This window comes from Oryctolagus cuniculus, chromosome 2, assembly GCF_964237555.1.
Source record: "Oryctolagus cuniculus chromosome 2, mOryCun1.1, whole genome shotgun sequence".
NCBI lineage: Eukaryota > Metazoa > Chordata > Mammalia > Lagomorpha > Leporidae > Oryctolagus > Oryctolagus cuniculus.
Genome location: NC_091433.1, coordinates 50,795,245 through 50,865,187, shown reverse-complemented (window position 1 = coordinate 50,865,187; position 69,943 = coordinate 50,795,245). Strand labels below are relative to the sequence as shown.

The 69,943-nt window shown below is 50.3% G+C and overlaps 1 protein-coding gene and 1 long non-coding RNA gene across 10 annotated transcripts; one reads left to right on the top strand and one right to left on the bottom strand.

Moving 5' to 3' along the window:
- Positions 1-17,897: 17,897 nt before the first annotated feature.
- SLC25A37 (solute carrier family 25 member 37) lies at positions 17,898-65,069 on the top strand. Of its 9 annotated transcripts, XM_070068280.1 has the most exons (6): positions 44,239-45,913; positions 46,827-46,953; positions 47,141-47,232; positions 56,753-56,981; positions 58,902-58,958; positions 61,876-65,069. In XM_070068280.1, exons 4-6 carry the CDS (start codon positions 56,759-56,761, stop codon positions 62,394-62,396), a joined length of 801 nt encoding a protein of 266 aa, XP_069924381.1. In that variant the 5' UTR covers positions 44,239-45,913; positions 46,827-46,953; positions 47,141-47,232; positions 56,753-56,758; the 3' UTR covers positions 62,397-65,069. The 9 variants fall into 9 exon arrangements, with proteins under 9 accessions (XP_069924380.1, XP_051688197.1, XP_051688211.1 ...); XM_051832251.2 differs by lacking the exons at positions 44,239-45,913; positions 46,827-46,953 and adding an exon at positions 24,074-24,441; XM_051832245.2 differs by lacking the exons at positions 44,239-45,913; positions 46,827-46,953; positions 47,141-47,232 and adding exons at positions 24,074-24,441; positions 25,272-25,432.
- On the bottom strand, positions 45,334-52,171 carry LOC138848459 (uncharacterized). Its single transcript, XR_011386258.1, has 3 exons — positions 51,232-52,171; positions 50,280-50,530; positions 45,334-49,544 (listed from the first exon to the last, which is right to left on the bottom strand). It is a non-coding gene; the product is annotated as an uncharacterized lncRNA (long non-coding RNA).
- Positions 65,070-69,943: the final 4,874 nt, after the last annotated feature.

Sequence of the window (69,943 nt, the reverse complement as noted above, 5' to 3'; positions counted from 1 at the left end):
GCAAAACCTAACCAGGGAAGCTTTCACGGCTGCCTTCCTCTGCATCAGGAGGAGGCTGGAGTCAGGCGTCAGATGCCAGTATCGAACCCAAGCAGTCTGCTATTGGGGAACTTGGGCATCCTAGCCAGCAGCTATGCTAAATGTCCACCCCTCAAACACATTTGTTATCAGGCAATTATCAGTGAAAGCAATGAAGAGAAACTGAAATGTCTGGTAAGTGGAGGGTTGTCAGGGTTGCCAGGAAGCAGGAAATGTCATATTCTGCTTTCATACTTAACATAGCAAAGGCAATTTGACCCCTAATTTCCTCTTGTTGAATTCAGAATGGAGGGTCACAGGAAAACACACAGGTGTTCATTGCAGCATTGTGTGTGGCAGTGAAAAATTGTTAAATAAAATGAAACTGTCCCCCCCCCAAAAAAAAGCGGTCAAGTGTAGTATATCCATGCAGTAAAATACTATTCAGCACAGAAAATGCACTAAGTATAATTATTTTCTCATAAACTTATATACATGTATGAATTTCTTTAAAGATTTATTTATTTATTTGAAAGTTGGAGTTACACAGAGAGAGGAGAGGCAGAAAGAGGAGAGGCAGAGAGAGAGAGAGGTCTTCCATCTGCTGATTCACTCCCCAAATGGCTTCAATGGCTGGAGCTGGGCCAATCTGAGGCCAGAAGCTCCAGGTCTCCCACATGGGTGCTGGGGCCCAAGGACTTGGGCCATCTTCTACTGCTTTCCCAGGCCATAGCAGAGAGCTGGATTGGAAGTGGAGCAGCCTGGACTTGCACTGGCACCCATATGGGTTGCAGGCACTCCAGGTGGCAGCTTTACTTGCTACACCACAGCACCGGCCCCTGTATGAATTCTATATAAAAAATTTAGGAAGGAAATACTCCAAGTCTCCAAAAGCAATTAGTCTCCTGGATAGGGGGAAGGATTTGGGATTATATTAAGGGAGGTGGCCAATGGATCATTTAGTTTTATATATGATTTTCTAATTTGCTTCAAAATGCATGCATTTATGTATTTCTTGAAAATAATTTAAAATATGAAAAACAGAAAGGGTATATATTCACAGTCCTATGTCTTGGGAATGACATTTTCATTGATTTTTACTTTGTTCTTTTACCTTATCTGCATTTTTAAAATTCACACAATGTTTTTCTATCATGTATATTGTAAAAAAATTATTTATTTTAAAGGATTACTGGAAATTTCAAATTTCAAAATTATCAAAAAGTTAGTTTAGGATTCCTTTAAATATGCTACCCATCCCTCCCCTACCATTCCGATATACAGTACTGTGTTGGCCAAACAGCAGGTTGTATTGCAAAAAGAGATAACTCCCTGAAGTTTGGCAGTAGAGAAAAAGGTTCCCAGGATTCATTTAGCCATGGCTGCTCAGGGGGTTCTGGGTAAATGCCCCTTCCATTCTAATTCCCCGATGTTCCATTACCCAGCACACTCTAAAGAGTCCACTTATGGACTTAGTGATGATAAATATTTAACTCCCGTTAAAAATAGCTACTTTCTGGGAATGAGTCTTCTCAGATAGCTGTGAGTTTAACCTTTTAATCTCTTAAGCATTTTACATCGGAATGATTTGGAGTAAGTCTTTTTCTAGAATATTATGCCTACTTTTCTGTCTTTCTTCAACAGAATAGAATGTCTGCGTCTAGCTTTCTCAATATTGCCATTTCTATAGGTTGCTATGTGTCTAACCATCAGCATCTATCTACTGCACCCAGGTTCCTTGTAATCCACTTTGGGCTTAGAAGTTAACTTTTTTGGTAGTTTGTAAAATAATCAATGTGAGGGTTAACACCGAGAGGATTCCCTTAGAAAAAAGAACACACATCCTTAGTGGCATCTGTTTTGGCTGTTTAACTACCATTTGGGTGTTTCGATTTTACTGCTTTTGGGTTTTTCAGTGATGCTTAGAAGTTCTAGGTTCAAGTGTGGGAGTTGGTGAAAGGTAGGGAGGAAGAGCAGCTTCATTTCTTCCTAAACCACGATCTCTGTAGGGTGAAAGCTCTTGCAGTGGCACAGAGCTCTTGATACAGAAACCAGTTGTTGACAAATGACAAGTGTGAATGACCCTAAATTGAGACAGAAACTGTAGTCATACAGTATCTGCTATAAGAGTTTTGTGGTTTTGTACAAGAATTTCCCAAGATACAGCAAGTGAGTGTTGGTAGCCTCTGTAAGTCACAACCTAAACAGCTGAACAAGTGACAGCCCAGGAAGGTTGGGGCTGTAATCTTAGGCCTACTGTTTGCAAAATCAGAGAGCAAGGGAAGAGAGTGTTAAACTAAGCAGTGGAACCCAAATCTCACAAATAAGGGCTTTTCTTATTTGTCTGTCACTGTTCTTTGCTCTTCATATTTCAGCAACCAGGCAGTAACTCAAAGGACTGGTGATTCACAACTGAATTCCAAGCCTCTGAGTCCAGGAAGTTATGGCACTTTAGATGTTATCACTTTGCTGGGATAGTGGTGACCAGATCTTAATAAAAACACTTCGGATGAAAACTCCAAATTCCTTTTAGAAGAACTCTCAGTCCAAAGAGCACAAGGCCTGTGCAGGTTCCTCCCGTGCTATGTCCATGCAACCAAACCTCAGAGCAGCATGCTACAGAACACCTGGTCGGCCACCCATGAGTGTCCTCCAGGGCCTCTACCATTTGTCTTGGACACATGGAGCTTTTCCGGGGGTCAGTGTGTTTGCATCTAAGATAGAGGAAGGAAGGAGACTCCAGGACAAAGCACAGAGTCAGGGAGAGATGGGCTGTCCAAGTCTCTGAACTATTCCATCTCTCTGTGCCTCAGTGTCCCTTCAGTAAATGAGAAGTGTCACCATTTGTCCTGCCTGAAATCTAGCTTTACAGAAGGCATAAGTCATGACTGTGGAAGTACTGAGAGTGACTTGGAAAGTGGGGAATGTGTTAGATTGCAGTGCAGCCTCATCTCTCCTAAAAGGCCTAAGGCTGAAAGAGGGACCAGATCCGCTTCAATAGTTGCCCACAGGGTGCAGCTCACTCAGGAGGTCAGCTGCCATGAGAGGTTTGGAACACCTGCAGCATTGGGAGGGAGTTGTGAATGTGCCCCGCTTCCCAGGACGTGGTCTTGGAAAGGGCCTTAAAGATTAATTCTCTCATTTTATAGACACAGACATGGAGGCCCAGGGAGATGGAGAGACTTATCCAAGGTCACACAGCTACTCCCAAGTCCAGGCCTCCAGATCATAAGCCCAGTGCCTTCTTTACAGACTTTCTCAAGTGGGGGCCTTTGGTATTACACTTGAACATCCCCTGGTGTGTACAGGAGTGTGGGGTGGTGGTGGTAGTAGTGAGGAGAGTCGCCATAAGGCAGATACCCCAGACCCACTGAGTCAGCATTCTGAGAGTGGCAACAGGGAATCTGTATTTTAGCATCAAGTGACTCTTGCACAGCCTTGCTTTGTTCTGCCTTGAAGTGCTTGCCTTTAAGTGATCTGGGAGAGGTGCTGCCACTGATGAACTGTCTCCTAGAGAGCAATAAAAGAACACGTCCTGTCTGTTGCCACTGGACACCAGGCCCTCAATTAGCCACAGTGTATGACAATTAACTCAATGTCCTTTTAGCCAAAATCATGCAGTTCAGTGTTACGAACAGTCAAAGTGTGCATGGAAAGCAAGCGTACCTCTTGGTGCCTCTTTGTGGATCTTTCCCCCCTGGGTCCCAGAGTGGGTGTGCTCCCATGACAGGCCACTCCCAGCTTATCTTGCCGCACCCACCACCTCGCTGAGACATCTTGCTTCATACACATGTCTCTGGCTTGACAGCAGATGGTTTCTGATACAGGACTGAACCCACCCTCCCCTAATCAACCACAAAGGATCCAGCAAGTCCACAGGAGATAAATGTAGTGAGCTGTCCCTGGAGGTACATCCTGGGCAGTTAGCTGTGGAATGTGAGCAAGTGACAAGTGACAGACAGGTCAGCACCTGCCTCTAAGGGCCTGTGGTGGGCCCTTTTCACAACTTGGTCGGCTGTGCTGGGTCCTGCCAGGCAGAATCAAGCTGCCAGGTGCAGCTTCTGAACCCAGCGGGGTTCCTGCTACTCCATAATAGCTGAAGCCTCATGGAAGACTTTTCTCCTGGATGCTGGGGTGCCTGACTGTGCTCACCTGCCTGCCAGCACGTGGGTACTCACTGACTTCAGAGGGCTGGCTGGGTCACAGTCTTGCTGCCCCTCTCTTGCTTGGTGTCCAGGGAACACATAGCAAAGAAGAAGGAAACGGACTGGAGGAAGCACCCTGTTATGGAAGACCACCGGTTAAACATGTTCTTCAGTCCAGCAAAACACAGGAAGTAGAAGGACAAGGCTGCAGGAGTTCCTTTAGTTTGCAGTAATTTTTGTATTTTTTTTATTTGACAGGCAGAGTTAGTGAGAGAGAGAGAGACAGAGAGAAGGTCTTCCTTTCATTGGTTCACCCCCAAAATGGCAGCTATGGCCGGCGCACTGCGCCAATCTGAAGCCAGAAGCCAAGTGCTTCCTCCTGGTCTCCCATGCGGGTGCAGGGCCCAAGCACTTGGGCCATCCTCCACTGCCTTCCTGGGCCACAGCAGAGAGCTGGACTGGAAGAGGAGCAACCAGGACAGAATCGGGACTAGAACCTGGAGTGCCGGCGCCGCAGGCGGAGGATTAGCCTAGTGAGCCATGGCGCCTGCCAATAATTTTTGTATTTTAAAAACAGTTTTTTGGCCTAAGGAGGGGGTGGAAAAGGGCTATTTTAATTTCTCTGTAAGTTACAATAGAAAACAAAATCAGAAATATGAAGAGAGCTGAGGCCTGGTATCCCCAAAATTCAACTCCAGACTTGTCACTTAAAAGGTGCTAAGATAGGGGCCAGCATTGTGGTACTGCAAGTTAAGCCACCATCTGCAACGGTGGCATTCCATATGATGGCATTCATTTGAGTCCCAGCTACTCAGCTTCTGATAACAGCTCCCTGCTAATGTGCCAGGGAAAGCAACAGAAGATGGCCCAAGTGCTTGGGACCTGCCACCCACAAGGCATGGTCAATTGGAGTTCCTGGCTCCTGCCTCTTGTTTGGCCCATTCCTGGCTGTTGAGGCCATTTGGGTAGTGAAACAATAGATCTAAATTCTCTTTCTCTGTAACTGCCTTTTTAGTAAATAAGTAAATCTTTTTTTAAAAGATGCTCAAATATCATTTGCCAAACGATTAAGCCACTCTGTGGGTGTGGCCATCGAGGCACAGGCACTTCCTGGTGAGAGGCACCTGGGAACACCTTTGGTGACTGCACACACAGTGCAGGCAGTGGGCCATAGACTCCAGACTCAGAGTCCTGCTGTTGTCACTCCCCTGGGAGGACTTTGGTTTCTCAGGGGCTGGTTTGTGTTGACCAAATTCACAAGATGAATGTGCAGAACCTGAATAGCAGGCTAGCCATGAATTTACTGTGGAAACTATATAACTGGAGGCTATAGCCTTGATCCATTCCCTCTCAGTAGGGCAACTCTTGGGGAAACCAAAGGTTCACCCAATGAGCATGGAGCCGGAATCAAGGGAGCTAGATAGATTGTTTTCATCATGAAGATAAGTAATGGGCTTTATATCCCCATCCGGCCAAAGGCCCATAGACTCATGAGCCCTCTGGGCAGGTGCTGTCACTCTCCTTTTACTTCCAGACTTCAGAACCCTTTCTCACTAATCCATTCTCTTTTTCTCCACTCTCTAACTAAATATTGCCATGTGCAATCCATTATTAGTTAGGTTTTCGAGGCCTGAGCATCCTCTCAACTGCACAGCTGGTATACTCTGTGTATACTTCCCACCCTAACGGTCAGGGGAAAGCCAAATTTCCTCAATGTTGAAGCTGGGAGACACACTGGCATCAGCAATAAAGCAGGTTCCCAGGGTTGGAGATCAGTTTAGGGATCTGTGTTGTACTCACCTCTTCCTCTCCCACCTTCTCGGTGCTATGGGTCAAGTGCAAAGAGCTCAGACGGCTGAGGTCTGAATCTCCAAATGTAAGCTACAGAGGCCGCCACACTGAGGGAATTCCTGCATGGAGAAGTGCTGTGGGGATAGTGTTGGCCATCCTGTGAGCCATCACTCCCTCTGCTTTCTCTGCCACCACCAGGGACTCCCTGACCTGCCTGCAGAACCTCTGGTTTCCTTTGGGAACAGAAATTTCCAGCCTGTGAGATCCAGCATGTGGCAGCAGAGAGAACACCACTCAAGAGTCACCACGGACACAAAACCTGAGCATCAGAGGATGAGATTATCAGCTCCTACAACGTGTTCAGGGCTTAGTGGGTTCTTGGCATTTATTGACTCACTGAATGAATGAATGAATGCCTGAATAATCTGACCACTTCATTTCACAAAGGAAGCAAACTGAAGCCATACGGGGAAAGTGATTTGACCCAAGTCACCCAGTCAAGCAGTGGCACCTGGGCTCGTTGGTTTTGATATCACATTCATAGCAACTGGGGACAAATGGAAGGGAGTATGGGTCAGGAGAAGGAAATAAAGGTGAAAATTAGGAGTCGGAAAAAGAGTATAATGATTTTAAGTATTTATAGAAGAAGAACCTGACCAGCACTGGCCTCAAAGTTGTCTTTCTTGTCTTGGATCCTTGATACCACACCCCTGGTATCCTTCCTCCCCTACCATCTTGGCAAGCTTCTTCCTGGATGAGGCAACATTACTTAGTTCCTCTCTCCTCCATATTTGCTCCCTTCCCTCTTTGCCCCCCCCCCCCATCTCATAGTACATAAAACTGTCAGTCAATCTAGCTCCCTTCAAAACACAGCCCTGGGTCAAGTGTTGTGGTGCAGTGGCCTAATCTTCTGCTTGGGTGTCCATGGCCCCTATTGTAGTGCCTGGATTTGAAATCTCTCCTCCACTTCTGACCCAGCTTCCTGTTAATGTGCACCCTGAGAGATAGCACATGATAAATGGCCCATGAACTTGAGTCTGCTATCCACATGGAGACTTGGATAGAGTTCCAGGGTCCTGTCTTTAGCCAGTCTCAACCCTGGATATTGTGGGCATTTGAGGAGTGAAAAAGCAGATGGAAGGTCTACTTTGTCTTTCTACCTTTCAAATAAATAAATAAGCATTTTTAAAAAGAACACAACTGTTTTGTTTTTAATCAGTTTTTCACATTCAAACTCCTTGGAAAAGAGTCTAGACTTGCACTGTTCAATATGGTAGTCACTGGTTCTATGTGGTTACTAAGCACTGGAAATGTGGTTAGTCTGAATTGAGGTATGCAACAAGTATAAAATATACATGGTAGGGTGGCATTGTGGCTCAACAATTTAAGCCATAACTTGTGATGCCAGCATCCCATATAGGAGTGCTGGTTTGAGTCCTGGTTGCTTTGTTTCTGATCCAACTCTCTGCTAATGCACTTACAAAAGCAGTGGAAGATTACCAAGTATTTGGGCCCCTGTCACCTACATGGGAGACCCAGTGGAGTTCCTGGCTCCTCACTTTTGTCTGGTCCTGCCCCAGCCATTACAGCTATTTGGGGAGTGAACCAGCAGATGGAATATCTCTTTCTCTCTCTGTCTCTCCCTCCCTCTCTCTGTCACTCTTTCAAAGAAATAAATGAAATCTTTAACATATGTATGCATTGATTTCAAAGAAAATATAAAACAAGAGTGCCAGATACCTCATCAATAGTTATTTTGATTAAACTGGGTTAAGGAAAATACATTATTAGCATTCATTTCACCCCTTTCATTTTACATTTTTAATGTGGCTACTAGAAAAGTTAAAATTACCTATGTGGCTTACATTCTATTTTTTTTATTGTCTAGATCTCACTTTAAAGTGTTTATAGACCTATTAATTACAAAGCATGGTGCTGAGAAAATGAACATAGGCACTGGGTTTGTGAAAGACCTGTGTTCTCAAACCATCATTTACAGCTGCTTTTCAGTGAAGAACTCAGATGTGGGAAATCATGATGACAATAATAAGGTGATCTGCTTGTTAGCCAGGAACTTTGACCTTGTAAGGACAACAGTGGTACAGCCCATGTTGGCCCAGGCTTTATGTCTCTCATGAGCCATCCTGGCCATAGGAGTGTCCCTAGGAGCAAAGGGTGTGCCTTCCTGGGGGCAGATGAGCACCGTCGATGACGGACCAGGAATGTGCACACAGAGCATTTGATGCCCAGGATAGAGGAGGAAAGAGTGGGGAGTGTCAAGGAATCAGCAGAGCAGCTGCAGACAGCATATGACCTGGGCCCCAGTGCTGGTTCTGCATGACTTGATGTCAGCCATGGAACCCTCTAGGCTAACTTACCCATGAATTTGTGCTTGATAGCATGGTGCTGTGTCTAGAGTTTCTGTACTTCTTCCTCACCCTTAGAACATGGGGGGCCTTGAGCATGTTTCTGGAGCTCTCTAAGCTTCAGTTTCCTTGTCTGTGAAACAGATGGCAATGATACCTTAGGAATTAGTGGAAAGGTAATGAGCTCATCCGTGCTTAACACAGGTACTGACACTGGGAGTGCTCAATAAATGTTGAAAACAGACAAATAGAAACCCAAGAATTAAGAGAAATCTTGGGCCTAGCATAGTGACATAGTGAGTTAAGCCACTGCTTGTGATTTCAACATCCCATATCAGAGTGCCTGTTCGGGTCCTGGCTACTCTGCTTCTGAGCCAGCTCCCTTGTCACACACCTGAGAAGCAGCAGATGATTGACTGCTCAAGTACCTGAGCTCCTGCCATCCACTTGGGAGATCCAAGTGGAGGTCCTGTCTCCTGGCTTTGGCCTAGCCCAACTTAGGTGTTGTGGCCATTTCAGCAGTGAACTGACAAATGTCTCTTTCTCTTTGTCTCTTTGTCATCTTTCATCTAAGTAAATAAAACTCCTTTTTTTAGCCTGGGACTTTTTTGTTGTTGTTGTTTTGTTTTTATCTATTTATTTGAAAGTCAGAGTTACACAGAGAGAGAGAGAGAGAGAGAGACAGAGAGAGAGAGAGAGAGAGAGAGAGATTTTCTGTCTATTGATTCACTCCCCCAAAATGGCTGCAACAGCAGGGGCTGGGCCAGGCAGAAGCCAGGAGTCCAGAGTTTCTTCCTGGTCTCCCACGTGGGTGCAGGGGTCCAAGCACTTGTGCCATCTTCCACTGCTTTCTCAGGCTCAGTAGCAGGGAACTGGATTGGAAGTGGAGCAGCTGGGTCTCAAACTGGTGCCCATATGGGATGCTGGTATCGTAGGTGGTGGCATTATCCATTATGCCACAATACCAGCCCAATAAAACTCTTTTTTTTTTTTTTGACAGGCAGAGTGGACAGTGAGAGAGAGAGACAGACAGAAAGGTCTTCCTTTTTCCGTTGGTTCACCTCCAAAATGGCTTCTGCGGCCGGCACACCACGCTGATCCGAAGCCAGGAGCCAGGTGCTTTCCCTGGTCTCCCACGCGGGTGCAGGGCCCAAGCACTTGGGCCATCCTCCACTGCACTCCCGGGCCACAGCAGAGAGCTGGACTGGAAGAGGAGCAACCGGGACAGAATCCGGCGCCCGACCGGGACTAGAACCCGGTGTGCCGGTACCGCAAGGTGGAGGATTAGCCTAGTGAGCCACAGCGCCGGCCCCCAATAAAACTCTTTAAAAATTAAAGAAGCAGGAAGAAAGGAAGGAACCTTAAGGTCATCCAGTTCAACTGTTACCTGAACCAGACTGCCCCTCCATTTTCCCTAACATCCAGCTCTGATTTGTTTGCTGTCAATGGTGGGAAGCTTACCATCTTATGGGGCAGACCCTTATTTGTTTTAATTTCCATTAAAATTTTAAGTTTTTAAATTTTTTTATTGTGGAAAAATGCACAAAACCTGAGATTTACCATTTTAATCAGGTTAAGAGTATGACTGAGTGGCACTGAGTGCGTTCACATTGTGTGCGACCATCACCACCATCCATTTCCAGGACATCCCAAAGCATCCCAAAGCATTAAATGAGGATCCCACCTCCCTTTACAAATTTATTTATTTTGAAAAGCTGAGTTACAAAGAGAGAGAGCGAGAGATTGATCTTCCATTTGATAGCTTACCACCCAAATGGCTGTAATTGCCAGGGATGGTCTAGGCCAAATCTGGGAGCCTGAAACGCCATCCAGGTCTCCCATGTGGGTGGCAGGGGCCCAAGCACCTGGAGATTCTTCTCGTCCTTCCAGCTCCTGGAAACCACAGTTGTCTCTGTCTCTGTGAATTTAACTTCTTTAGGATCCATATATAAAGTGGAATCACACAGTCTTTGCCCTTTTTGTGACTGCGATATTTCAGTTAGCATGCCTTCAAGTTGATCCGTGTTGTAGCATTTGTCAGAATTTCCTTCCTATTTAAGGCTGAATAATATTCCATTTATATACTAGATTTCTTTCTATCTATTCATCTGTTCATGGTTTTTTTTTCTAATATTTCTAAGTACCAGCTCCTCCACACGGTTGGCTGATACCTTCCTTCCTTCCTTCCTTCCTTCCTTCCTTCCTTCCTTCCTTCCTTCCTTCCTTCCTTCCTTCCCTCCTTTTTCTTTCTTTCTTTCTTTCTTTCTTTCTTTCTTTCTTTCTTTCTTTCTTTCTTTCTTTCTTTCTCTCTCTCTCTCTCTCTCTCACTCCATCCCTCCCTCCCTCCCTCCCCCCCTTTCTTTCTTTCTTTCAAAAGATTTTATTTATTTGAAAGTCAGAGTTACACAGAGAGAGAAGGAGAGGCAGAGAAAGAGAGAGAGGTCTTCCATCCACTGGTTCACTCCCAGTTGGCTGCGATGGCCGGAGCTGCGCCGATCCGAAGCCAGGAGCCAGGAGCTTCTTCTGGGTCTCCCATGCAGGTGCAGGGGCCCAAGCACTAGGGCCATTTTTCCAGTGCTTTCCCAGGCCATAGCAGAGAGCTGAATAGGAAGTGGAGCAGCCGGGACTTGAACCAGCACCCATATGGGATGCTGCCACTGCAGGCAAAGGTTTTACCCGCTATGCCACAGTGCCAGCCCCTGATATCTGCTTTCACATGACTTACTCCATCCCTAGGCTCTGGCTTTACAACTCCTCAGTATCAGTTGGGTCTGATTTCCACAGGAATCACTGGCTTTCAAGACGGATCCCAAACTCCCACCTATGCTCTTTCTTTAAGAAAAATTTTGTTTATTTTCATTTTTTTTTAAAGACAGAGAGACACAGTGACAGAGAAAAAGAGAGATCATTGTCCAAACACAGGGCTAGTTCAGACAAAAACTCAATCCAGGGAACCAAGTACTTGGTCTAACACCTGCTGCCTCCCAAATGAACATTAGCAGGAAGCTGGATTGGAAGCAAGGTCACGAGGACTCAAACCAAGCACCGTGTTATGGGATGTGAGCATCCTAATTGGTGACAGATGCTGCATCAAACACCTGCCCCCTCTCACCAACTTCTAGAAAGCTAAGACATTTCATTGATTGCTTAATAATTTGTCACTGTGGTTTTCCAACTGACTGATCTCTTTTTGACAAGGAATCATCCTAAAGTGAGCTGACCTGTGCTCTGCTTTGGGACTGTGACCTCTCTGATCTTGACACTAGTGAAATTCAGGTAAAGAATGCATTCCTGAGGCCTGTGTTGTGGTATAGGGGATGAAGCCACCACCTGCGATGCTGGCATCCCATGTGGGCACCAGTTTGAGTTCTAACTGCTCCACTTCTGCCCAGCTCCCTGATGATGTGCCTGAGAAAGCAGTGGAAGATGACCCAAGTCCCTGGGCTCCTGCATCCACGTGGGAGACCCGGTGGGGTGGGGGTGGGGGTGGGGATTCTCCTGGCTCCTGATCCTAGCTTCTGACCAGACTGTGTGGTCATTTGGGGAGTGAGTCAGCAGATGGAGATTCTCTCTCTCTCTCTCTCTCTCTCTCTCTCTCTCTCTCTCTCTCTCTCTCTGCCTTTCAAATAAATAAATGCATTGTCTGTACATGGATGCTCTTCTCTTATAAAAATCTTGTTTGAAAAGAAAGAAGATGCATTCCCCTTTGGGGGCAGCCATATTTCAGTGAATCATTCATTGAACAAAATCCACTGTGTGCTTCCTAGAGATGAGGCAATTCAACATGGCAGATTGGAACTTGACCCCTAGAGCCAGACTTCCTAGGTCAGAATCCAAGATCCACCCCTTACTATGGGTCATTGTTCAAGTTTCTTAACTCCTTAGTGACTCAATTTTCTTATCTGTAAAATATGGATCTTACTAATACCTACCTACCTTGTTGGTAAATGAATTATCACATGCAAAACATAAAAAGAGGGCCTGGCACTTAATTATTGTGTCATTTCTTTGGGCAGGGCACTGCCCTAGGTGCTGGAGGTACAGTGCTCAGCCAGGCTGACCAGCTATGGGCTCTTTGTGGTTTGCAGTGCATCATCAGAGCAGTAAATCATCACAGGACAACTAATGTTTATCATGGGCAGGCATGTTATTAAAAGATAGGGTTTAATGTAAAAAAAAAAAAGTTCAGTCAATTACAAAATTTTATGATGACAGGATTCCAGGATGATATGGAGGCACAAGGTAGGGATCTAACTCACCTCATTTATTAAAAAATAATAAATCCTATATATGAAGATTCTGGGAAGGATCAGTAAACAAAACAAAGATGCCTCTCCTAGGAAGCTTACATTCTGCTGGAGGGAGAGAGATAATAAATAATAAACACAAGAAGTCATAATAAATAACAAAATTATATTACACATCGATAAATAAAATAATGCAAGATTATTGTATAATAGAAGGCAACATTTTGGAGTAGAGCTGGCATGATCCTTGACAGATGGAACGTGCTATGTGAACACCAAAGACGACTTCTGATGACTCCAGGGTTTTTATGTGAGCAAATGGTAGCCAACCTGTCAGGTCAGGGCAGCTTGTAAGGGGAGGTGACAGCTAAGTGGAGACTGGAAGGAGTGTAGCAATTACCCAGGTGCAGAGCACCAAGAAATGTTCTAGAGCTGGAGCTTGTGCCCAGTCTATGAGCAGCTACAGTGTTGTATTACACCTTAGCAGTGTAGCGGTGTTCTAGCCCATCTATTATATCCCTGATATTTGCAATTTAAGGATAAGATTTTATATTTTACAAGACTGAAAATGTAATCTTTTTAAAGGAATTTATTAATACACTAGATTCTCAGGGTCACAGCAAATGCATGATAATTACTACAACACAGTTGCCATCAATTCTCATGTAATGTGATATTAATACAAAGAGAACAGATTCCATGTAGTTCACAGAAAGAAAAATTTAATCTTGACTTTTAGCATTCCAAAAATCTCCTCCTCCTTGTGTTGTGTCTTCCAAGAGGTTAAGTCTGCATTCCATGACTTTTTCCAAAAGTTAATTAAAAAAAGAAAGAAAGAAAGAAATACATTGAGTTGAACTTGGTCAAGGACAGAGTTCTGTGTCCCATTTCCCTTCCTGCTGATATTGTCACCATTAATCAACACTCTTTGGATACAGCTTTAGATCAAGGCAACCATCGTAGAGTGCTACTTGACCTGCAATTCTGTGTCCTACACCTTAATGACTGCCCTAAGAAGAAAATGAGATAAGATATTTGAATGTGCTAGAAATTTATCAAGAGTTATACAGGTTGGGACCGACGCTGTGGCACAGTAGGTTAATCCTCCACCTGTGGTGGCAGCATCCCATATGGGTGCCAGTTCTAGTCTCAGCTGCTCCTCTTCCAATCTAGCTCTCTGCTATGGCCTGGGAAAGCAGTGGAAGACGGCCCAGGAGCTTGGGCCCCTGTACTCATGTGGGAGACCTGGAAGAAGCTCCTGGCTTCTGGTTTCGGATTGGTGCAGCTCTGGCCGTTGCAGCCATTCGGGGAGTGACCCAAAGGAAGGAAAACCTTTCTGTCTCCCTCACACTGTCTGTAACTCTATCTTCCAAATAAACAAATATAATCTTAGGGGGAAAAAAGTTACGGGGCCAGCACTGTGGCGTACTGGGTAAAACTGTAGCCTGCAGTGCCGGCATCCCATATGGGCACCCAGCTCTGGGCTGCCTCACTTCCGATCCAGCTCTCACTATAGCCTGGGAAAGCAGTGGAAGATGGCCCAAGTGCTTGGGCCCCTGCACCCGTGTGGGAGACCCAGAAGTAGCTCCTGGCTCCTGGATTCGGATCAGCACAGCTCTGGCCATTGTGACCAATTGGGGAGTGAACCAGCGGATAAAAGACCCCCCACACACCCCGCTTCTCCTTCGCTCTCTGTGTAACTCTGACTTTCAAGTAAAATAAATAAATCTTTTTTAAAAAGGTTACACAAGTTGCCATTATTTAGTATGACTTGGCCACTAACTTCTGGGAGTAGAGAGGCATGGTGGCTGAGGGAGGGGAGTTGTGGGGGGAAGGGAATGGGTGTGAGGGTGCTGGTGAGTACCCTGCTCTCCTGGAAAGATCACTGTATAAAGATCACAGGAAAATGTTGCAACACTGAAAAGAAGCCACTCCGTATTTCTGTCTGTCTGAATGTGCTTGATTCTAATGTCCTCATGCCTGGGCACATGCACAAACCTTTTAGGAGAAATGTGGTTGGGACCGGCACTGTGGTACAGAGGGTTAATGGCCTGGCCTGAAGTGCCGGCATCCCATATGGGCACCTGTTCAAGACCCTGCTGATCCACTTCCTATCCAGCTCTCTGCTATGGCCTGGGAAAGCAGTGGAAGATGGCCCAAGTCCTTGGGCCCCTGCACCCGCGTGGGAGACTGGAAGAAGCTCCTGGCTCCTGGCTCCTGGCTTCAGATCGGCGAAGCTCAGGCCATTGAAGCCATTTGGGGAGTGAACCAGCGGATAGAAGACTCTCTCTCTCTCTCTCTCTCTCTCTCTCTCTCTCTGCCTCTCCTCTCTCTGTATAACTCTTTCAAATAAATAAATAAATCTTTAAAAAAAAAAGAGAGAGAAACATGATTTACTTGCACCACACTGATAAGTTTTGAGATTACCAATGCACTTGAAATAATGTTCATTGATATGACAGATTTGTTTAAATCTTTTTCTTTTATTTTTTTATTTTTGACAGGCAGAGTGAACAGTGAGAGAGAGAGACAGACAGAAAGGTCTTCCTTTTTCCGTTGGTTCACACCCCAATGGCTGCTCCAGCAGCGCGCTGCGGCCGGCACACCGCGCTGATCCAAAGCCAGGAGCCAGGTGTTTCTCCTGGTCTCCCAGCGGGTGCAGGGCCCAAGCACTTGGGCCATCCTCCACTGCCTTCCCGGGCCACAGCAGAGAGCTGACCTGGAAGAGGGGCAACCGGGACAGAATCCGACACCCCGACCTGGACTAGAACCCCGTGTGCCAGCACTGCAGGTGGAGGATTAGCCTAGTGAGCCATGGCGCCAGCCCGATATGACACATTTGTGACATGCAACAAATGGTGAGAATTTGGTCTGTGTACTGAAATTAAGCCTATTAAATTTAGTGAGTCATGTTTTATGTTCTGATTTTGTATTCTTAAACTTATCAAAACATTTTTGATATTTGCAAAAAAAAGCAGAATTAACTGCTGAGTGTGAGACAGAAAGAATAGAAGCATGCTATAAAGAATGTGCAGGCTACAGTAAGGGGAACTAAAGGAGAATTGATTTTTAAAAATATACCCACCACATATATACCTCAATAATATATTTAGTATATAAAACAGCACTATTATATATGATCATTTATGTAATGTATTCTGTGATTCTATAATGTAAGAACTCTTGTACCCATTTGGCAATTGAGAGACTAGACCCAGAGATGAAAAGTAATTTCTCCAGGAACATGCAGGTACACAGAGGTAAGTCAGGGGTTCTAACTTCAAAGTTTACCTTTTCTACTCTATTCTGCTTCTTCAGTTGATTAAACTAATGTGTATTACATTTTTCTCCAAGATACATAAATGTCTGTTTATAGTGATATATGACATGCATGTTGTAAAAGTATAGAAAGTCTAAGCATCCAGCTCAGTGAGTTCCCACAGAGTGACCACCAGCAGTACCCAGGTAAGGAGAGGAACCACGGCCAGGCTCTCACAAGGTTCCTTGTGTTTCCTTGTTGCCACAGGGCTAACTGCTATGCTGATTTCTATCACTGTCAGTTAGTTTTGTCTGTTTTTGAACTGTAGCTTAAACGCATCATATGTCATCTACTCTTTTGTGTTTGTCTTCTTTTGCTCAGACTTATACTTGTGATATTCCTTCACATTGTTGTCCAAAGTTGGGCAAGAATCATTCTTATGAATGTATAACATTCCATTATGCAAACATATTCAAATTTATTTGTCCATTTTACTACTGAAGGATATTTGAGTTGCTTCCAATTTGGGACCATCATAAATTATAAACATGTTTGCATACATCTTTAGGTATACAGAATATGCATTTCTGCTGAGTATATTAGGAGTAGAATTTCTGGTTCATACGTGTGCGTTCAGCTTTGGTAAATCTTGACAGATTGTTTAAATTGTATCTCTGCTGGTTCCTTTTTTTTTTTTTTAAAGATTTATTTATTTGAAAGAGTTACACAGAGAGAAGGCATGCATGTGCACAAGAGAGGGAGAGAGAGAGAGAAAGAAAGAGAGAGATCTTTCATCTGCTGTTTCACTCCCCAGATGGCCACAATGGCCATGGCTGAGCCAAGTCAAACCCAGGAGCCAGGGGCCCAAGCACTTGGGTCATCTCCTGCTGCTTTTCCAAGCCCATTAGCAGGGAACTGGATCAGAAGTGGACCAGCTGGGACTTGAACTGGCAGCCATATGGGATGCTGGCATTGCAGGTGGTGGCTTCACCAGCTATGCCACAACACTAGCCCCCTGTGCTGGTTACTTTTTTTTTTTTTTTAGATTTATTTTATTTATTTGAAAGGCAGAGTTACAGAGAGAGGTAGAGACAGACACACAGAGAGAGGTCTTCCATCCTTTGTCTCATTGCCCATATGGCCAGAATGACTGGATCTGGGCCAGGCCGAAGCCAGGAGCCAGGAACTTCTTCCAGGCCTCCCATATGTATAGAGGGGCCCAGGGACTTGGCCATATTCCACTGCTTCCCCAGGCGAATTATCAGGGAGCTGGACAGGAAGTGGAGCAGCTGGGACTCAAACCAGTGCCGATATGGATTCCTGCATCTGTATGGGATTGTCAGCACTTTAGCACGCTGAGCCGCAGTGCCTGCCCTGCTGGTTACTTTAAAAAGCCAGAATAAAAACACTCATGATTATGTTCACCAAATGCCCTGATTTTTAATCAACTGCCCTGTATAGGCCAATTCCTTGGGAAAAACGGATACAGTGCATACTGAACCACAGGCAAACTTTGTGAATTATCCCTTGCGGCCTAAATTGAGAAGGTGTATTTATTCTATTGAATGGGATTCTGGTTACTAACAGAGCAGAATTAAAAGCTCATAGCTTGTATGTGGCAGATTCTCCCTACAGCCTGGAGCTTTTGTTTGGGGAGAACGAACCATCCAGCTCAGCTGCAAGCCTCCCATAATGGTGCTGCTGCTGCTGCCGTCACAGTAACTGATGAGTTCAGAGTTCAGTCTGAGAGCTGAGACAGGAGAAGACCAGGCTGTTCTCGGAGGCTGCTCCCAGGGCCACCTCCTCCTGGCCAAGGCAACCAAATGGTTATCCTTGGTTAGCCCTCCCGCCTCCTCCTCCGTGAGACCCCTGGTGCTTTGTCAGGTGGTGATGTGGGGCACCCTTGCCTGCCTTTCCCCTGGAAATTCAAATGCATAACTGCTCTGCAACTGCCCTCCCCCAGCAGCCTAAGCCGAGGCTCAGACTTGAAAGACGCATGGGAGTAAGCGTCAGGAGACGCATGCCACGCATAATTGGAAGCTGTGGACAGCGAAAACAAACATGAAACCCAGATGGAAAATCACAGCAGTGGTAGGTGCTCCAAATCGTGAACAAGCCGCATCTCACAGGGCAACCCTTGGTGCAGTGGGGATGTAGTCACTCACTCTCGGTCTGTCTCTGAAGCACATGCTCTGAATTTTTATGCTACATCATCTCCATGCTCCTAAAGAGCACCTCTCTTCTGCTCTGTAGTCTAAATGAGCACTGGCAGCAGGCAACTGTGCTGCCTGGAGGATCGTGACCAACAGATTTGCATATTAGTGATGCGTAGAGCTCAGTGTAAAACTCATTTGGACAACTAGGCCAATGTGGCCACCTGCGAATGTGCTGTGTCAGGTGAACTTGGCCAGAGGAGAGAACTGATGACTATTGATTTTTACACAGTAGGCATCTGAAATATAACTAATGGCAGCCATAAAGTATTCTTATCAGCCTCAGAGTTTATTTCAAAAGTGAGAGAGTAAAAAAGTTCAGAAAGCCACACCTGGGGCTTTAACTGCTTGCGTGTCCTTGGACAAGTTGCTTTACCTTGGATTTCTTTGGCTTGCTTGCAAGATGGGACTTAGAGACTATACCATGCATGAGGTCATTTGCAGGCCCTTAGCTTTGTAACTCCATGTCATCCTAACGAAAGTAGCACCCTCATTTGGCATTTGTGATAGATACTTTGTTGGGGGAGCCACTTTTTAAAATCTCCTTTCCACAAACTATGATCAGAGAGTCCAGATCTGATGTGTGACGTGTTTTTTTAATTTCTCAGTAACCATGGATGCCTACAACAATTTAATGCTACTATATAGGACTATGGAACTCTTCCAACTCATTCAGTGATATTTGCTGCATGTTTACTCAGTGTATGACCTCAAAGAACTTGGTGTCTAATGAGAGTTGAGAGAGATAGTTGCTAGAACCATAATATAAAGTTGAAGGTTGTGAGAGCAGTGAATGAGGTTGGGGAGAGCACTGGCATCCATCTTCCTTCTCGGGGGAGAGAGAAAGCATTGAGGAAGTATCTGAGCTGAGATGCATGCTGGAATGCCATTTCACCAAGAGGACACATGGCCACTCTTCCCTTTAAAGAGGATGGGAGTAGAGAAAAGGGTCATAGATCTAAGGAGAAGTCTTGCAGGATGACAAATGAGGGCTGGCTGTAATTAGGGTGGTCACATGTCCTGGTTTTCCCAGTTTGCACTTTCTATCCTAGTATAATTGTTAGTACTGCCCTGCTCACTCTCAAAAAGTGTCCCAGATTAGCTAATAAAGTCCACGGGCATAGTAGCACTAAGTGATGTTATCTCAGAGGCTGCAGCCACACAACACTAATAGGATCTAAGAGGTAGAAAAAGAGTCAGGAATAACCCGAAGCTTGTAAGCTGGATGGTGGCAAAAAGGAGGTACAATACAGGCACTGCAAGAGATTAGGAGGTGGTGATGGTGAGGAAGATTCTGAATTTAGTTTTAGATCAGCAAGCCAGAGCTGGAGAGGGCCTTATTCACCACTGAGTCCAATCCCATATCATCGTGCACAGATATTAGTCAGGACTGAGCCCAGGCCTCTCGGAGCTCTTGCCTCTCCCTCACTCTGTTGAGTTGAACAGTGTCCTCCCCAAATCCATGTTCCCCCAGAACCTGTGACTGTGACCTTCACTAGAATTAGAGTCTGCAGATGTATTCAAATGACGGTGAGGTCATACTGGATTGGGGTGGGCCCCTGAATACAATATGATAGAGGCCCTTTTAAGAAAAGAGAGATTTGGACAGACAGAGACACCCAGGGAGAATGCCACTTGATGGTGGAGGCAGGGATTACAGTGCTGCAGCCACAAGCCAAGGAGCATCGAAGGTTGCCGGAGGCTACTCGAAGCTAGGAAAAAGCAGTGAAGGATCCTGTGCCACCTCGATCTTGGATGTCTAGCCTCCAGATAGCCAAACAATACATTTCTGTTGTTGTAAGCCACCTGATTTGTACTGCTTAGTTACAGCAGCTCCAGGACACAAAGTCACATCTGAGCTTTGGTTTGGGCAGATTATTCAAATGGCGCTATCTGGGAGGCATTGTGGGAAAGGAGCTTGGAGGAGTCAGGGTTGGTAACTTGGGCATGGGGCTGGCAGAGATGACCACAGGTGAGAGAGCAGAGAAGCTCGGAGGACAGTGTGGGAGGAAGGAGGCACGGAGAAGGCAGAGGGCGGAATGAAGAAAGCACAAGCGAGGGAGGCATCCGAAAGGAGGAGGCAGAGGTCGGGAGGGTCGCTCTGGAGGCTGCAGATGATTTGGCATTGAGGTCATTGGTGACCTCATTGAAGTCATTTGCAAGAGATTTTGTACAAAATGGCAGGAGTTAGAAACGACCAGGCAAAGGTTTAAGGAATGAGTGCGTTGTGAGTAAGGAGAGTGGGCAAGAGATGACTCTTTCAAGGACTTCAGGATGGAGGAGGGATATTGGACATGAACTTTAGGTGTGGAGGAGGGAAGGGAGATTTTGTTAGGCAATGGGGGCCCTGCATATTTGTGGAAATAGATGAGGAGAGGCAAAAGTTAGATGTCAGCTTTTGGGGTGGGTGGCCAACTGGTGGTCCATGGCCCAGCCATGCAGATGCAGAGAGGGGGCATACCCTGCCCAGAATCTACGTGATGTACCACCACTGCTCTGCCATCTCCTCTGGTAGCTTCTGAGCCTTGGGCCATCTCCCAGAGGATGCTTCTGCAGTGAGAGGAGTGCTACAACTGTGCTGTGACAGCTTTGTGCTGAAGGGGGGAGGCTGGTGTCTTTGGGTCATGGAGGATGGCACGGGTGTCCCCAGCAGAGGAGTAAGGGCGTAGGGTGACCCAGCTGAGGTCACTTGGCATGGTTATGAGTGGACACAGGAGTAGGGGCAGACTCTTGGGAGGTAGAGCAAATCAACTTCAGACTTCAACATTCAGAAAGTTGTTATGAGACTCTAATGGAGTCATTCTGTCTCCTGGTCTACCTCAGAGGAGAGGATCAAATTAGCAGCCACTCCTGGGCTCCTGGGTCCACATTCTTGCCTGCTGCAGAAAGATCTGCTCCCTCTTGCTGGAATGGCACTGAAGCACCAGGTTAAGGCGGCCGGGCTGCTGCCATCTCCCAGCAGGCCTTTTCCAGAGGTCTAGGAACAGGGTTGGCTGCTGGGTTCTGATGTCTGGAAGCAGCTTCTCTTTTATTTATTACACTTTCTTGCTGCTGGCCACAATGCTGCTGGGAGGAGTGGAGCAGCAGACTGTATAGGCTGGGCTTCCAGGGACAACTCTCAGATCTGCAATGCCAGACCACCTTGCCAAGGGAATGGCTGTCGCGTCCTCAAAGGTGAGGAATCAAGGCCACCAACGGCAGCAGTGGTGCAGGGATCAGGAAGCTGCCAGCACTGCTGCTACCCTGAACTCCACAAGTGCCTCTCCACACCCGTGAATCTGGTGATCAGACACTGCACTGCTGCCACAGCAGGGAATCCACTGCCCACCCTATCTGTCTCCACCCCAAGTGTCTAGGGCCTTGCTAGTCAGCAGCAGGTGTGAAAACAGCAGAAGTTTGCTTCAACTCATTTTCACGCTGCACCTATCACCGGTTCATCAACTGGCAGATTATAATTCACATTGAGACCCCCAGCTGCAAGGGAGTCTGAGAAATGTGGCTTCAGATGTTCTCTCCACTGCAGTGTAAGAAGGGGCATAAGAACCCTGAGTGGCCAACCATTGTGTCTGTCATGTAAAGGGAGGGAGGAAACAATACTGAATACATACACTAGGTGCTCCAAAGAATTTCAACTGTTTCCAACTTAACACTTATTTAATACTTTTTTATTTTTTAAAAAATCTTATGTCTTTGAAGACTGTGGGCATATTCATATTGCCAAGAATCTTGTTAGTCATGCAAAATATGATTTCTCTCTACCAATGTCAACATTGCAAAATTCAGAGAATTTCTCAGCATGCACACACACACACACAATTTGTATATAAACATAGCTATAAAGGATATATACACATATCTGTATAGGATTTTGTGTATATAGGATATATATATACACACACATATATATGTATTTTCTAGAAAGAATGATTTTTTTCTTTTTTCAAAATTTTTTACTTATTTAAGAAACAGACACACACAGACACACACACAGAGTTTGCTTGCCAAATGCTCAGGAGCTGAGAACTCAAGCCAGGTCTCCCTCATGGCTGGCAGGGACCCAGACACTCAGGTCAACACCAAGGTGCACACTAGCAGGAAACTGGAGCAGGGAGCAGAGATGGGTTTCAGTTCACATACTCTGATTATGGGATGTAGGCATCCCAAGTGGCAGCTTAAACCTCTGTGCCAATGCCTGCCCCTTTTTAATTGTAGAAATCATACAAATATTACTCAAAATCTGAAAAATAGAGTCAAAGCAGTTGCCTATAATCTGACACTAGTACAATAACCACTTCATGCTTTTCCTATCACGTGAACGTCATTGTGAGTGCAGTGGTTATAGAATTTCGTTTTGCTTTTTCATCTGACTTTGCACTGTAATAATAATGTTGCACAGTACAATAACAATTAACAGCTGCCTAATGTTGCATGAATACATGTGTTATAATTTACTTAGTTATTCTCCTCTGGTTGAACACTTAGGTTGCTTCTAATTATTTACTATAAATAACGCTTTGAAGAAGAGTTTCCAGGGTATTCAGGCTCTTCTGTCACATTCCCAGAAGTAGGACTATAAGTTCCCAAAATTCTGGTTAAAAGGCATCCATTTTTTTTTTTTTAATGAGAACCAACAACTTCTGATCAACATTTCTTAAAAATCGCCTTTGACAAAAGTAGAGGAATCTTCTCGTAGTCATCATTAAACACAGAGAGTTTGTTTGCACCTATCACATCCTTAGCAGTCATCTTGGGAGCAACTACAGCAGCTGTCAAACACGGGGAAATGGCGTCCTTGGAGCTGATGTCTCCTTTTATTTACGTGCACATCACTGGATCAGTCCTGAGGAGGCTGCCTGGATGCTGTGACCTGAACCTAGGCAGGCTCAGCATCTTCAGGGTCTCCTCCACCCTTGTGTATCTCAAGGCCCAGCCTTCCGACCAGAAGCCCTGTCCAGATAAGGCAGGGGGGCCCTGGTGCTGTAGAAGCTGATCAGCTGGCAGTGTCTTCAGCCCTGAACCATGCATTTACATGGAAAGTTCCATCAGCAGATTGGTCTCACCCTTACTATTTGATTTTTCCCCTTTCTCTCCAGGGAGCACATCAGTATTCCATAAGTTAAAACAAAGCAGCCTGGGTTACAATTTATTGAAGAAGTCAGCCGACCTGAACTAGAAGAAGACCAGAGTCTGCAAAGACAGACCCCCACCGCAAGGTTTTGCTCCCTGCCACTTGGCACTCCCAGCCTGAGACCAGGCCTCAGTCGATCTCCTGACCTCTTGCACATCAAACCCAAAGAAAATTTGCAGGAGGTGCCCATCAGAAGGGCTCCCTGCTGGTTACTACTTTTTGTCTTGGTCAATCCAGGCAGGTGGACTTGCTCCTTTGGGAGAACAGTAGGAGGAACACACTTAACTGCACGCTATGTGCTTTCAGTCCAGAAAACCACCTTGGATAAACGAGGTTCTTTCCAACAAAGCAGTCTGGATGGGAACCTTGAGTTTTAACTCTGTCACCTGCAGGGTATCTGCCCTCGCGTTGCATGAATGGTGCACGCACCACTGAAAGTGAGGTGTGTCCTCAATTCTAGAACCCCAGTCTCCTCACGACCCTCCCCCCCAACAACCAACCACCCCAACTAGCCCATAATTCACATTGCTAGCAACTCCCCCGACCCCCTTCAGGCCTCAGGAATGCTGAAGCTTGCTGAGCCATAGGGTTTCCAAAACCACCGGCTCTGGGGGCGGAATCTCCCTGAGCCGCTGATACTGATCTCCCTCCAGCTCCGGGCACCTCCTCACGGTGGCCTGGCCTACCCTCCCCAGTGGCCGGCCCCAATGCCTGGCCCTTGCGAGGCAGCATCCCCCTCCCCAACCCACTTAGGTAGCCTAACTTCCCGGGACACCCCAACGTCCCCTCTCGCCCCCATCCGGTTGCTTGGAAATTTGCAGTGGACAGTGACGTCACATAGGGAGGCGGGTCCCCACTGTCCCGCACACCAATGGCGCGGCCGCGGCCCGTCTCTTGTATTCCAGTGATTGGTGCCTCGGGCCCCTCTGCTCCACCCCAGCCCGCCATGGCGTCAGGCGCCGCAGCCCCGGGGAGGTGGTTCCCACTTTAAGAAGTGAAGTTTTTCGCCCCCTCCCCCTCCCTGCCCACCTCCTGCAGCCTCCGGCGCCCCGCGGGGCTGGCGGATGGAGCTACGCAGCGGCGGCGTAGGGAGCCAGGCTGTGGGGCGAAGGATGGATGGGGACAGCCGAGATGGCGGCGGCGGCGGCAAGGACGCCGGGTCGGAGGACTATGAGAACCTGCCGACCAGCGCCTCCCTATCCACGCACATGACAGCCGGAGCGATGGCCGGGATCCTGGAGCACTCGGTCATGTACCCGGTGGACTCAGTGAAGGTGAGGCGCGGGGAGACTTCGGGGACAGAGCCAGCAGCGGAGGAGCGCGCGCGCGCGCGCGCGTGTGCATCCCGCGCAACACCAGTCTGAGGCAGCGCCCCGAAACCACGCTCTCCCCGCGGCGGGCGGCGGCGGCGGCGGCTGCGAGCCGGGGGCCGGGCCGGGGTCTCTCTGGGAGAAGGCGTGCGCAGCGCCTCTCCTTCCGCCGCCGCGCACCGGGGCTCCCCGGGCACCCCGCCCCCGCCGAGGGTGCCCCGGCCGGCGCCCCGTACCGCCGCGTGCCGGGCCCCGGTTGCTGGTTGGCGTCGCGGCGTGGGAGCACGAGTGGCGAGCGCGGCTGGCCTCGGTGGCGACGGCGGCCGGGCCCCCCTGCAGCCCTGTACGGTCTGACTGCGCTGGCGGTACGGCGGTGGCCGGCGCTGCCCACACGTGCGCCGTTTCTGCGGCGCTCGCGGCGGGGAAGCGCCAACCACGCTGGCGCTGAGAAACGTGGCCCTTGCCCCGCCTCGCGCCCTCCGGCCCCTGGCGTGTGGCCGCTGCCCTCTCCGACCCCAGCCAGGGTGGTTAGGGGGGACGTGCAAGATTGGCAAGGGGCCTCCCGGCTCCTGGGAGCTCTTTTGGGGGTCAGGGTTCGGCGGCGCCCTGTGGGAGCCCCTTTTCTCAGGGTTGCTGCACCTCTTGCCCGGAGTTCAAGTAACTGGGGGACAGTGAGACCTTCAGTGACGTTTGCTTGTCCTTTTGCTTGCTGGGAGGTGGGCAGGCAGGCAGATCTCGTCTCACGGAGCCCTCACTACGGGTTGTGTAATAGTTTGTCCCGGCCATTTCCGCAGGTAGTTTTCAGTGCACTTCTGCCAGCTTTAGCAGGCGGGTTTTGCCGGTGGGACTGAGAGCCCCTGCCTGTCAGCCTGTCCTGGACACTGAATGACCAGAAGAGAGCGCGGTGCAGGAAGTCATGGCCTTGCTGACTGGTGAACATTGCGCTTTCACAGTGGTAACCCATGTTGTCTGCACAAGTAGCCTGGGGGTTGGTTCACAAATGAAAAACAGACACTGATGAGGGGGGACTTGCAAGATTGGCAGGGGGAACTGATCAAGGGGCCCAGGGTCATAGCCAGCAGAATCAGCTGGGTGCAGCTCCCCTATGCTTTGCGGGGGGTCGGAGTGGGAGGAGGATGGGGAGAGGGGGAGAAGTTGAGGGTCTTTCTAGGTGGCAGTCACCTTGCAAAGCAGGTACACAGTGCTTCTCCACCTGCAGCGGTAGCTGTTGTTTTGCCGGCCCCACCAGAGCAGGTGGGAAGGCCGGAAGATCTAACTTAGAGTGCTCTCTGGGTAACTGTTGGAACGGCCTGTCAGTGGCTGGACAGGCAGGAGTCCAGTGAGAAAAGGCCTGGGTATTTGTAGTAATGTGAGGCCACTGCTGCACTATGCTGCTGGGCCGGAGCCCTCACCCACCGTGTCTCGCCAGTTGTCACAGTGGAGAATTGGAGAAGTGGCCCTTCCCTGCCACTGTCACCAAGGGGGAGGTACTTTGTTTTGCAGGTGTTCGGGGCTTCTCCAGATGAGACCCTGGGCAGGTACCAGGTGCCGTTGGTATAAGAAGGACTCCCTCAGATAGTCCCCATATTTAAAGTGGTTGTCTCAGGTGCTGTTTAAATTGCAGGCTCTACTTTAGTTCCTCTGTGTTTAGTTTCTCGCTGCCCCTCCTCTTGCCCTCAGACCATGGTCTGTTTTGGTTCAGATGGGACTTGTATACTTAGTATTACCTTCAGTAGCAGTTTTCACCTGTGGTCAGGTTGTGAGCATGGTATGTGTGATAAGTCACTCACCCTATAGGGTTTGGCTGTTGAAGGAGGCCTTGGGTTAGGTAATCTGTAGGATCTTCTAGGTCCTAGGTGTCCAACTCTGACCCCTGATGTTATCCTTAGGTGCTTTGCGATTCTTGAATGCATGGGTTTGTTCTAAAGCACCTCATTGTCTCTCTACAACTGCCTTGGGAAAAGGGCTATTCTAGCTAGGATGACTCTTTGCAGTTTTCAGCAGAGACAAAAGGCACAGAGAAGTCAAGTGGCTCCCCTGCAGGTTGTGTCAGCCCACAGAGTCTGCCACAGTGTCCCGGTTGACCTGTCCATGCCCACCGTGAGGTGTCAGGGAGGCATCCATGTCACTCAGTGAGTGACCATGAGCAGTTGAGTCAGGAGACCTGGGTTCAATTTCAAGCCCTGCCCTTAGCTCGCTTTGTGCCATAACCACTATTCCGTGCCTTAGTTTTGTCACTTGGAAGTGGGCACTGTGGCAGCGCCCTTTCTCTGAGCATAGAACACCTGTTGTCCTCTTTTCTGTTACCTGCAATTTCCAAACAATTATTACAACCAAATCCGTGAAAATAGTCTCTTGGAAGAAAAAAATGTTTACCATGATTTTGCAAGGCATATATTTTGTAGCTTTGATCCTGTGATAAATGCAAGTGTCCAGTCAGCCTGCAATCCATCAAATCTCTCTGCTCTAGGAAGTGTGGACAGTAGAATCCAGTGCTGGGCACTTTCAACCCTGAGCTTGCTGGTCCTAAGCACAGAAAGGCAGCCTCGCTGATACTTACTTGCCATTATAATATTGAATTTTTCTTCTTCATGAGGTCTCACTCCACCCCCTCCCCCAAAGTCACTTTAATAACTGGTGTTTTTTAAAACTGTGAGTCATGATCTATTCGTAGGCTCAGTATTAAAAAAAAATGGTACGATTACAAAATGGGAGCATGAACGGCATGAATAGTAAGGAGAAAGTTGCTTGTTGAAATTCTGTTTGGGTTGCACGTGTGTTCTCCTGGGAGCAGTGTAAAATGCACTTAGGGCTGGGGGTTATGGTCAAGAAACTGTAAAAGCCACTGTGCGTCATGCACCCTGATGTCTCTGAAGCCCTAGCGGTCAGCACCCTGAGATTATTAAGTGGGTAACTGGAAGGTCTTGGGAATCTTCCTGTGCCTTCCTGTTTCATTGGGTGCCACCATGGTGGGATGTACCTGGGGGCGGGTTCCTGGGACCTTAGGCTGCCCGAGAGGAGTAGATGCAGCAGCTAAGCGGTGCCCCGGCAGGCCTGTCAGTAAAAGGCAGCAGCAGTGGCTGGCTTCTTTGCAGTCAGGGCTTGCCAGCAGGCTTCCCGCGAGCCTCTTCCTGGTATTCCAAAGTGGCAAGTGGGGTGGTGGCCTCGAGCAGCAGTTGGGGTGGAAGCGAGGAGCCCTGGCCGGGTCAGGAGTGTTCACAGCTGTGGGGCGCATGCCAGGTGGGTGGAGGAGGAAATTCCAACCAGATTAGGCACACGCTTCTAGACCCTGCCGAGTCTGCCATGGCGAAAGCAGGGGCAAAAGGAAACAGGAAAGATTCGAAGCGCAGGCACTTCCGCTGACCCTTTCTCAGCCCTCCTTCTGCTCAGCCTGTCCGGGAAGCCCTGCCCTTTAACTCTTCGAGGATGCACCCTCCTTCCAGCCTGGCACAGGGGAGCTGGGGAGCCCCAGGAGGCTCGGCCTCGTCGGGAGGTGCTGGGCTCGGCGGGTTGCCCTCGCAGCCCTCCGTGGAAGTCCACTGGCAGCCCTTCTGAGCTCAGGGTAGCACTGGCCAGGCAGGTGCTGTCGTGGCCCGCCTTCCTCAGCTTGGCCTCGCGGTGCAGGGAGGAAGGGTGCTGGCAGGGCGGGGAGGGTGCAGGCAGCTGCCGCAGTCCCCTCCCACCCACTTCAGCGCTTTGGAAACAAAGTACAGTCGAGGCCTTTCAGCAGCAAGAGGGCGTGAAATCCCAAATTGCTCTCGTTCCTGGAATAAAATTATAGTGATTTCTCTCTCTCCCTTCCCCGTCTTCTCTCCTTCAGGTTCCTCCCTTACCTTCTCTTCTTTCTTCCAAGAGAGATGAATTTTTTTTTCTTAAAGGTAGATTGTATGGGAGCAGGGAGTCAAAAATGGGAGTATTCTTGCCTGCAGTTCTAGTCCTTAGTTCATGATATGCTGCTGTTGATAGCCCTGCTCTGTGCCCCTCGGGTCTGCCACAGGTGCAAGGGGCGAGGCCCTCTCCGGCACCGAGCTGGCTCCCACGTGTCCGCTTTCCTCTTGCCCGGGGTACAAGGCGTAGAGGGTGGCACCTAGAATTCCAGTGAGCAGCAAAGGGGAAGCTCAGCTGTTTAGTAGGAGCCATGTTTGGGGTTTGATGGGGGCGTTTGATGGATTGCGCTGCTGAAGCCACAGGTGTGCCCGTGGGTGCTGGGAGTGGGGGGATGAGTCCCATACCTTTGCCTGCTTTCCGTTTGAGAACAGTTTAGCTACCTGTGGCTATCTCATCGAAGAGAGATGTCCCCTGTGCTCTTTGGAGCAGTGCCCCTTCTCAAGGCTTTGGTTCCGCTCTGCCTGTTTACCCCATTCTGACTTGGGGGTGCCTTTCCTGACTCCCTCCATTGAAGGCTTTGGTGCTCTCTCTCGAACCTGACCCTTACTCTGCCTCCTTTATCCTTCAACTTTTCCTTCTGACAGAGTTTCTGGTTGTTTTGTTTTTAACCTGAATCAAGCTGCAGCCCCCTGAGCACCGGCTGCAGACACATGCCTGCGATCTGTGTTTGCTGGAGCACTTCAGAAGGCCTTGCCTTGCCCCGGGCCTGCTCCTCCACCACCCAGCCCGAGTGCCCACAGCTGACACGCTTCCCGGTGGGAAGTGTCCAGTCACACCCTCTGAGTGGGACTGTTCCGCTTTCCCTCAAGCTCCTCCCCAGGTGGATGTCTCGCTCTAGGAGATGCCAGTCCCCAGGCTTTGACTTGCTGATTGGGCCGAGGACACCTGGTGTTTTGGGGTTTTAACATTCTTACCTGTAAAGGAAGGAATGTAATTCTCTCTCTTTTTTAATGCCTCTAGCTAGACATACTTTTTCTAAAATTAAAGATTTATGTGTTTATTTGAAAGTCATAGTTACAGAGATAGAGAGGGAGAGGGAGTCAATCTTCCATCTGCTGAGTCACTCCCCAGGTGGTTGCAATGGTCAGAGCTGGGCCAGGCCAATGCCAGTAGCCTGGAGCTCCATCTGGGTCTTCGATGTAGGTGGCAAGGGCCTGAGCACTAGGGCTGTCTTCTGCTGCTTTTCCAGGCCATTAGCAGGGAGCTGGATCGAAGTGGAGCAGCCGTGACTCAAACCATTACACATACGGGATGCCGGTGCTGCATGCAGTGGGTTAACCTACTGCATCACAATGCAGGTCCCTCCAATTTTCTTCTTGCTTTCTCTTCCTTTCTTTTTCAGCTTCCCATTGCTTCTTTCATTCTACCCTTATTCTTCCTCCAGACCCTGTGGAAATTCCTTGTTAACAGGTGCCTTTAGGTCTACCCCTCTTCCCTGAAGGTCCCTTCTCCCTTTCCTACCACTCCCCTTCCTAATTGTTAGGAGCACAACATTTAAAAAAAAAAAAAAAGAATTTTATTTGTTTAAAATGGAGGGGAGGGAGAGAAATAAAGAAAGAGGGCCTCCTTCATCTACTGATTCACTCCCCAAAAGGGCACAATGACTAGGGCTGGGTCGGGCTGAACTCAGGGTCTCCCACATTGGTGGCAGGGACCCACACACTTGGGCCGTCTCCTGCTGTTTTTCCAGGTGCATTAGCATGGAGCTGGATTGGAAGTGAAGCAGCCAGGAATGGAACCAGCAGTTCAACCTACCTTGCCACAATGCTGGCCCCAGGAACTTGACCCTGGAGCCTGACTGCCTGGGACAGAATCCTAGTTCCCACTTGGGTGTGACCTTGAGCAAACTTCTTAATCTCTCTGTGCCCCATTTCCCCATACAGTTCTTTTTTTTTTTTCCCTAAGATTTTATTATTTTTTTTATTTGAGAGGTAGAGTTACAGACAGTGAGAGGGAGAGACAGAGAGAAAGGTCTTCTTTCTGTTGGTTCACTCCTCAAATGGCCGCAACAGCTGGAGCTGTGCCATCCTGAAGCCAGGAGCCAGGAGCTTCTTCCCAGTCTCCCATGTGTATACAGGGGCCCAAGAACTTGGGCCGTCTTCTACTGCTTTCCCAGGCCATAGCAGAGAGCTGGATCAGAAAAGGAGCAACTAGGACTAGAACCAGCACCCATATGGGATGCTGGTGCTGCGGGCGGAGGATTAACCTACAGCACCATGACGCCACCCCCATCCCCATACAGTTCTAATGCACTTGGAACGGTACTTAATGCACCCTGTGGTCAATCGCTGCAGCCATCCTTGGACCTCTGGCTTCTCTGCCTTTGCTTCCTCCAGTGCTGGCGCACTCCCTCCCCAATCCTGGGCAGCCCCTCTGTCTACGGGGCAGCAAAGCCCTCCAGGAGGGCTTCATACACAGCCTCCAGCACGGCCTCTGGGAGTGTCCCACGCTCCCTTGCCACACGGCCCTCAGTTCTGCTGTCTGTGCTTCTGCATGGCCCAGTCAGCTGCTTCTGTCCCTCCCACCCCTCCATTGTTTCCAGCCTGGGTGTGGCATTTCGCTTCCTAGATCACACAGACACCAGGACCCTGATCACACTCATCTTCTTGTCACTGTCCTTCCAAACTCCTTCAGCCTCCATGCACCCATCACAAGGGAATAGGTGATCTTTATTCCTCAAAGGTGAATCAGCAGGTGCAGAAGGGTAGTCCAGTGTCTCGGACACACGTGGGTTTCTTTCCTGGCTCTATACCTGGGGGGTGTGACTTGACCTCTGGAAGCTCCACTCCTAACCTGCAAAGTGAGAATATTCATTTCAAGCCCTACCCTGAAGAATTGTTGGAGGAATTCCAACAGGCAGTGGCTGGTGTGGCGCTGTCCATGATCGGTGACGGTGGAAGTTGGTTTTGTCACCTGTCTCTTGTTAACCAGTTCGCCATTCCTTATTGGGTCCTCCTTGAAAGCAGGTAATACTTTTAATTTTTTAATCATTTTAAATCAACAAACCATCCTCAGACATCTCAAGACCCCGCGTGCCCCAAGGCACCCTAACTCCTGCTCTGAACTAGCTCTGGTTGCTCTTGTTTTTCTTTTCTTAAAGTAATGATGATATGAAAGGACTCTCGACACTCAGTTGCTGCCTGCCCACCTGTTGTCCCTTGGGCCCTGACTCCCCTGAAACCTCATGAGGCTGCTGGTGATCTTGGTGCTAACCCCAGCCATCCTCTTCCAGTTCATCTGTGCCTCTGAGCCTGCTGCAGGCACCTGCAGAGGGGTCAGCGTACAAGCCCGCTGCTTCGCTTGGCTCTCAGTGGGTCTGGCTCCTCCAGCTCCTGGGCTTCTTCACAGTTCAGCCCTCCGCCCCCTTAACTGCCCCCAGCTCACGGGTCTCAGGTTCCTGATAAGGCCCAGATCTGTGTCTCAGGTGCAGCCTCTTTCGGGAGCTGTATCTCCGATGGCCTCACAGACCTGCACCTGGCTACCTCATGGGCACCGTGGACATGGCATGTCCGGAATGGATGTCCTACTGTCCCCTTCCTCAGAACCTTGGTAGCCCCTTCGGCTTTTCTGCAGCCCCTGCCTCATAGGCACAGAAGGCGTGCCCAGTTTGGCCTGTGTGTTACCTCTTGAATTTGTTCCCTTGTCTCTTCCCACTGCCATGATTCAGGGGGCCCAGAGGGCTTCCCCACACTCCCACCCCTTCACAGTGCGCACAGCCTCCCCTCCCCGCAGCGTCCCTGCTGCCCATCCTTGCTCGTTTTTCTGCCCAGTTCATTGCCTTCTGTCATGCACTGTCCATCACTTACGTGTGTTGTTCGTGTATTCTGTTTATAGGTGCAGTATTGCTTACACTGTTTAGGGTCTGTCTCCCCTCATTGGAATGTAAGTTTCCAGTGGGCGGGGCTTTTTGCTCTTTGCCAGCGTATTTCCTTTCCTAGATACAGTGTCTGGTGCCTAGTAGGTGCTCCGTAAGCCTCTGGTGAACAGAGTACTGCAAATCATTCTGACATCACTCAGAGCTGTTCTCACTGGCCTCAGAGCCCTCCAGCATCCTGGTGGGCTGCAGTGTTCACGTCTAAAGTAGGGAAAGAGTAGCAATGCCTGCCCTGCCTCCATTATTATTATTGTTATTGTTATTTTTAGGCCCACTGTTGCATCTAGTTAGCAACAGGGCCAGGTCTGCAGGGAGCACGATTTGAAAGGGAAAAGCTCTGTGCAAGTGCTGGGTCCCGTTTGTCATCACACTGGGATCTACTTATAGAGGCCAGGTTAGCCCCTCGGCATGGAAAATCCATCCCATTCTCCAGAGGCAGCAGGCTGTGCAGGAACAGCCGCAGCCTCTGCGTTCACGTCTGGCAGCGTCTCCCTGCCTGGCAACGCTGTGGCCACTCTGGTTGCCTCCCGCACACGCCTGGCCTACGGGGATGCTGACTCCTGTCCCCTCCTCACATCCTCTGCCTGACTGCCCCACCACTGCCCCACCGGCCTGTGCCACAGAGAGGTACTCTGTGAAGACTGCTGGAGTGACTGAAGGCACAGCTGTTTCGAAGAGAGGCCAATGAAAACCAAAATAGCTCGTTGTTGCTTTGCCTTGTTTTGAATTTGTAACTTATCTTGGCCACACAAAAAGGCTTTCTTGGCTCCTTTCTGAGCCCTTTTTATTGTAGTAGAATCCAGCAAGCAGCAGCTCCACCCCATGAGGCTTCTTCTGCAATTGGCTACTCATTGCCTTGCACGTTCCCTGAGTGGCTGACTTGTCAGTCACTCTGATAGACCAGGCCCCATTCCCAAAGCAGGCCTGCTGCCTGTAAGTTAGGCCAGGAGCTTTGGCACCTTTTGCAGAGAAGAGTTGCCTTAGCATGGACAGTGGTGCCTGCTGACCTGCTGGGCAAATGTTCTGTGGATGCCTGAAGCCATGCATATACCCCATCTTGTAGGTAACTAACACTTTTCCCCCTACCTAAGGACCTGTCGTGAAGTTTAATTTAAAAAAATAGGTAGCATAAGAGATGAACAATAACTAATAATAAATAGAATGCTGTACTGTAATAAAAGTTATTTGAAATTTACGAATTGTTTATTTCTGGAATTTTCCATGTAATGTGCTTGGACCTCAGCAGAAACCCTGGAAAGCAAAACAGCGGATAAGGGGGATTACTGTCTTTTCGCATGGGCTGGCAGGACAAGGTCTGGGTTGTCTGGACTCGGCAGGGTCCACGCTGCTGCTGACTTGAAGTCTGGAGCCTGCAGGGTGTCACTCTGATTGCTTTGCCAGGCACTCTCGAGCGTAGGAGACAGTGGTCCTCAGCTCTGTTTCCCACCTGTCCCCCTGCGTCCACCTCCTCACCACCGTGGCCGTCAGTCATTCCAGAAGCTCAGGTTGGCTCACAGAGGTGCTTTGAAAGCACCCCTGACCTGGCTGCCAGTCCACACGGTGCACGGGGCTGGCTGCTGTCTGGGCACTAAGAGGTGTTCCGGTTCCCCGTTCATGCTTTCTCTCCAGGGAGAAGTGAAGCGTGTCGAAAGAGGGAAGAATCCCGCCTGCAGCAGGGGTTGCATAACAGGTTTAGGAAGCGCCTGGCCCTTGTGGGTCACGCTGAGAGGTTGCAGCCTTGTGTCCCTGAGGACACTGCCTTTGAGTCTGCCAGGCCCCTCGATCCATCAGGCACAGCCAGCGGGCAGCATAGAAAGCGCCAGGACCCCGAGTGCCCCGGCCACGCAGTCTGTGGTGCCTGCTGCTCACAGAAGCCTCTTTTGTTGTTTCCACTACTTTTGTTCCCTGGCATGACCAGAAAGGGTCCACGTAAGGTGCTGCTGTGAGTGGGGGCTTGGGAGAGGTGTATGCATGTCAGCCTCGGGACCAGCGTTGAAGCCCCTGGAATGGCAATGGAAGCAGGGGACAAGCCCCAGGAATCTAAGCCCTGGTCCTGCCATTAACTAGCTTGGAAACCTCAGACAAGACAAGTGTAAGGTGTCCGGTGCATAACAGATCTTCCCAGGCAGACGAATCAGTTCATTCACAGGCTTTAATGGGGTTCCACTCCCGGGCGAGGTTCCCTGGTCCCAACAGAGCAACAGTGCAGGCGCCGGGGAAGTCGCGTGTCAGAGATTGGGAGAGCTCCTTTTATAGATTCAGGGCATGGGAGTTAAAGGTTGAGGCGGGTCTGATCCTCATTGGTTGACCTTTAGGCACCCGCGGGGACCTTGACAAGGACGTTTCTTCCCCAGAAGTACAGGTAGGAACTTTCCATTCCCAGAAGTATAGGCCTTTCCTCCATGCGGATCCCAAAGCTACCAACAAGGTTTCTCCAAACTGTTTTTTTTTTTTTTTTTCCCTAGTGAAACTACAGGAATTTAATCTTCTTTATCTTCTTGACAAGGCTACTGGGAAGCTCAGGTGGCATCTTATTTGTGATTGGCTGTCTTGCCAAGCTAATGACAGATTGCATCAGAGGCAGTCTGCTTAACGGTTACAGTGTAGTTATTCAGGTTGAACCATACCTGAGGGTTCTGGAGTGTTACTCTGTTCTTTATTTTTCTCAGGTGTAAAATCGGAATAATAACAGACCCTTTCTGTGCCTTATTTCTCTCATCTATAAAATAAGGATTATAACAGTACCTACTTTGCAGTGTTGCTATAAGAATTAATTGAGGCGATACACCTAGTGTTAAGAATCATTCCATGCACATGCTAAGCATTGAGTTAATCTTAACCCCTGTTATAATTGAATGCCTGGATGGGTTTGTAAATTGCAATTGTATATAGCAGCATTCCTTTTTTTTTTTTTTTTTTTTTTTTGACAGGCAGAGTTAGACAGTGAGAGAGAGAGAGAGACAGAAAGGTCTTCCTTCCATTGGTTCACCCATCAAATGACCGCCATGGCCGGCGCGCTGTGCTGATCTGAAGCCAGGAGCCAGGTGCTTCCTCCTGGTCTCCCATGTGGGTGCAGGGCCCAAGGACCTGGGCCATCCTCCACTGCACTCCCTGGCCACAGCAGAGAGCTGGACTGGAAGATGAGCAACCAGGATAGAATCTGGCGCCCCAAGCGGGACTAGAACCCAGGGTGCTGGCACCGCAGGCGGAGGATCAGCCTAGTGAGCCGCGGCGCCGGCCAGCAGTATTCTTGTAATGTATTTCCTTCTACTCTGTCATTTAATCCTCCTGGCTGTCCTTTGAAGGCAAGAAAAGGCATGTGCTGGTTGTCGTTTCCTAGATGAGAAAACTGACCTTCAGAAAAATAACATGCCCTGAAATCCGAGCCTTTTTCGGCTGCAGCGGGGCTGGCGAGGGAGAAGAGAGGAAGGGAAGAGGTGGTGCTGGGTGCAAACTCAGATGTGAATGGTAGTGGAGCCCATGATCTGGGCTCTGGGAGAGACAGGGCTGGGCTCATGATGGGCCCCACCGCATGCTTGCGAGGGAGGGAACCAGAGTGGAGGGTAGCAGCAGCAGGGAATCCTGGCTTAGAATGCCAGGCCCAAAGCACAGCCCCGAGTTCTTCAGGCACAGGCTGCAGGAGGCAGGGCAGGGGGTGCTGACAAACAGCTCTTGCCACAGGGCATGGCTCTGTCTGGCTTTTCTCTCTAGCCGATTGTAGCTGCTATGGCCCCGTCTCACTGCCACAGAGTTGAAGTCACACCCCATAGAGCGAGTGGAATTGGACTTTCCAGATCACAGTCCACACGCGACCTATGGGAAGAGCTGCTGACGCCGCAGTCTTCTCATGGAACACAGGGAAGAGTAATAATGCCTGGGCCTCTGCCCCCCTCACCAGGTGCACCACCTGCATCTGTAAGAAGATGAAGCCAGGCTGGCAGGGCGCAGGTTTAAAATGGACAAACCTCTTTGCAGGTCCTAGGTCACGGTACTTATTATCAAACTGGCATCCTGTTAAAGGGGGATGGTTAGCTCATCGGAATGGAAAATCCAGGCTCTGGTTCCAGCATGATTGCAGGATCTCTGCAGCTTTGTGGCCTTGGGCGCTTAACCTCTCTCCTTACACAGCCTGTCTCCCATCTGTTGTCTAAGGCGAGGGTGGCCATCCGCGGCTGCTGTAGATGTCTCCTTAGCCGGGGAATGGGGAGGAGCCAGTTATACTCAGGACATGCTAAGAAACACATTTTCAGTTGGCAGTGTGCATCAGGGCTGTGTAGGTCATAACCGGCAGGTTAGGAAAGGGCAGCCGGTGCACAGAGCTGTTAAGGCGTGGGCCACTGTGGGTTGTCATTGTATATGCTCACCCTTAGTGTTCAAGAGAATCCGTCCCTCAGAGCAGCAGGCAGGCAGTCTGGGGACGCTGTGGGGAGGGGCTCTCCAGGAGCAGGAAGATGACAGCTGTACTTCTGTGTTTGTGAGTGTCCTTGGTCTCCCTGGCTCTGTTTTCCTTGCTTGCTTATGTTTCTGTGCTGACACGGGTGCCTTTGTGTGCAGGCCCCAGGTCCTCCTTTCCCTACGCTGCCCACGCTGAGGGCTTTCCTGGGGCCTTACCTTGTCCCTGCCTGGCGTGAGGAGTGGAAGGTGGAGGGTGGGTGTGTGCAGGCGGGAAGCTAGCCAGGCAGACCTGCTGGGCCTTGACCCACGCCAGGCCCAGCTGCTGACTCACGCTGTGGCCCGAGTGCATGCTGCTCCCTGCTGTGTCCTGACATGGATGAGAGTCATCTGTCGGGAACCTGGATTGAAGTTCCTGCGTGGAGAGTGGGTGATCAGATCTAAGATGTTCGGCTGGGAGAGGTGGGGGAGCCTTCTCAGAGGCAAGAAGATGCTGGTGCCTGTAGCCAGGTTTGAGGCTACAAGGGGTGAAGCCGGGTGTGTCTTTAAAGAATCAAGAGAGTTGCTCTCCTTAATCACTGGCTCTATGGTTTGTTTGCTAAATGCCCGCTTGCCTTAGCCTGATTCATAGTCACGGCTGTACCCTGGGAGATTTGAAAGGCGTCTGCGGAGGTGCGACTTCGTCCCTTGCCCTTCGTTGAATGATGGTGTTAATTACAGCGTGGGGGCCTGCAGGGTCTGACCCTGTGTGCCAGCCACCAGGGAGGCGGGAGGCTCTGCTCAGCCAGACCTCTCCCCACACGGGCCCCCGCGGAGGGAGGCCGGATGTGCCAATGACTCATTCCCCTCGGGAGGACAGACCTCGCCTGAAGGGCTTGGACACGGCCCCCAAGGAATCCCAGTGGCATCTCAGGATCCATATCTAGACCTGCAGGAGACAAGTCTTAGAACAAGGCTCTACGCATCTCTCTGTGCCCAAGAGAAAGAGCCTGTTCCTGGGGAGCCCAGCCATCCTCAGGACACGTGTCCCCCACTGCCTCTCTGCTTGGGGGTTCTGCTCTGAACCTGGCAAGCTTTGGAGGTTTGGGGTCTGCATGCCAGAGGTATCCAGACGGGCTGTGCAGCCACACTTCCTCTCCTCCCACTGCCTGGTCTGCAGTGTTACCTCCCGGCGCCTTTTGGGGAAGCCTTTGCGGCACAGCGGAGACCCAAGGAGTGTGGAGACAAAGGGAGCAGGGCACGTAGCTGCCGCATCTGAGGTGATCTGCTCATTACTGCCTCGTGCTCACTGGGTGGCACGGGCGGCAGGTGTGCGAGCAGCGCCCAGATAAGCGACTGAATGGTAAATGTGCTTATGGGATGTGAGGAGGGTCAGGGTGTGCGTGAGTGACCTTTACTGGCTCAGGTCATGACTAGTAGGGTGGAGAGGGAGAGACTTAACCCTGTAGGTAAGAGCTGTGCCTTCCAAGGAGAGAGCTGTCTGGGAGCTGTGTGCCTCTGGGGCCTGCTCGGGTTCCCTGTCCGTTTGGAAGGGAGCAGTGTAGCTGGAGGTGCCTTCCTGTCTTTCGGCTTAGACTTGGCCTCTCAGAGTGTGAGTCCTCCTGGAGATGCGGGGTGTTCCACTGGCTGGCCTTGATCCTGGGCCTGAGGCTTGAGGGCACTGCGGCCCTGCAGGGCTTCCCGCCTCATGGCTGTCCAGTCCAGGTGTAGGTGAGCCCCCGGCTGGCTGGCAGGCACCGCTTCTGGAAGCCGGGGTTCATGTTTGCACGAGGGCAGCCTGGGCATACAGGCACAAGCTCGCTGACCCCAGTGCCACCTTTATTTCTGTGTCTGCAGATTCCCCTGGCACAGGAGGCCTTTGTTACTCAATCTGTTTGCTGGGTGTTTGGAGGAGGACGGGTGTGGGCCTTGTCCAGTGTTGCTAGACGGTGCTGAGCTGTTCCCCAGGGGAATGGTTGGGAGAGAAAGTAAGAGTTGATCTGGTCGAAGTGGAGCCGTAGAGAGGGCTGTGGGGCGTGGAGAATGTGTTATCTGGGAAGGGGTGGAAACCTAAAATGTGCAAGACTAGAAATCAGTCTTTTAGTGGAATTGTGCTTAGAGATGTTTTGTTCTTGAATCTGTTCTCAGGCAGGATCTGAATTTTAATTTACATATGTTTATGCAGGCCAGGAAGGGTGAGGTGTTAAATTAACTTACTTAGAAGAAAATGACGGAGGGTTTATATTTAGCCCTCAGGGCTTCAAGAATCTCAGCTCAGATATGACTTTTAATTGGAAAAAAAACAAGATAATAACCATAAAGAATATATTGACAACTTAGAATGCCACTTAGCTACTTTGCTTCCGGAAAAAAATCTTTCTGCGTTCAGAGAGAAGAAGAGGAGTTTCAGGTGCCCTTTGTGTTTGTGGCGTGCGTACTGGTGTGGCTCTAGGTAGTAGTAGGTTCCATTTGTTTTGGGAGTTAGTGCTGCTCCTCCCTGCTGTTTTCTGAGAGTGGGCCAGCCAGTGACGCTTTGCCTGACCTTGGGTAGGAATTCTTGTTTTCCAGTTTCCTTGAGAGTCTTGTCCAAGGCTGTCTTCTATTTTCTGATAATCCAAGCATAAGAAAGTTTCTGAGTGTTTCTTCTCTTTGAGACCCTATGAACCAAAAGTGACCACAAAGCTGGGCTTTTGCCAGAAGTAGCTTTGTGTGAAAAACAGGTTTCTGATCTGCTGTGAGTTGCCAGAGTTTAAGGCACCCAGGGAGCCGCGTGGTAGCCCTTGTCAACCCCAGGGTGGCCGTTTGCGGTGCCTCTTAGTTGTGGAGGGCAAGGACGAAAGGAGGAGGCAGGCACAGGCAGATGGTTGTGTATGCACATGTACAACGTGTGTGTACACATACAACATGTAGACTTCCGTTTTAGGGCAAATGGAAATTAACTTGAGATGACCAGGGGCCCACCGACTGAGAGATCCCCAGAAAAATACTTACCTTGGCTGGGCCTCAGTTTCTTAGCCTGTGAAATGGCGAGATTGAACTAGCACTAAGCGGTCTCCTGGGAGGCCTCTCATTCTGCAGCTTCCATTCTATTTCCGGGGAGGCAGCGTAGTTTCTGGCTCCTGTTCTTTTGGCTTTGGATGGACAGGACAGCTCACCGGGACAGCACTGCTGCCTTGAAGAAGAGAGAGAAGTCCCCTGCAGGGGAATGAGAGCCGAGGAGAGGAGCCAGCTGCCCACTAACGATTTTGGGACCCCACTTGTCCCTGAATTCCAAAGTGTCTGGCTAGAAACCATAGCTGATTTCGTCCACCTGGCAACACTTTAAGACTAACCGTTCATTCAGACAATTCCAGAAAGGCTCAATGGCCACAGCCCTGCCCTGGAATCAAGGGGAGAAGTGTGGCAGATGCTTCTGGAAGGCCCTGTTTTTTATAGCACTCTGACGGCTTCCTGCCGGGACCTTTCACAAGTTAACTACCAGGAAGCTGAGTCATCCAAGGGTCAGCCAGCATGGCCAAAGGTCATCCAGTATTGCCAGCGGCGCAGATGGGGTCGGCCCAGATGGTCTGGGCATTTCGGGGAACGTAGGGGAATGCGACGGCCAGGGGAGCCAGAAAGGCTCCCTGCTGCATCTCCCCTCATGGGGGTTTCACTTCCAGTGGGTTCAGCCGTGGGCAGTGGCCTCCTGGATCCTTCACGTCTCCATTCCTGAACGCACCAGAGAGCAGGGCTGTTCAGAAACAGCATCAAAGCAGGACCCCGTCCTGCCCCTGTGTTCAGGCCTCAGAAGGGGCCCATGTGCTCGTCTCCTGGAGCTCAGCCGGCATCAGATAACACGCAGGCCTCTGTCCACCTCCCGCCTGCCAGTCCCTGTGTCCCTAGCGCCTTTCTCCAGGCTCCGCTCTCCTAACTTTCCCAGCCTCTGGTCTCTGCTTTGATGCCACCTCCCAGCATCAAAGTTGTCTCCCCAAATCTAAGGCGCCCTGCATTTGTTCTCCTAGCACCCTCTCCTTTTGCTTCGTGACATTTGGAGTTTGGGATGTAGGGGACACCCTGTTTCAGGCATAGGGATCCTGTGGTTTTGCTGGCTGAGACTTCTGGTTCTTGGGACGCGCTCACATCCCTGGGACCAGTCCCCTTCTCTAACTTCCCAGAACTCTTGTGGTCCATGACCGTGGCTCAGTTGTATCTCTGAGCTTGCTTTCTGGGGAGGAGATGTTTATCTGCCTAACGTGTCTGTCACCTGTGATTAAAGCTTCCTCTCAGTCTCTTCGACCCCCAGTGCATCTTAAAAATGATGCCCCCAAAAGTGCAGGGAACGCTTTGTAGGTGTTGTGTAGCTGAAATGTAGCTCGTGTGTCCTGGAGGCTGCACAGTCAGGCTTCCTTTGGGTCTTTCCCTGAGACCCTTAGAGCCCCAAGCTAGGAGTCTGCGTCATGTTTTATTTCTTTCTTTCTTTTTTTGATAGGCAGAGTTAGACAGAGAGAGAGAGAGAGAGAGACAGAGAGAGAGAGAGATCTTCCTTTTTCCGTTGGTTCACCCCCCAAATGGCCGCTCCGGCTGGTGCACTGCAGTCGGCGCACCGCGCTGATCTGAAGCCAGGAGCCAGGTGCTTTTCCTGGTCTCCCATGGGGTGCAGGGCCCAAGCACTTGGGCCATCCTCCACTGCACTCCGGGACACAGCAGAGAGCAGGACTGGAAGAGGAGCAACCGGGACAGAATCTGGCGCCCCAACCGGGACTATAACCTGGGGTGCCAGCACCGCAGGCGGAGGATTAGCCAAGTGAGCTTTGGCGCTGGCCCATTGAGTTTTCTGTCGAGGTTCTCAGGTGTGTACAGAAAGGAGACTGTCCCCTGGAGCTCCACTCGGTCCTGGCGACATCAAGTCCTCCTGTGTTAGGAGATTATTTGATAGTAGCATTTATGGGAAATCTAGCGTGGATGACCTCTGGGAATTGTCCTTGGACACCTGCTTAGGCGTCTTGTGTGCTCTGAATGCTGGCGCTTTGATGGGCTTATGTCGTGGATCCCAGATGGTGGTTGGTGCATTGCGCTGAAGACACAGAACCGTGGCAGGCAGAGGGCGCTGAGGGCTCCATGTTCCTGCTCTGTGTATGCCTATGAGTGAGACTTGGGTCAGCTGTGAATCCCTGCAGTTGTTTGCTGAACGTGTGTTTTATTTAGTGAGGCACACCGCCCGGGGCCAGGGTGACAGCAGGGAATGCTGCTGCTCATCTGTCATGTTTCCAGCGTTTATGGGGCAGACGCGCAGACACAGCACCTGACATAATTATAAGCAGAGGAATGGACAAGAGAAGGCAGGCCACAGGGCAGCTTTGAAAACCCTTTTTTTCCCTGTGGATAATAGGCTAATAATCACGGGGCATACAGCAGAAGGTGTGGCCTCTGTGAAGGGTGTGGAAGCAGGACTCACAGAAGCTGGGGGGACACACCCACCTCTGGAGGTGTGTATGGGTTCTGAGGTGCCTGGCCCCAGCGTGGGTCCAGGAGAGCTGGCGCCCACAGTGTGCCGGGCCCTGCCCTAGTGCTCGTGCCAAGGGCAGAGTTCCCACCCTGGTTGTCTCACATGCACATGTGACTTGTGTGGTCAGCTGGCTCCATGCCTGTGTGGTTGGGGAGCTGGTTCCTTGGAGATGAATTTGGCATGGTGCAGGGAGCAGATCCTGCAAGGAGAAGCCCTGTGTCCATGGGGTCAGAGGAGCATTCAAGATGTGTCTTAAGCCTTTCGCCTCCCATCTGAGAGGCCCCCAGCTGACCTTCCAGATGCTCCCTTCGTGGTAGGCTCCTGAGTCGAGGACATTGCTGTTCCCAGGGGATTATGCAGAATGTTGGAGACCCTTGCCTGTGTTTTATCAAAAATAAGCAGACAAGCAAAAATCCTGCCCTCCCAAGTGTGGTAGAAACCTCAGGAGTGAGTTATTTGATGTGCCAGGATTTTAGACCCTGAAATATGGGGAGCTGTTGAGTATGAGAATTAAAAAAAAAAATTGTGGCAATTATCTTAACCTTTTAAAAGTGTATGGTTATGTTAAGTACCTTTCTGTTATTAGACAACCAATCTCAGAATTCCTTTCACCTTGCAAAACTAGAATCTGCCGTGGTTTTGTTTTGTTTTGTTTTTAAGATCTATTTATTTAAAAGAAAGGGTGAGAGAGAGCTTCCATCCTCTGGTTCACTTCCTAAATGGCCACAACCACCAGAGCAGGGTCAGGCTGAAGCCGGGAACCAGGAGCTTCTTCCAGATCTCCCGTGTAGGTGCAGGGGCCCAAGCACTTGGGCCATCATCCGCTGATTTCCCAGGAGCATCAGCAGAGAGCTGAATCAGGAGAGAAGCAGCCAGGTTTCAAACTGGCACCCATAAGGGATGCTGGAGCTGCAGGCAGTGGCTTTTCCTGCTGTGCAACAATGCCGGTCCTGAATTCTGCCTCTTAAATAACAAGTTCCTAGCCCTTTCTCCCAAGCCCCTGAGAACCTCCATTCTACCTCTGTCTCCATGAATTTGATTCTAGGTACCTCTCACACATGGTGTCATACGGCTTTGTGCTCTTATGTCTGGCTTATTTTCCTCAGCATAATGTCCTTCAGGTTGTATGTGCTAGAGCATATGTCAGAATTTCTACCCTTGTTAAGGCTGGATAGCATTCCATTGTATGTATAAGACCATGTTTAAAAATATAGATTTCTCTCTTTGAAAGGCAGAGCAACAGAGAGGCTGGGGGGAGGGATATCTTCATCTACAGGTTCACTCCCCAGATGGTTGCAATAGCCAGGTCTGGGCCAGCCACAGCCAGGAACTCAGTCTGGGTCTCCCAGGTGGGTGGCAGGGGTCCAAGTACTTGAGCCATCACAGCTCCCTCCCAGAGTCCCCATTAGCAGGGAGCTGGGCCCAAGAGTGAAGCTGAGATGTGAACCCAGGCACTGTGATACGGAGCGCAGGTGTCCTAGCTGAACCGGTGAACAAAGCAGAAGAGATCTCCTGTCCCCCCGGGCCCACGTGCTGGTGGATATCCATGTTACCAGCTGGAACTGCTGCCCAGGGAGGTGCACGGATTGCGCAGAGCTCCTCGGTGACTTGCTGGAGGGGCTGTGACCGCCTGTCGGAGCAGGGCTCTGTCTGTTTACCATGCTCACGTTTGGGAGGATTGCCCTTGTTTGGCAAAGTGACTTATACTTCCTGTAAACACCTGTGCCCTGTAGCAGATTCTTCCAGGATTGGCTTGCCTACAGCTATGGACTGGGCCAGCCCATCCTCCAAGGCCAGAGAGGGTATGCCAGAGATGGGTAGGACCCACAGAGGGGCCAGTCCTGTAGCTGAACTTGGTCCTGTTGGCTGTTGCCTGAGGCCTGTTTGCCCACAGCTCGGAGGGGAGCAGTGGGGAGGGCCTTTCCCATTAGGGATGGGTGTGGCCACACCAGGCCTAGCAGAAGTGTCAGGGATCTTCTCTTGACCAGGTCCTTCTCTTGACCTGGCCTGGACGTCAGCACCTGTCAGTCTGGGTCCTCAGAATGGCCCTTGGCCCAAGCAGCCTGGCCAGGTGAGTGAGCTTCCCAGAGCACTTTTGTTTGGGACTCCAGGCGTTCGTGTAAACTGATAGTGATTTCCTCTCCTCTCTAGCTCTCTGTCCAAGTTTCCTTTGTTGCATAATCAAAATTAAGTTAAGCAGAGCGGTCTGTGCATTTAGAAATGGAGAGCCAGGAAAGGTGAGTGTGGAGGGTCAGATTCCTTTTAGGGCTGCCATGGGCAGGTGCATTGGCTCCTTGGGGCCTTGATTTGGCCTCTCTTTAGTGGGGCGGTGGAATGAAACGGTTGCTCAGGCAGGTGGTCGTCCATGTGCAGTGTTCACGGTGGATTTGCTTTTACCTGGGGTGGATCCAGAGAGTGACTCCTCATAATTAGTGAGAGTCTTAAGTAAGAATGAGTAAATATGTCATCTTTCTAGGAATTTACTGTTTATCCAAAAAAAAAAAAAAAAACAAAAAACAAAACCAGAAATAAAAGCAGTGGGCAAGCTATTGTTTGCCAGACTCCATGTGGAGGCTTTGCATGTGTTGTTTCCTTCAGTCCTCAGAGACTTTCTAGGAAGTGGATGCTATTACGAGACCATCTACAGATAAGCAGACGACTGGCTCCAAGACCTCAAGTGACTTGCTTAAGGTCACACAGCCTTGTGTTTTCAGCTCTTGATAATGGCACATGTGGAGGGCAAGCTCTCTGTGTTGGGTGAATGGATGAACTTCATGCCCCTTTCTCTCAGTGTTGCCCCGCTGCCCCAAGCCGTGTGTGTGGGAAGTCTCCCCTCACCCTCCTCTCCCCACCCCACCCCCATTACAGCTTTGGGAGCCTGGGCACTCACACAACCACTTCTTCATTAGCAAAGCAAGGTGGGAAAGCTCCTGGGTAGAGAATTCTGAAATTTCAACACAAGCTCACAGGGAACCCCGCTGGACCAAATAGGACTGGGGAGCTGCTGCAGCTGCATGGGGAGCTGGGAGTGAGCTGTGGCGTGGGGAGCGTTGGAACACGCCCCCGGCCCCTGGGCTGCCATCTCAGCCGCACACAGTGGCGAGTGTCCTGCTCTGGAGTGGGTTGATGTGCTCTGTTGCACTCCCCATGGACCCTTGGCTGGAATGGATTCCTCAACGGGGCACCGTGAGGCTGGAGTGAGTTTGCCTGTGTTCCAGGAAAGTAGAACTCTCTTGGGGCTGAGACCTCTCTCTGGCTGGCCTCTGACATCTTGTCCTTACTTGTGAGTGGGTGTTTATAAGCCCATGACATCACGAGACTCGCTGAGTCATTGCGAGCCCTAAGTAACCCAGCTTCCTAGCAGTGGGCAGCCCAACTGTTGGAACATTCCAGTAAATTTTGGCCTTGGCCTTCGAACACCAAGGGGGCACCAGCCCAGTCCTGCATGATGCCCCTATGTCCCCTCACCTTGGCGAGCAAATGGTTCCAGCTCTTCTTCAGGATGAAGAATAAGTTTGTATTGAGCCAGCCACTACTGCCCAGTAGTGGGCACAAGTGGCACATTGGGCACAAGTGGCAAAGCTGGTAGGGTTGTGGGATTGAGCGAAGCTGTGTGACCTCCACAGGCCTGGGCTTGTGGCTTTGCCTTTGCCTCATCTGCTTGCAGACTGGGCATGGGCTGCTCCCTCTTCCCTGTGGTTGGGCAAGGTTGGGCTCGTGGGACATGGTGTGCACATGACCTAGCATGGCCATAAAAGCAAAGCATGTTCATGTTGGAGACCACCTGTGATCTCTTCATGCTCCTGCTGTCGGCAGAGGTAGGTAGCTTAATGGTAAGAGCATGAGTCTGGGGCCCAGCCACCTCTGTGTTTTGTGACTTTGGGGCAAGTCACATAGCCTCTCTGTGGCCCACTTTCCCCATTTGTAAAGTGAGGATAGTTAACTGCTGATACAACTGTTTGTATTGTTATTATTTTGTAAATAGAAGCACTAAGGGCTCAGAGAAATGAATTGATTCATCCAAGGCCACGTGGTCTGTTCATGTCAGATGCAGGACTAGAACCTGTGACCCAGCTCCCTGAAGGACAGATGGGTGGGAGTGATTGGCAGGTGCTTCAGGCTTCTGCTCCAGCCCAGTACTGTCTTCCCTATCTCCCCTTAAGGTCAGTAATTGCACCCATCACATCTAGCCCTGTTATCTGGAATCCTGGGAATTTGCCCCACCTGGAGGGCAGAGACCCTGTAATCCTTTAGGGCGGAGTGTGGCTACCAGGGGACGGACGTTCTGAGTGTGTCCTCTGTATCCTGGGCTTGGGCCAGGCATGGATTCTTTAATCTTTCCCTCCCTCTGGCTAGAGGCTTTTCTGAAAGCGAGGAGGAGAGCAGATCTGGCTCCTGGGGTCAGGGAACGTGCGAATGGCATCCGGGTGGAGAGCTGCTGCCCAGGGTGTTGTGTGTTCAGGGCGTCAGCCTGTAATGTTACCCTGGCCTTCAGGGGGTGGCAGCCCATCCGCCAGCCCCATAGAGAGGGCTTCTGCTACATGGGCCTGCTTCCTTCTCCCTGATGTGGGTGGCCCACCTGTCTTCCTACTGTGTGGCTTTGTGTGGCTCACAGCCTGTCATTGTCGTGTGCAATATGTAACCCTGGGAAACACTTGACTATAAATTCCAAACTCCTTGCAAGGTATTCAGGGCCTCCAAGAGTCTAGCCCCAACCTGTCTTTCTTCCAGCAAATATTTATCGACCATCTAATGTTCCGGCCGCGCTCCTAAGTCTGGCGCCGCCTCTCTACCGAACACTGACTACCGCATTCCCCGGCACACCATCCCTTCCAGCCACCAGGTCCTCTTCTCCCAGGTATGCCAGATGGTTTACATCCCCGTCAGCCAGAATTGGTTTCTGCCTCTCTGTGTCCCATTTGCATTTTTTTCCAATCCAAGTAACATATGCATGTAGTACAAAGTAAAAGAACTGGTGTAGAAGGGACTGTAGTGACGGCTGTGTTTCCCACAGCTCGACCCACCATTCCTCTTTCTACGTGCAGCTCGAATGGCCCCACTTCTGGCCGCCTGCTCTCCTGGGACGTGATCTGGGACCTGAGTCCTTACACTCCTCCTGTGGCCTGTCCAAGGACAGGTAGGATTTGGTGCAGTGACTCTTTCCCTCGGGAGGCTGAGGACCTTGGTTTTTGCTGCTTGGATGGAATTGGTTTTCTCCCCAATGCATGATGGAAGCATTCCATTTAGTCTTGTGGCCCTTGAGAACTGCAGCGGTCCTCCCCCCACCCCCAAACATGCCTTTCTTAGTCTGTTTTCTGTGGCTAAAACAAAATATATGATGCTGGCTACATGATAAATAGAAGAGGTTTATTCAGCTCACAGTTGGGAAGCTGAAAGTCCAAGATCAGGCAGCCCCAACTGTGAAGTCTCTGGTGAAGGCCCCCTTGGTGACATCACAACACGGTGATGACATCACAGCAGTGGGGGGTGCAAGTGAGTGGGGGAGGTCACATGATGAGACATGAAGCTGGAGCTATTCTGGAACCAGTCTTGCTCTTTCCATTTATTTCTTTATTTGAAAGGCAGAGTTACAGAGAGGCAGAGGCAGAGGCAGATAGAGAGGTCTTCCATCTGCTAGTTCACTCTCCAGATGGCCTCAAAAGCTGGAGCTGGGCCGATCTGAAGCCAGGAGCCAGGAGCTTCTTCCAAGTCTCTCATGTGGATGCAGGGGCCCAAGGACTTGGGCCATCTTCCACTGCTTTCCCAGGCACATTCGCAGGGAGCTGGATCGGAAGTAGAGCAGCTGGGACTGGAATTGGCATCCATATGGGATGCCAGCACTGCAGGTGGTGGCTTTACCCACTGTGCCACAGTGCCGGCCCCAGTCTTGCTATTTTCTAACAGCTCATTCTCTCGAGAGCTAACTTATTCCGAGAGACCAGCATTAATGTCTTTTGAGGGTAATGCCCGCAGTGATCTAACAGTCTTCTGACCTTCTGCTAGGTCCTACCTGTTAAAGGCTTCACTTCCTCAACGGCGCCCCCATGGGGACGAGTCTGCACCGTGAGCCTTTGGGGGATACCCTCAGACTGACTCTAAACCCTAGACGTGCCCCTGGTGACCTTGCTGGTGTCTGGATTGTGTCCAGAAGAGTGAATGATGAGTCACATGAATGATGGTCTCGGCCCACATTTCACAGTGACAGGTTGATCTGTAGGATGAATGGGTGTGAGCTTTCTGGAAATTGGAACCTCCAGGGGACATAAGTGAGCAGGCAGAGGAGCCTGTAAGGTTCATTCTCCCTGTGTGAACCACTTCCTCCCACCAACCCCCAACAGCAGGGGACCTGAACACCAAGCCCAGGCCTCCTACAGGTGAGCAGGGAAATGGACCTACTTCTGATTTTGCTGGATGCTTCGCGTCCACCACGTCTCAGTTCTTTGCCTTTCCTGGCTGGTTTTCCATTGAGCTGGCTCTTCGACTTGTTATGAAGCAGCGATTCTCAGCAGGGGTTTTCAGAGTAAGCTTTAGAACCTGTGCGCCTGGAACTCCCCTGGTACTGTACCCCCATGGGATACTGATGTGGGATTATTCTCCTACAGCATTGTCCTTTATTTATGTATGTATTTGGAAGGCAAAGCAACAGAGGGAGAGATGGAGATCTTCCATTTGCTGGTGTACTCCCCATATGGTCACAACAGCCAGGGCTGGCCCAGGCTAAAGCCAGGAGCCAGCAACTCCATCTGGGTCTCTCACATGGGTGGCAGGAACCCAAGTACTTGGGCCATATTCTGGTGTGCACATTAGTGGGGAGTTGGATCAAAAGCAGAGCAGCTGGGGCTTGAACTGGTACTCCGCTATGGGATGCCAGAGTTTCAAGTACTGGCCTGATCTCCTGCCCTAGCGTCCTCCTTTTCTGGGGGAGAAGGGATGACTGCCTTGAGGGAGTTTTCCTCATGCTGGTTTCTAACCTTGGAGGAGGACCAGATCCATCCTTCTTTCCCTTACCCTACCCTTCCCTTTTTAAATAACAGGATTCTTGGAGCTGGTTGTAAGCTTTCTTATTTTTTTTTTAAATTATTTATTTATTTGAAAGGCAGAGTAACAGAAAGTCAGAGGCATGTAGAGAGAGGTCTTCCATCTACTGGTTCGCTCCCTAGATGGCTGCAATGGCCAGAGCTGCATTGATCCAAAGCCAGGAGCCAGGAGCTGCTTCTGGGTCTCCCATGTGGGTGCAGAGGCCCAAGGACTTGGGCCATCTTACACTGCTTTTCCAGGCCATAGCAGAGAGCTGGATTGGAAGTGGAGTAGTCGAGACTCGAACTGGAGCCCATCTGGGATGCTGGCACTGCAGATGTCAGCTTTACCTGCTATGCCACAGCGCTGGCCCCAAATCTTCCTTCCAAATGTGTCTACAGAGTTTCTTCTCCATGTGTGTATTTTTGACCACTTGGAAGATGTTAAAAAAGAAAAAAAAAAAGGAAAAGATGTTATTTGGGCCCCTGAACCATGAATAAATGTAAATGTGCCTCTGAGAGCTGTGAATGTCCGGTTGCCTGTACAGGTTTTTTGGTTAACGGATGGGTGGGAGTGGTGCAGGTTGTTGTCCTTGTGTACCACTGGCGGTGACTTTGCATGGTTTTCCATGGCCATGCTGTGGAAAGCCCCAGTGAGAGCCTGTCTTCACAGTGAGCATGGTGGGGGAGTGGTTTCCCAGTGGGGCCCCCTGGTGGGTTGGAGCTGGGAGCGTCATGCTGCTCCTTGATGTGGTGTGGGTTTTTGCTTGGTAGTGTGTGCCTTCTGAGTGTTCTAGAGGGTGAGGCAGGGCCTTCCAGTGCCTCAGTGATGATTGTGGCTTCTCTCAGGTCCCATGCCAGCAGAGCCCCTTTCCTCCTGGCCGCTGCGCTGTGGTGTTTCCGGGCGGGGAGGAGGGACGTCTTTGGACCTGTCTTGGGTGGTGGTTGATGGGAGCGCTGTCGGCAGCACTCGGCGCAGGGAGAGGGCAGCGAGCGCCGTGGGTGGGCCCAGGGCGCAGCCAGAGGACTGAAGGATGGTGAGGCTTGGGAAGTAAGGAGGGACTGGAGTTGGGCCCTGCAAGCCTGGCTCCTGCATGCCGCTGTGATTGCATTTGGGGCTGTCACTGCTCCCTGGCACAGTTGGCAGACAGGATGGACTTAAGCTTACCAATTTGATTTCTGGTTCTGAAGCAGATGCTGGAGGCAGGGTTAATGCTATTTGCCGTTTTCCTAGTGCTTGTCGGGAACACAGCTTGCCGGGCAGCCATGCGCTTGTTGTTGGTTTGCACCGTGGTCTGGGAGCCCTGTGCAGGCACCTCCCTACACTGTAGCTGCCTCCTACCAGGCTCAGTGTAGGAGCACAGCACGTGTGTCGATTTTGCATTGTCTTCTCTGCATTCCAGAAGCGCCCCCTGAACTCTGAACAGGGAAAGTAGTTTTATTTTTGCGAAACTGAGAAGGGAGGGTAGGGAATCCTCGGCTGTGTCTAGGTCAGGTGACCGGCTGCGGGAGGCCGCCTGCCCTCAGCAGCGAGCTCTGAGTGTGCTCTCCCAGGCTCAGCCCCTTTTCTTTCCTGGTCCTGGGCTCAGACCTGAGGATTCTTATCCACAGGATCTTGGGCAAAGCACTCTGCTCCTGGGGCCCCCAGTTTCCCATCTGAAAACGCAAGGGTTGGGCCAAGTGCCCTCCCTCCCCGGGCCCTCATAGCTCCTGTTGTTACATGATCCCAAGAGCTCACCTGCGACTACGGAAAACACATTTTCCACTCTCCCTTCTCCCTCCTCCCCTCAAGGAGACAACAGGCCAGCAAGCCGGCCTTTCCTGTTTTGTCATCTTAGGGGAGACTCTCAGAAAGGGGCTGACCCACTCTGGCCTTGCTGGGAGTTCGTGGAGCCAGTTCAGTGCATGTATGAGTTTGTCTCATGGCCCCTGAGCCCGCCTATGGCATCACAGTCCTAGGCCTGGAAGGGACTTGCTCAGGTCGCACAGGGAGACCCAGGTACCTTGATTTTTGGGCCATTGCATTTGTCTCCTTCCTGCCCCTTGGACAGTAAACTCGAGTTGGGCTGGGAGCCTGGCAGGATGCTGGAGAACCACAGAGCCCTCTATGCAAGGCTTACCTGCTGTTGGCCGCTTCTTGCTGCACAGGGTTGGCAGCTATGGACCTGCAGCTGCTGTCAGGGATTCTGGGCTGGGGAAGGGAGGCGGTCTTTCTGACCCCTGGGTGTTCTCTGCACTTCCCACCTCTGGGCTTCAGGTTGGCCTCGGCTACAGCTCTGTTTTCCCAAGTATGCTCTGCAGTGTAATGGGTTGTTCAAAAAGACTTGGCTGCCGAAGAGGAAGGTTCAGGAAGTGCCCTGTTAAACCTGGTTAACAGGTTTCTTTCCTGCTAGGCTTCCCAGAGCCTTCAATGTGCTGAGTGTGTTAGCAATCTCCAGGAGGCCAGGACTAAAATGCACACGTGGAAACGGAGTGTAAGGGAAGTGGGAGAGCCATGGGGCTTGGCCGTGAGCAGGAACTGAAACCCAGACAGGAAAAGCGATTTGTGAAATTCTCTGTCTCCTGGTGTGTGTGTGTGTGTGTGTGTCTTGTTATTTTTAGTCTCTACCATCTCTTGGTGTATCCTGATTCGTTTCCTTTTCTTCCTCTCCATCCTACTCCCTATATTTGGTATTTTAAAAAAACGTAGTAAAATATACATAACATAGTTTGCCACCATAATCGTTTCTAAATGTACAGTTCATTCATGTTGTGCAACCTTCACTGCATCCTGCCATTGAGCTCTGTTCTTGCAAAACCGAAGCTCTGACCCCGTAGAACAGTACCTTCCCATAATGGGCAGCCCGCGTTCTGCATCTGTCTCCGTGAGTCTGGGTGTTATGGGCCTGGGTGTCCTCCTCTTCATTCCAGATTCTTGTCCTCACAAAGTACAGGCATCTAGGGCACAAGTGAGGGCGGGTTTGATTAAAGAGAGAAGGCATACATTCACGTGTATCCCTACTCGGTGAGAGGGCCTTGAGGACAGAGTCGGGAGGAAGCCCGAGAGGGATCCCGAGCACAGGCGGGAGCGGGAGAAGGGCCCTCCTACGTTATCAGCCTCTTTTATGACATAGAAGGTGGAGCCTGGGTGGAGTTTCGTGTGCATAAGTCTTGCGTAAGGCTTTCTGGATTTTCATGGCGCTCCACGTGGAGTTTAACTTCCATGTGGCTGTTACAGCGTCTCCTCATTCCTGGTCCAGGATGAGGCACAGGTGCATCACGGGAAGGTGGGTGTACTGGATTGACTGCTAGGGGGTGGAGTTACAGTGCAAGGCTGGTAGAAATTCTAGCTCATCTACTCCTATCTAGCTCCCTGCGTGATTGCCCCCCCCTTTAGAGATTTATTTATTTTATTGAAAGAGTAACAGAAAGACAGGGAGAGGGAGAAAGAGAGAATTCCATCTACTAGTTCACTTCCCAAATGGCTGCAACTGCCAGGGCTGGGCCAGACTGCAGACAGGAGCCAGGAGCCTCATCTCGGTCTCCCACATGGGTGCTGGGGCCCAAGGACTTGGGCCTTCTTTCACTGTTTTCCCAGTACGTGCAGGGATTTGGGATTGGAAGCAGAGCACCTGGGACTCAAGCCGGCGCCTGTATAGGATGCCAGTGTTGCAGGCAGCAGTTTAAGCCGCTGTGCCACAACGCCAGCCCCTCCATCTTTGCCTGTTATGACTGGCTGACTTCACGCAACACAGTGTCTTCAAGGTCCATCCGTGTTGTCACATATGTCAGAATTCCCTTCCTTTTGTAAGACTAATATGCCACTCTAGGGGTTTAATACCAATATCACATTTTGCTTACCCCTTCATCCCTCTTGGCTTCCAGTTGCCCCGACTTTTCCTGCTTTTCTGGTCCACAGGCAGATGGAGTGTGCCACTGTCATTTTTATGTTTCCTAGCCAGTTACTGAAAAGCAAAAGAGACTAAGATGGTGATCATCTCTGGCCACTCCTGTGTCGCTTCTTCCCTCCTTGCCTCTGACCTCTCCCCTGGGGTTGGTGCAGGCTTGGTCATGCCCAGTTTCTTCTCCCACACTCTTCTTGGCACCCTGGGCAGTCTGTGCCCTTCTCTTAAATACTGTCCTTGGATTTCCATCTCTGCATCCTGGGGCCTGACCTCAAGTGGGTGCTCCAAGCAGGCAGGTGGGAGATGGGCTGGTGCTGCAGGACTAATGAGGCTTTGGCCCCAAACCTGGCCCAGCGGGGACTTGATGGCACCCTCCTCCATGCTCCTGGGCTGCTTGCTACCTCCACCCCAGCTGAGTGTTGTTAAATGTGCCTGCTCTTGAGTGGATCTCTCCTGAGGGCCCCAAGGGTACAGAGAGACCCCGCTGTTCTTTTCTGCTCCAAAGGAGGATGGTGCATTTTGGCTTAAGCCAGCTGCTCCTCCCCTGGTTTAGAAAGGGGAGAGGGTCAGCAATGATGGGATGCCCTTCTGTGAGTTTGTAGAGACCCTCCTAGTGATGTCATGGATGGGAAGGGTAGGCGGGGACAGCCATTATCGGCTACCAGCCTACGCCAGGTGTTTCCCAACGGCTCTCTGGGGGGTTATAGCAGAAGCAGGAGGCCACGCCCCAAGGTTGAGGAACCTGCTCAAGGCCCCAGAGCTGGAATTCAGACCAGTGAGCTCAGGGTGAGTGGCCGTGAAGTCGCGCTACCAACCCCAGGCTTCCTGCCCTTCCACTCTCCCTAGTCCCCACCCCCTCACGGATCCAGAGGGTGGTCCCTGACTGCCAGGCTGGATGGAGGATGTTACTAGAAAGGGCTCGGCCCGGAAGGGACCTAAATGGCCATCTCATGGTTCTCCAAGCTGAGCGATGAGCAGAATCATCTGGGGAGATAAAAACAGAAAGAGTTGGAACCAGCAGGTTTGGGGCAGTGTGCACGGATGAGTATTTTTAAATGTTTCCCAGGTGGCTCAGATAATAAGCAGTTCTCAGATCCTCCCTGTCATGTTCAAGCCTGGGACACTGGGGACCAGGGAGATGAGAGCCCATGGCCGAGGCCACTCAACTGGAGCCAGCATGGGGTCCAGGGTTCTCTGTGCTTTCTCACCCTCACCCCCACCCCTCAGCTTTGCCCTGCTAGGACCCAAGGAGGCCCTTCAGCTCCAGGCAGGTCTCGCAAACCTAGCAGGACCCCACCCAGAGGAGAAACCAGAGGAGGCTTGGAGCCAGAAGGGCTCGCTGCTGCCCTTCCCCAAGGAATGGGGCTCTCTTCTCTGGAAGGGCACTGACAGGAGCCAGTTGTGTCCATGTTAGGCCCCCAGGGTCAGGCTGCCTCAGCCCTGCCCGTGGCTAGCAGGTCACACGCAGGCTTGAGAAACGCAGTGAGATGCAGACTTTGTTTCGTAGGAGAGCTCTAGGGAAAGGGTGAAGCAAGGACAGGTGAGTCTGAGAAACTGTGGCTCATGTTGGGGGTGGGGGTGGGAGGTTGACACACAGTACCTACCGCACCCTTTACCCCAGTTGGTATTGTAAGTCACGTTTGTTTGTTCATTCATTCATTCAACAAATATTTATTGGGTCTCTAGGATTAGTACATGTTACTTAGCGTTGGAGATTTGCCATGAATAAGACAAACAACTCCTGCCTCTCCTGCCTTCATGGGTCTTAGACCACTGGCAGGTCAGATCCTGGTACCGTGTCACTTAGTCTCAGCCAGTCACCTTCGTGTAGCCCCTGGATGCATCCCTGACTGCTACTGACAGTGGTGCTCCTTGACTCATGTTATCCTATACAAGTTTCTTGAGCTAGAGGTGTGCCCGGGGGCACACCATGAGTAACAGGGCTGAGCTCAGTGCCAGTTTTCTTTGATGCCGAAGCCTGGGTTCTTCACCAGCACGTGGTGATGTATTCAGGGGTAATTAGAAGAAAAAGCCAGGTACAACATGAAACTTTATTGGCTCTAAAACTTGAGCAGTTTCAAGTACAGAGAACTCCTGCCATTTCCCAAGGAGCAGTTTTGCCTCCTGCTTCCCAGAGTGAGGGCCTTGTGCTGGGTGCACTACAGGGCTTCCAGCCGATGGCCATGCAGGCACTAAGCAGAGGCGTCCTGGCCGGGACTCAGGCATCCCTTGGTTGGTGCCTTCACTTGCTTCTCTCTCCCTCATCTTGTTTGCGTATGATGTATCCTCTGATTAAACTGCTGATGTGGGCGTTTGGGGAGTGAATCAGTGGATGGAAGTTCTCCCTCTCTGCTTTTTGAATAAATAACTCCTTTTTAAAACATTCCTTCACAGAAACACCTAGACAGGTGTTTGATCAGATATCCAGTCACTGTGGCCAAGCCAGATTGGTACCTGAAATTAACCACCCCACTTACCTACTCAAGTGGCTGTCACACCCAGGTGCTGGGATAGGGCTCTGACAGAGGAGGGAAAGCAAGTGTCTGCCTCAGGGAGATGAGACTTTGCACAGGAAAAATGGAGAGCAGGACCTGCTAGCTTTGGGTGCTGACTTGTGAAGATGTGTGTAAAGGTATGTGGCTGGTGAGGGCTGGAGGTTTCAGGCAGATTTCAAGGTAGGGACTGAACAGGAGTGTTCAGAACACGGAGAGCTCGCCTAAGTGAGGACAAAGACGACTTCAGAGTCTCCACAAAGTGGTGGTAATATAGCTCTCGCTCTCCTATGGGTTCTGCATCTGTGGCTTCAACCAGTCGTGCATCGAAAGTATTAAAAAACGGTGTCTGTGCTGAACATATACAGACTTCTTTTTCTTGTTATTATTGTTTGAACAATACAGTATAACTGTTCTTTATATAGCATTTATACCGTGTGAGGTATTGTTATCTAGGGATTATTTAAGGTATATAGGAGGGGCTGATGTCGTACACAGTGAGTTAAACCACTGCTCGGGACACGTGCATCCCGTATTAGAGTGCACGGGATTAAGTCCCGTGACTGCTTCTGATCCAGTTTCCTGCTGATGGTTCCTGGCAGGCAGCAACTCATGCCCCAAGTACCTGGCTGCCTTCTGTGTGGGATGCCAGACTGAGTTCCTGACTCCTGGCTTTGGCCTGGCCCAGCCATGGCTGTTGGAGGCATTTGAGGAGTGACCCAGCAGATGGAAGACCATCTCTTCTTTTTTTTCCATCTGTTGCTCTGCCTTTTAAATAAATAAAAGCAAACAACAAAATATAAGTATAGCAGAAGGTATACATAGGTTGTATGCAGATACTGCAGCACTTTGTTTAAGGGGTTGGGCATCCGCAGATTCTGCTCCCCTGCAGTCTCAGGGAGGACTCCGCATGTGTGGAGTGTTTGCACAGTGCTTTGCTTTGCTGCTGCTTGTTGACTTAATTCAAAGCCCCAAGGCTTAGAGAGGTTGAGGGATCCATCTGAGGCCACAGTGCGGGGCGGAGTGGGGATTTCCTACTCCACGCTCTGCTCCCCACCTCCTTGCCACCCCCCCTTACTAGACATGATGGAATCTAGGAGAATGCCCGCAGGGGGAGAGCAGAAGGGGTGGCCTCTAAGAGGGTGGCAGTTGGATGAGTGCTGTTCACCAGGAGGTCCTGTGCAGCCATGAATGCCAACTGTTTTCTCTCTCTCTGGGTCCTCATTAACTCCACCGTTTGGTCTTCTCTTCTCACTCTCCCGCAGACGCGAATGCAGAGTTTGAATCCGGATCCCAAAGCCCAGTACACAAGTATCTACGGAGCCCTCAGGAAAATCATGCAGACTGAAGGCTTCTGGAGGCCCCTGCGGGGCCTCAACGTGATGATGATGGGCGCAGGGCCGGCCCACGCCTTGTATTTTGCCTGCTATGAAAACATGAAAAGGACTTTAAATGACGTTTTCAACCACCAAGGAAACAGCCACCTAGCCAACGGTATTTTGAAAGCGTTTGTCTGGAGTTAGAAAGTTCTCTTCTTCAACACATCCTACCCCGAGCTGTTCCTCCCCGTGGCCCCAGCAGCCTTACGCCTCGTCTTCGGCACGCTTGCTCATGAATAAGGAACTCTAGAGGCGTGTGTGCGCACGCACCCATGCACACGCGCGCATGCACACACAACACACATGCACGCACACACATGCTTTTTTTTTTTTTTTTATTCCTGTGCCCCTCCGCTCTCTGGAGCCTGGGGCAAAGCAGTGACAAGTGACAGAGGTGTTTCTGTTTTTATTTTTGTTTTTTTGATTGTCATTGTTGTGTGGGTTCTTTTTTTTTTTTAAACATACAAAAGCAAGTAATGATCAGACCTCTTTAAAAAAAAAACCACACAAATAGAAACAAAGCTTTTGAATACTGGATTCAAAAAAAAAAAAGTGATCTGGACAGCTTCTTTGAGACTATTTAAAAACTGGCACAACAGGTCTCTACAACACCAAGATCTAACTGAGCTTTAAAAGGTCAAGAAGTTTTATGGCTGACAAAGACTTGCGCCAGTGCCCGCTTTCAGGAGATTTGGGAATTCTACCCCATTCTCTTCCGTGTGTCTGAGTCTCATCTCTCATCTCTCTGCAAGCAAGGGCTGACATAGTTTTGTTGTTTGGAGGGAGAGGAGCGGGTGGGGGGTTGCGGACGGCAGCAGCTCTTACATAAGGCGTTTCCAGCTGGGCCAGCCTGAGCGCCTGTGTCCCCCAGGGTCGGGTGGACTTGGCTGCTGTTGGCTTTTCATTTATCTGTGGGTACGGAATGGGAATATGCTCTCCTTTTGACGAAATTCGTATTTCAGCAATGGAGGGCTACGTGTGACCAGCCATCATCTTGTCCCTTCTCTTTTTGTGCTGTTTAGACCCAGAAAGCGTCCCTCCTGTCACAAACCTTGGCTCTGTGACAGTCGGCCCTTTGTGGCATTTATGGAGATGGTCGCTAAGAGCCGTGCCCTGCGGGTCTCCCGAGTCTGTGACACTGGGGCCCTGCCTTGGCCAAACCGCCTTACTAATGGCGTAGCTCCTCCGAGGGGGGTCGGCAGGACCCGGCTCATGCCAAGCGCTGCTCCGGGGCTGTTGCGACAACATCGTGGTGGGCCCTGGGGTTCTGTTCTGGCTTTTCTGGAAATAATTACAAGTGTGTGTGCAGGGGGAGGAGGGGGCTGCTGTCTGCCTTTCTGGAGTTATCCTGGTAACCCGCCCATCTTCCAGCGGTCATGTTAATTACCAGGCAGCAGAGGGAGAAAATGCAAAGCGGAGAACAAAAGTCCAGGCCTGATTCAGGCTTCCGGGGTTCCTGGTGCTTGTAGCCAGGCCAGATGAGTACCCCGAGATGGGGGTCTGTCCCCCATGAGACCCGTCCTAGCTTTGCAGCCGTACCCTGGAGATGAGTCACTTTCAGATCTTCCTGACGCTCTTACCTGTTTCCTTTAAAAGGGCCTGGATTTTAACTATGGAATTTTCTCAAAAGATTTCTCCTGTGTTTTTCCCCTCTCAGCCCTCTACATGATACTTAGCCCCTTTGATCTCCTCAGCTTAAGGGCAGAGTGAGTTAATCTGTAGACAAAGGTGAGCTTAAGAGACAATTAAAATCTAGACGGTGGCTCGGTGTGCGGTTTCTGGGTATCCTCCAGCGCGAGCAGGTCTAGTCTTTTCCCAGGGTTGACTACCAGAAACCAAAGGAGGTTTCGACAGAATTTGAACATGGGTAATTATGGCTGTGTTAACCCTCCCCGTTCCTGCCCAGTGTTCCCCCGGCCTCCTTGGGGTTTAAGCAGCCAGATTTGCAGTTCAGCGTTCCATCTGATTTTAGGTTCCAGGATCTTCCTCAGCACACCCGGTTCCAGAGGGTAATTTTTTGGAGTTTGTTTTGCAGGGATAGCTGGGAGTATGGCCACCCTGCTCCACGATGCAGTAATGAATCCAGCAGAAGGTAATGTCCCATGGTCCCAGGGAGGGCCAGGCGGGGATGTGCAGAGGGGCGAGAGGAAAGAGTACGGACGGGAGGACAGAAGTGGGCAAGGGACTCCCGGTTCCCAGCCAGAGCCAGCAGGAGAATTGAATTCTGTATTACATTCCCGACGGCCTCTCGAGGCCCTGAGCATGTGAGCCCTGTGTTCTTCCTGTTTTTGTTAGCAGAGCGAGCTACTTAACAGTGGTCCTCAGACTGGCAGGCAGCTTCATGGAAGGTGTCAGAAAGGCTAATTGTCCTGATTGGATCATTGAATTATATCCACACATACACACGCACACAGGTGTCGGAGTAGTGCACTCTACCCCATAAGTATGTGGCATTATTGTGTGTCAATCAAACATGAAAAGTTGTGTTTTTTTTGTTTTGTTTTTTTTTTTTTTTTTAGGATTTTATTTATTTGAAGGAGTTACAGAGAGAGAGAGAGGGAGAGAGAGAGAGAGAGAGAGCAATGTTCCATCTGCTGATTCACTCCCCAAATGGCCGCAATGGCTTGGGGCTGGGCCAGTCTGAAGCCAGGAAACAGGAGCTTCATCTGGGTCTTCCACGTGGGTGGCAAGGGGCCCAGGGACTGGTAACGTCTTCTGCTGCTTTCCAAGGCACATTACCAGGGAGCTGGATTAGAAGCAAAGCAGCTGGGACTCGAACTAGCGCCAGTATGGGATGCCAGCTACATAGGCAGTGACTTAACCTGCTGCACCACAGTGCTGGCCCCAGAAATACTAATTCTTCTGCCCTCCTACAGGTCTCCTGAATCAGAATCTCTAGGCATAGGGACTGGGGATGTGTTGTAACAAATTCCTTGTGATTATTTTTCCATGCTTTTGCATTACTATAAAGCTGTGTGTATGTCTTGCTCACACACACACCTGTTCCTTGTCCTTTATCAACCTGAGACAAATTTAGGGAGAACCCACCAGGGACCATTCATTAGAGTTTGTGTTCAGTTTACCTTTTTGTTTTTTTGTCCTAATTTGAGGTGATTATGGTAAATTCAAACATACACAAATGCAGAGAGAATAGTATTGGGAATTCCCTGTGAATCCATCATTCTGTTTCAAAAATTTACACCTAGCTATGTTAACTGTTTCTTCCCTCTTTGGGTTTTGGGCATGTATAAAGCCCACCCAAGCTGCACAGACTTGCATTCTGGTAGTTGTTTTCTGTGTCCGAGTGTCCTTAGCTGACTCAGCTCTGACCAGCAGGACAGCGTGGGGCTCAGTGCTGTTCTCTGCAGCTCTCTCCTGACACATTTTCCCCCCACCTGAAGGCCAGAAGTGGGAATTAAAGAGTTTCAACATTTTAAGTCTGGTGTTTTAAGTTTGCTCTTGCCTTTTAAGGCTAAAACCTCTTACTTGGTCTCAGCTGCCTCTGTCCTGGTAGACAGTGGACACATTCCACCCTTCAGGGCCGTGGTGGGGTGCGCTGGGAGGAGTGGTGTGGAGCCTTTGTCTGCTGGGGTCTGGGGTTTACTGGCTAGATGGACACGTGGAGGCTCTAGCTCCTTTGGCCTTGGCTTCTGTGTGCCGTGAGTGCGCCAGAGCCTCATCTTCTTTCAGTGTTTCCTTAGAAAGTAGAGAACTCTGGTGGCCCGTGTTGTCTTTCTCAAGAGCTGTGGCTTTGTTAAGTAAGTTTGCCTGTCTGCATGACTGTTTATGACCAGGAGAGATGTTTGTAGGGAGGCAGGGGAGGGGAGGAGACCCCTCCAGGAAGTAGTTCAAGGAAAAACTTGAAGTCCCCATTAGATTCAGACTCGTGTATTACAGAGTTCCCTTGACATCTTCTGGAGATTGGTTCTAGGACAAGCCCCTTCCAGAAAGTGGCCTAGTATTTGCATTTAAGCCACCCACATTGTCCCATGGATTACAGGTGACACCTAATAACATGTAAATGCTATGTAGATATTGTTATTAGACTGTTTTAGGCACTGATAACAAGCAGAAGAGTCTGTATGTGTTCAGTAGACCAGCAGTTGTTCCCCCAGGTATTTGCCCTCTGAGGTTGGTTGAATCTGTGATGTGGAGCTGGCAGACAGAGAGGGCCACCAGGATGAGGTTTGGACTTTTCTTTATTTGGTGATTCAGGCTGGGATGTGGCCAATGTCCTGTTAGTCCATGTTAACCAAGCAAGAGTTTCGTTTTTGTGTTTTTTAAAGGAGATTAAAAAAAAAAAAGACTCAACTCCTCCCTCTTAGCTCCTTGTCATTACGACGGATTGATTTATTTGAAAAGCAGAGCACATTGTGTGGATTCGCTTGGCAAGACTTGGGCACCCTTGCAACTCTTAAGTCCGAGGGACCACAGTTCGCTCCCGTTTGTCTCATGGCCCGTGAGCTACCAGTTATTTGGAGTTTGCAAAGTCAGGGTCTGCCTTGGAGATTGTCACTGAATTTGGGCAGATGTGATTCTAGTGTCCGTTCACCTTCAGAGGTGCAGCCCCTTGGGAATATGCAAGGGGCCACACTTGCAGGTGACGTGTGAGAGATCAGGGAGGGCAGAGGCAGCAGCCCAAAGGGGTAGGGTTCCCACCTGCGGTGGGTACCAGCCGCTGGGAGATCCAGTTTGCCCAGGGAGCCTGAAGTGGCTGCCTGGTTGGGGCCACCCACCGCGAGGTTCTGGCAGGAGACACTGAGGGAAGTAGCCACCTCCCTGGCGCCGGGCCTCTGCAGGCAGAAGTGGAGTTGTGTGGTGGGGCTGCCCGGAGCTGGCCCTCCGTGGCTGCGCGGGCTGGGGCTGTGTGTGCTCGCTCTTTGGGACCTCTTACTAGCGTGTCTAACATGCTTGTTTCTCTTTATGGCCTGGCTTCCCATTGCACTCCGACCTGGGGTGTGGCCAAACCCAACCAACTGCCCACTGCCCGCCCTGCGCCCCGCCAACAGTTGTGAAGCAGCGCATGCAGATGTACAACTCGCAGCACCGGTCAGCCCTCAGCTGCGTCCGGACGGTGTGGAGGACCGAGGGGTTGGGGGCCTTCTACCGGAGTTACACCACGCAGCTGACCATGAACATTCCCTTCCAGTCCATCCATTTCATCACCTATGAGTTTCTGCAGGAGCAGGTCAACCCTCACCGGGGCTACAACCCACAGTCCCACATCATCTCGGGCGGGCTGGCTGGGGCCTTGGCCGCAGCCGCCACCACCCCGCTGGACGTCTGTAAGACCCTCCTCAACACGCAGGAGAACATGGCGCTCTCCTTGGCCAACATCAGTGGCCGGCTGTCAGGCATGGCCAACGCCTTCCGGACGGTGTACCGGCTCAACGGCCTGGCCGGCTACTTCAAGGGCATCCAGGCCCGGGTCATCTACCAGATCCCCTCCACGGCCATCTCCTGGTCTGTCTACGAGTTCTTCAAGTACATCCTCACGAAGCACCAGCTGGACAGTCGAACTCCATACTAACGGGCCGGGCTGTGGGAGGTGATTCCAGAATCTTTTACTCTCCAAAGGCTTCGCCTGCATGCTTCCGTTCCCTCCCCTCACACCCAGATCCTTTGTGCAGGTGCTCCCCGCCCCGTGGGCCTTCCGAGCTCCCTGATGCCTTAGAGAGCGGGGAGGCCGGGGCAGCCGCTGACCGGGAGGCCGTCCGCAGGGCCATCGGAGGCGGCGGTGGTGGAGGGCCGGCAGGATTGTGGAAGGGGAGTGAGGAGTGGCTTTTTCTCTTCCTCCCCGACAGAAAGTGTAGCTTTGCTGCTTCACTGTGGCAGTCTCCTTCCTGCACCCTTAGATCACGCAGGAGGGGAGAAGATGCACAGTGACTAAAATCATTAAAGAAAACAGAAGTTTTTATGTATATAAAAGTTCCATTACACAGTCTAAAATAGATGGATAATGTTTATCCTTTATTTTTCTACGTAGGAGATTTTGAATTTGTGTGTGTGCTTGTGAGTGGCTACGGCTAGTGTTGCAGCTGGGACTAGCGAGCTGTTGGTGAAACTCGCAAGGCTGAATGCGTCCGCCGGGTTGCATACCTAAAAGGGCACCGACGTAAGAAATCGGTGACCGCGGCCTGAAGTTGTGTTCAGCCCCCTCCTGATGGAAATTTCACTTGAATGTAAAATAATAAATAAGTTTATATTTTGGATTTTCTGTTTTCATGAGGTAAAGAAAGGTATGTTGAAAAAAAATATTCTGTGACTCGCAGCTGCTTTTTATTTTCCTTTCTTTTGTCCAGTCACCTTTACGTGCCTTTTCCCTTTGCTCTCCTGAAACGTACAGGAGCGAGGATTGGGCCCTCGAGTGTTTCCTCCTGCCGTATACACACGCATGCACATGAGTTGGACTGCGGGGTTGCCCAGACTGGGAGGATGGTGGGCCTAGGAGGATGAGGGGCTGGAGACCTTTGCCCAGCTCCTTGTGAGTGACATGCGTGTGTGTTGCCCTCGGTCAGCACTTAGAAGTCCTTGGCTGAGCAGGCAATTGGGATAAATCCCCTCTTTATTCCAGGACTTGGTCTGCATCACCCTTATAATTCAGGCACATTAGGCAACTTGGCCTGTGTGGGTTTTTACTAACCCAGAAGTGGAGTATGTCTTGTATTTGTCTGCCCCCTGCCCTGCCTTACACATTAATTCCTCCCTCCATCCTGCTCTCTTTCTGCATGGTGACGGAGCCAGGCCCTCCAGCCAGGGCCCTGCTGCTTTAGTCTGACCTGGGTGCTCCTGTCCCACCCAGATGTTGCCTCCCTTACTCCTTGTTTTCTGAGATAGTGCCCACTAAGGCCTGTTCCTGCTCAAGGAGAATGTGAGCCCATTTCCTCTGGCCACAGTGTTCCATGCACTGTCCTACCACCATCCGGGGGAAGACGGGAGGGCTTCACTGGATGGTTTCCCTTTGGGGCTCTCGCCAGCACCTGTCTTTACCAACAAGTGGAAGCACATGTGTCTGTGCCTACTTTGGTGGGCTTGTTCCTGCCTTGCCACCACAAGCAGCCGTCTGTCCATGGGTGCATCTGTCTGGGGAGGCTCAGGCCTTGGCTCCTTTGGGTGATGTGACTGCCTGGGAAGAGCTGAGGTTGCCTTTGGAGAACTTCATCTCAGAACCATGTGCAGCATGACCTTCGGGAGTAGTTTGTGCTTTTATCCCAATAGCTCTGAGCAGTGCAGTGACTTTTCCAGATCAGAGCTAGCCGCATCAGGTGCCTCCTACCTGTGCCCCGTGAGCAGGACTTTCCTTGGGCTGCGAGGCTTGGCCACTGGCCAGTGCTTCCTTGGGACCAGTGGCAGCCTGCTTCTGTCCCACACCTGGGTACAGAAAGCCCATGGAGACCATGCTGCCGCTCTCTACTCTGTGACCCTGCCTTGGGTTAGGAGGCAAAGGTCCAATTCTAAAGTGGAATTTAAATCAAATCATAAAATAATTATTCCTCCTGCTCCTTTATGTCCTCTTGAGATATGCCACACTGTTGAAAAACTCCTGGCTTCTTAATGGTATTTTGTCTTATGTGATGTTTACAGAAGGGAATATTGGCTTCTCTGGGAAAGCTCCTTTGGTTAGGGGGATGTGAGGAGAGGTAGGGACTGCATTTCAGAGCTGGAGGGTACAGGCCTGGCATTCTCACTGTGGGGTGGATCAGCTGAGGGCATCCTCCTGTCCTGTCTGCCCTGCCAGGTCATCATGAGGTTGAGTGAATGGCATATCTGTAAAAGCTTTGAAAGTTGTGGTGCACTGAACAGATGCAAATATTTACTATTTTGTGGGCATTACTTTTCCCCTTTTGCCCTCAACTCTGAAGTTGGTGGTGTTGCCTCATGCAGACTGCAACCCTGTTGTTGACAGCAAAGTGCTCAACAGGAAGATGACATCACTACCCAGCCCTTCCACCCCCTCCCATAACCAGCTTCATATCATGGCATGTACTTAACAGGTAAATGTCTTTGGAGTGACTGCAGCAACCACCCATGCAATTCCGCTTGAGCACAAGACCCACACGGAGTGGTGGTTGTGTGTGTGTGTGTGTGTGTGTGTGTATACACACACACATGCATTAGCTCTTCTGCTCAGAGCATAATTTGAGGTTCAACCACTTACACATCAGAGTTTTATTTTGGAATAAAAAATGTAACAAAGTTTCAACATATGACTTTTTTCTTAATTTTGTAGTGAATCTAGCTATTTACTGTCCTGTGTTCCATGTGTGGTTCCTCTGTGTGTGTGTGTGTGTGTGTGTGTATGTTAGTCCAAGCACCATCCTCCAGAGACCTCCAGGGCTGCATCTCCAACTCCTTGTTAATGCAAGTAAGGTTTATTGACCTTTATTTAAGGACGGTTGTGTCCAAAATACAAAGGTATTGCTGTCTCCTGCAAGATCCACAGTGTATGTGGTAAAGGTGAGCCAGTGTGATTTCTGAAATGTCTGAACTGCCTGTAGCAGTTTCTGCTTCTCCACTGCTGCCAGCTCTTTGAAGAAGAGGAGAAATGTGTGTTTGTGTGGGGGTGTTTCTGATCTGCTGCTGCAGTTGTAACACGGGAGCTAGGGAAGTAAAGCATTGATTTTGGAGTGTTGTGGGCTCTGTGGTGGGGATTTGGAAACGAGAGGAGAGGGTGGCGAGAACGGACCTCATCCACTGGGCTCGTGCCTATGCCAGGATCTGCAGCTTTGCTGGGAACTGCCCTCTGAGGCCTCTTTCCCCAGTGGAGGCGGGCAGCCACCTCGCCAGCCCAGAAATGGTTCCGTTGTCCTCAAGGGCAGGGGCTGGAAGCCGCCTGCTGGCTTTGCCCATCCTGCTGGGGAGGGTGGCAGCGCTTCTCTCTCAGTGTGGGAGTATCAATCAGTCTGAACTCAGAAACTGACAAAGGAAAAAGCATTTTATGTAGGGTCCTAGGGGTTGCAAGCCAGAAAACAGATTCAGATAGCTCCAGATGAGTGTTGTGAAGAAGGCAGGGGGAAGCCAGAGCTTGCATGAGCAAACTGTGTTGCATTGTTACAAAGCAGAAAAATTTCTTCTGTGGGGGAAACTTCTGTTGGGAGTTGAGATCAGGGGCTGGGAGTTGAGATCAGGGGCTGTGTGTCTGGGACTGTGTGACCAGTAGAAGATAAAAGAATGTGTGTCCTTAGTAAAAATGTCCATAAAACAAGAGTCTTGATATGCACCTGGAGTCTGGACACGATGGCATGACCTGTTCTAGGTGACTGCAAAGCTTGAAGGTGAGCGAAGTTTGTGCTCCTAGGCAGCAGCAGGTTGAACTATTCATAAGCCCCCCCCCCCACTCCATTTTGTAAAGCTCCTTTGATGTTGCTTTCATTCTTGTAAAAGGACTGTGTGTGGCCGGCTGCCTGTGGTTCCACAGGACCTAGTGTGTGCGTGCCGTGCCCTTTTCCTCTCTCCACACACACATCCCTCTACGCAGGTTCAGTCAGGATCCCTCTGCACTGGGGAAGACCCTGAAGTGATGAGAGTCCAGGATCCCTCAGCATCAGAGCTTAAGCCAAAGGACGTCACCTTTTCTGCATAGGGTCATGGACTCATTTGAAAAGCGAAAGACAACTCTTGATTCCTCCCACAATTTTTTAAAAGATTTTTTTCATTTATTTGAAAGAGTTACGGGGGGGTGGGAGTAGGGAGAGAACTTCTATCCACTTACTTACTCCCAGATAGCTGCAATAGCCAGGACTGGGCTAGGCTGAAGTCAGGAGACTGGAGCTTCCTCCAGGTCTCCCACATGGGTGCAGGGGCCCAAGCACTTGGGCCATATTCGCTGCCTTACCAGGCACATTAGCAGGGAGCTAGATTAGAAATGGAGCAGCTGGGGCTGGTACTATGGTACAGTGGGTTAACGCCCTGGCCTGAAGCGCCAGCATCCCATATAGGCGCCGGTTCGAGACCCGGCTGCTCCACTTCCAGTCCGGCTCTCTGCTGTGGCCTGGGAAGGCGGTGGAAGGTGGCCCCAGTCCTTGGGCCCCTGCACTCATGTGGGAGACCCGGAGGAGGCTCCTGGCTCCTGGCTCCTGGCTTCGGATTGGTGCAGCTCTGGCTGTTGCTGCCAATTGGGGAGTGAACCATCAGATGGAAGACCTACCTCTCTCTCTCCGCCTTTTCTCCCTATGTGTAACTCTTTCAAATAAAAAAAAATCATAAAAAAAAGAGAAGTGGAGCGGCTGGGACTCGAACCAGCACCCGTGTGGGATGCTGCTGCTGCAGGCAGTTGCCTAACCTGCTACACCACAACAGCCCCAGTACCCCCATGATTTTGAAGGTCAGAGCACCTGGTTTTGTCATGACCACTGAAGGCCTTAGCAAGTGTGCAGAATGGGAGGTCAGGCCTGAGCTTGGACAAAGAGGTAGGAAGGGTGTCTAGGGTAGAGAGGACTGGAGATGAATTTCTTAGTTTATCATTGTATTAACAGCCAGTCCTATGCTACTCAAAATTCACTTTTAGCATGCAGTTGCTTTCACTCACCTGGGGTGGATGGCAAGCAGGACCTGTTCTTAGTGCATAGACATCCATTCACCATGTGTGTCATCTCCCTGTCCCAGGAAGTCAATCAGCCAGCAAATCTGCAGTGTCTCCAATGAACAGGGTGTCATGCCAGTGCTGTGGGGAAGAGGGTGAAGTGTAGGGTGTGGTCCCTGCCCTTACAGGCCTTAAAGCCTGATAGAAGGAGATAGGAAGGGACAGTGGACTTTAATACAATGACATCTTGACCCCCAGATGGTAGTAAAGGCTGCTATTGAAATTCAACAAGCACCAAGCTTTATGACACAAGGTCTTGCCTGACTTTTTCACTTCTTTATCCCTGGCGGGTGATGTGCTATAGCCAGCCCTGGGCCAGTCCCCTGGTGCAGATGCGGTGCATTTCTTTCCAGCTTCGCATTCTATGCGGTCATATTTTTAGCTTGAAATTGGCAACAGTGAGCCTATTTGCACCACAGAAATTTGCCAAGAGCTATCCTAGCAGCTCCCCATATAGCATAGTGCTTGGTGTGTGCTGGGTGTCCAGTAAAGGGTTGCTTAGAGATAGTAGATGGAGCTCATCCCCAGCCTTGGTGGTCCCCTTCAATCCTACCCATCTTAGTTCCTGGCCTGCCTCATTGTGGCAGATGCCACCACCTCTCTATCACGTCCACGCTCAAACTCCAGTCCTAGAAAGGCCACGGAAGGAAGGTGTTTCCTTTTCCCCTGGATTAAATTCTCCATGTTGTCTCCCTTCCCATATCTGCCACTCCTATCCATATGAGTGGCCTTAATGGGACAAACATCTCAGAGAACAATATAAGTAGCTCAGTATTATACTGGAGAAAGACTGTCCCTGAAAGGGAGTGAGGAGTTAGTGTTGCTTACAGGGGAGTGAAGCATTGTGTGGTCCAAGGCTAAATGCAGGGATGGCCTAAGAGTAATGAGTGCTTTGTAGGGGATCCTGCTATGGTGAATTGCAAATAAGAGCTTTGACTGCCCTTGTAAGAAGTTTGACCTTCAAGCAGTAGGTAATGGGCAGTCATCAAGGGTCTTTAAGCAGGGACACTACGACTGGAGCTCATGAAAACATTTAACTGGCAGAAGTGGACAGGCCCAAATGGGGAAGGAATACCTAGGAGGCCGTGAGATGGCCAGTTTGGTGTCATAAAGAAATTGTGCAGAAGAGCAGTGACTAAAGAGAAAGGTATAGGACACTGGCACAGAATGAATGGGGCTGGACTGATGCAAGTGGAATCAAGAATGGTGTGGGGGTGTGGGACTGGGACAAGCTAAGAATGGGCTGTCCGAGGGGGCGGAAGACCTGGCTGAGAGACCCTACAGATGGCAGCAGGGAACATACTTCCTCTCTAAATCCAAGGATCTCTCCCAAGTCATTCCTGGGCCTGCTCAGCAGTGGAGGGCTCCCTCTTTGGTGCCTCTCACTTCGTTTCTCTGCCCTCCTTCAGGTCGCCTGTCTTCATGACTCCCTTCTCTGACCTCCCATCGGTTTCAGCTCCTTTGTGGGCCAGCGAAGTATTGTTACTTAAAAAGTTTCCGATGTGAGGCCTCCCATCTCTGCATGCCCCCTTGGTGCAAATCTGCCCTTCTTTGGGGGCAGGTATGGGGAAGTAGCACCCCAACTCTTCTGAACTCCAGACATCAGTGGTCAGTGGTCTGCTAGAGATTTCTGATCTCAAAGTGTCCCCACTCTCAAGAGTTGCTTGTGGAGGTTTGCCATGTTACTCAGTCACCCTCTTCAAGGGCTCCCCCTTGCTTATTGAACTTAATAGGCTCCCTATATACAGTAGTACCTAATTTAGCTTCATGTGTAAGGGAATAGAAACAACAGGACAGCAGGATGGATGGATAAAACTCTCAGGTCTTAGTCTCCTAAACATGGCATTGCTCTTGTGGCCATTGGTGAGTGGACCAGTATTTGACAATCCTCCTCTCTCTCCCCTTCCCCCACGCTCCTCTCTCCTTCCCTAACTCCCTCCCTCTCCCATCACTCTACCTTTCAAACAAGTAAGTAAGTAAGATTTTAAAAATCCCTCTCTTTTGTTTATGTAGTTATTCCTGATTCTCATATGGGATGTAATATCCCTTTGTCACTAACTGGCGTGCAGCCTGCTGGGGCTGACCCCACTTGGCTGTTTTGCTCTCTTCTGCCCAGAATGTTTACCCAGGAAGAGCATAGACTATAATTTTTTCACTCTTCTTTTCTCCAAAGCACTCCAGCCTATATAATCGCAGCAATCACCATTAATTGTATGTAATTGTATTCTGACGTCCTGTTGAGTTTGAAGCACTGTGGGACATCCCAGAGGAAACACCTCAGGGGAAATACAGTGTTAGTGCTCTGGAGAAAGGCTGGACCTGGAGCTCAGGATTAGGCAGTCTTTTATAGGGCGTGATGGCCAAAGCCATGGGCACAGAGAAGAGTCCCAAGAGAGAAAAAGAGCTTCTTGGAAAGCTTACATTTAATAATGAAGACAAGAACGAGGAGATGCTAGAGGGGTCAGCTTTTATCAAGAAAGTGAGGCTGTGATGAC

Excerpts from the sequence above, each read along its gene's own strand:
- SLC25A37 (XM_051832237.2), top strand. The coding sequence starts at position 24,232 with ATGGAGCTACGCAGCGGCGGCGTAGGGAGCCAGGCTGTGGGGCGAAGG. Across the intron at positions 24,442-56,752 it reads ACCCGGTGGACTCAGTGAAG|ACGCGAATGCAGAGTTTGAA; the intron begins GTGAGGCGCGGG and ends ACTCTCCCGCAG. Across the intron at positions 56,982-58,901 it reads AAACAGCCACCTAGCCAACG|GGATAGCTGGGAGTATGGCC; the intron begins GTATTTTGAAAG and ends TTTGTTTTGCAG.